The sequence below is a fragment of the Azolla caroliniana genome, unplaced genomic scaffold, assembly GCF_043228905.1.
Source record: "Azolla caroliniana isolate FFs.n. ecotype wild unplaced genomic scaffold, voAzoCaro1.0.p SCAF_20, whole genome shotgun sequence".
Lineage (NCBI taxonomy): Eukaryota > Viridiplantae > Streptophyta > Polypodiopsida > Salviniales > Salviniaceae > Azolla > Azolla caroliniana.
Genome location: NW_028230455.1, coordinates 6898769 through 6970857, shown reverse-complemented (window position 1 = coordinate 6970857; position 72089 = coordinate 6898769). Strand labels below are relative to the sequence as shown.

Here is a 72089-nt window from a genome sequence, read left to right as displayed (position 1 = left end):
ATCAGTTGATCCCTGTAGCAGTATTTTGCACAGTTTGTATCAAAGAGAAGAAGACGAAGAAGTTCGACAATGAACCTGATACGGAGGTCCTCATGGAACTCCGGAGAGTGCAAGACACGTTCGACCGAGAAATGGAAATCTTCAGCCTTTGAGGAAATCAATGTCGGGACATTAGATATGTTCTGCTCCCTCTTGATAGCGAAGGACTTGCCGCCATAAAAAAAGACGGCCATCATAAATATAAAGGCCATCATCAAACTTTTACACGAATATAAAGATGCATTCACATGGTCTCATGAGGAGATGAAGGGGTTGGACCCAAAGGCGTTACCAAACGAACCCGAATTACATGGCTCGCATAAAAGAAGAAATCGATAAGCTCTTGAAAGTTAGGTTCATTAGACCAGTCAAGCATGCAACGTGGCTAAGTCTAATTGAAGTCGTCCCAAAGAAAAACGAGAAAATTCACATTTGCGTTGACTATCGGAAATTCAACACGATAACAATTACAGATGATTTTCCCCTTCCTTTCACAGATGGCGTACTCAACGTCGTAACCGGGCATGAAATGTATAGTTTTTTAGATGGCCTCAGCGGCTATAATCAGATCCGTATGCATCCTAACGATCAGGAAAAGACCGCTTTCATGATGGATTAGGGTGTATTCGTAGCCGTGGTAATGATGTTCGGGCTTAAAATGGCGCCTGTGACATTTCAGCGCATCATCACGGAAATCTTCAACGAATACATACCCGCTTTTAGGCAAGTCTTCATCGACGACTACGCAGTTTACGGCACAAGGAACGAGCATTTATGGCACCTCCGGTTTTGCTTAGAACGATGCCGCTTAGCACGGCTCAGCCACATTGGAAGCTAGGACGACATTGCGGTTGATCCAAGGAAGATTAAGGCCATAATCAAGGCTCCAACCCCGAAGAATGCGAAGGCCTTAAGTCGTTTTCTAGGATAGATCCGTTGGCACAATCAGATGTTACGCTATCTAGCAGACTTTGCGACACCCTTGCATGTTGTAGTGCATCGAACACCGTTCAGTTGGTCAAAGACGGACGACAAGGCATACATGGCTTTGCAGGTCATGCTCACTCAGGCATCGATGGTACAACCACCGGATTGGACGCGATCGTTCCACGTGTTCGTGGATGTGGCGGACATAGCCATCAACAACGCACTAATGTAGCTGACCAAACTGAATTGGTATCGGCCAATCTATTACTCCATCCGAAAACTTTTGGTTGCCAAATGTGACTAATCCACGACCGAGCGGGAAGCCCTAGGTATGATATATAGCATCAATCGAATTCGTCTTTCACGTGGATCATGTGGCCCTTCCCTATCTGGTGTCGAAGCAGCCACTTACAGGGAAGTTGGTGCGTTGGATGTTGCTATTACAAGAATTCGAATTCGAGATCCGGTGTTGACTAGGTGCTCAACAAAAATCTGTGCACTTCTCAAGTTGCACATTCTTCACCTCCGGAATGAGCTTATCATCGACAAGTCTTCGCATCCCCTTCGGGCTCATGTGACATATTAGAGATCTCGGTACTAAAGTAAGCTTAAGATAAGGATAAACTAATGATAGATAGAAAGGAGAAAGAGAAAGAAGGGTGCCGATCCACCCGACCACCCCCGAGCGAAGGGATCGAGATGGACTCAAGCCTCGATCGGCGTCCCATACCACCGTCGTGGCGTCGAATCGTACCTGGTGCTGGTGCGCTCACTACAAGAGTTGACCCACCACAAGAGCAGAGTCTCGATGTAGTCAAAAGATGATCCAATGAGGGTAGCTAGGCCTCTTATTTATTGCGATACCTAAGGCCCCCAGGCAAGTTCACACTTGACCTAATGGGTTGTCTCAATCCCGAGGATTAAAAGTAATCCTCCCCTTCTTTACACTCTCGTTTAACCCTCACACTTATCCACATGTATAGAATACTACGGTAAATTCTCACCACGGGATATTAAATGGTCATGCCCATAACATACTCCCCTTCTTTAAAACATTGCACTCTTGCAATGGAAAGTTAGGGAAGTTTGTTCTTAGAGTATTCTCGCATTCCCATGTGGCATCTTTGATAGATTTGTCCATCCATTTAATTTTAAATTCTCGAATTTCTTTAGTACGTAAATTTTTTGTTTTAACATCGAGAATTCTTTCTGGTACATGTGGTTTCGAAGATAAATCTTCAAAAGTAACTAGAGTTTCAGTTGTAACTGTGTTGTCGCCAGAACCTAGAAGTTCTTTTAGACGACTCACATGGAAGACTGGATGAATTCCAACACCATCGGGAAGAGCGAGACGATAGGCTGATGACCCAATGCGTTTGAGGACTATAAAAGGTCCACAAAACCGTGGGGCTAACTTAGCGCACTTACCCATAGACAATGTCTTAGAATTGTGAGGTACACGTAAAAATACCTTTTGTCCAGGGTTGAATACCCGACGTTGCCTATGATGGTCGGCATAAAAACGCGCTCTATCTTGAGCTGTTTTTATATTATCTCGTGCAATATGCAACATATCTTGCATATCCCGAAGAAAGTTTTGCGTACTTCGCAACTCATCATGATGTATATTAACATCAATCGGGGCTCATGGCTGAAAACCATACATCAACATAAAAGGACTATATCTCGTCGACGTATGCTTAGAGTTGTTATAAGCAAACTCCAAAATTGGGAGATAACATTCCCATTTTGTTGGTTTTGCACCAACGTATGCTCGAAGCATGTCGTCCATAATTTGATTTACTCGTTCTGTCTGTCCATCGGATTGAGGATGATCCGTGGAGCTCATGCTCAACGTAGTTTCTAACTTCTTAAAGACTTGCGTCCAGAAGTCACTAGTAAACTTTGGATCTCGATCACTCACGATATCCATCAGTAACCCATAAAAACGAAATAATTCGTCAACAAATTGGTAAGCCAATTTAGGAGCTATTACCGTGGTTTTAGTAGTAATAAATTTGGCCATTTTAGTTAGTCGATCAACAACAACCCAGATGACATCATGACCTTTTTGGGTGCAAGGAAGGCTAACAATAAATTCCATGGATATACTTTCCCACTTATTATTGGGAATGTCCAAGGGATGTAAAAGTTCTGCGGCTTTAAGTCGCTCGGCTTTGTTAACCTGACACTGGTGACATTTAGTCACATAGCTATGTATGTCAGGATGCATCTTAGGCCAATAAAATTGAGTGGAGATGAGAACAAGTGTACGATGTATTCCAGGGTGCCCTGCTGAGGGTGCATCATGGCATTCAAAAAGAATCCTCTTTTTGACCTCGGGTAAATCTGGAACACAAACCTTCCCATTACGGTAGAGCAAACCGTTAGCAATGTGGAAGTATTCCTTCGAGGATGTGGTGGTGTCTATTCCAAACTCAACTCTTGCCTAGTATTTTGCAAAATAACTGTCATCAGGATACTTTCCTCGAAGGTGATCATAAAGATCTGATGATATTTCAGTGAAGCTAAGCGTGTTAACTTCACGGATGCGACTTAGTGCATCAGCAACAGTGTTCATGGAACCTTTACGATATCGTATGGAAAAATCAAAGTCTTGGATGAGACTAGCCCATCGTGCCTTACGACCTTTCAGGTCTTGTTGGTCACAAAAATATTTCAAGGACTCATGGTCCGTAGTTACCACAAAGCGATTTCCATAAAGATAATGGCGCCATGTTTTGAGCGCATGTATAACTGCAAATAATTCCTTTTCTTGAACGGTATACCAACATTGAGCAGAATCAAGTTTCTTACTCTCGAATGCTATTGGTTTACCATCTTGATACAAGACAGCACCTATAGCATAATCGCTTGCATCGGTTTCAACCTCAAAAGGTTTTGAAGGATCAGGTAAAAGAAGTGAAGGAGCCTTGCAAACCAAGTCCTTGAGTTCCTTAAAGGCGAGGTCTAGTGTAGCATTCCACACAATAGGTTTTGTAGACTTACGTGTTTGACCTTTTAAAAGATCAGTAAACAGCGTCGTCAATTGGGAGTAATTACGAAGAGATTTTCGCAAAAACCCGACAAAACCAAGGAATGATCGAACTTCTCGAATATTCTGAAGAGTGGGCCAAAGCTTGATTTTCTCAATGCGAGAAGGATCAATTTCAACTCCTCGTTCGGTTATGAGATGTCCTAGATAAGTAATTGATTTCTTGAAGAACTCACATTTTGAGATCTTCGCATAAAACTGTTTGTCACGCAATGTTTGTAAAACAAAGCAGACATGTCTAGCATGTTCTTTTAATGTACGGCTATAAACTAAAATATCATCCAAGAAAATAACGACAAATTTTCCAAGTTGTTCTCGGAAAATGTCATTCATTTCTTGTTGAAAAGTAGCCGAAGCATTGGTCAAACCAAAAGGCATAACCAAAAACTCGTAATGGCCATAGCGCGTACGAAATGTCATTTTAGGAACATCGTCCTCACTTATTCGTATTTGATGGTAGCCAGTACAGAGATCAAGTTTCGTAAAATACCGAGCTCCCTAGAGATGGTCAATTAGATCGTCAGCCCGGGGCAATGTGTACGAATTCTTGATCGTCACTTTATTCAAGCGTCGGTAATTAATACACATACACCATGTGCCCTCTTTCTTTTTTACCAAGAGAACTGGTGCACCCCATGGAGATTTACTATAACGTATATAACCCATTCGTAAATAGTCCTTGAGTTGCTTAGATACCTCATCTTCTTCGGATCGACTTAAGCGATACGGAGGTATACTTATTGGTGCAACACCAGGTACAATATCTATACGATGGTCTATATTATGAGGTAACCCATCAGGTAGTTCACTTGGGAAAACATCATGAAAATCATTTAAGATTTCATCAAGTTGTTGTTGTTCAAAATATGTTAATTGAACCGAGACATTATCGATGTTGTAAACGTGAATGTCCGGATCAAGTACACAATAAAATAGAGTAGAACAAGACAACTTGGATATTGATGGACAGGAGGAAACAATCGAGAGGGATTGTTTTTTTACACATTGAATCAAATGAGTTCAATCGTTCAGTACAAATGTAATTGAATGATGAACCCAATCAATAGATAAAGAAGAGCTTTTATTATAAAACCAGGGATAACCCAGTATTACATCGGTGGTACAAAGATTCATTACATGGAAGTCTACTTCCTTTATATAAGTATCAATAGAAATTCCTAATGAATGAATCGCCCCGTTGATGTATTGTACTCTTCCATCAGCCAAGTGCACCATGTAGGTGTGATCACTTACGGTGGGTTGGATTCCCCATATCTGAACCAAACGATCATTCACAAAATTGTGCGAGCTTCCCGAATCAAATAAAAATTGTACGAGAGATCCATTGATATACCCGTTTGCTCGTAGTAAATCATTGGGACCCAATACATAGTGAGGGAAAGAACATTGACAATTACTTAAATGATGTGTATAGACCTGAAGGACATTAGGAATCTGACCTTTATGGTCTGCAGCTTTAGTTTTGTTGTCGTACTCTTTCCGTTGGAGCTTTCGACATTGATCTTTTGTATGACCCTTCTTTTTGCAGAATACGCAAAAAGGATGTTGTCGCTTACAATCGCGATCCATGAATTCGTTGGGTGTCTTACGTTTCCCAACGAATTGCAACTGCTTAGTCCCGGGCACTTCGTTGGGTTTGTTGTGGTCCTTCTTCGAAGTGCGTTGATAGCGAAGAACTATTTCAACGGCCTCTTCGAAGGATTTTGGATCCTTATCGTGCACTATCCAGTGATAGTCCGAATTGGGGATGCCATTGACAAAACAAGCTATTAACCAGTTGTCCACTTCTAGACCCGATTTTTGAATTTGGGTTCTAACATGGTGGACATAGTCTTCTAGCAAGGAAAACATCCTGCTAGAGAGGTTCATTAAAGCTTGTGCTGACTCAGTTCGAGAGGGAGGTTGCAGAAATTGGCCCTTAAAAACCGTGACAAAATCTGTCCAGGTATCAGGCAATTTCCCCATAGTACGGAGCCCACGCCACCAGGCGGCGGCCTTACCCCCAAGTTCTTGGCTGACATATGCAATCTTCGTACTATCTGGCATGGGATAGAGCTCAAAATGAGACTCCCATCGGCCCAACCACGTGTAGATTGCTTCTTCGGTTCTTTCCTTTTTGTCTCCCGTAAATGGCTTAACGACAAATGATGGTTCACCCTGTCGTTCATGAGGTCTATTAGTCTCACGTTGTAGACTAATGACACGTGCCTCGAGAGCACTTTGAGATTGCCGAAGTTCGGTCATCTGTTGAGCGGTGAAACTAAGGTATTGGGTTATTTGTGGCAAATACATCTTAGTGGACATTTGTCCAGGAGGATTCCCTTGAGTTCCTTCCGCTTGAGCGGATGACATCGGGTCGTTAATTTGAGCCATTAAAGATTATTTCTGGAAAAGAAATAGGATAAGGTCAGAGAGATAGTCATAACATCATGTCGTGATGTAAACATATCATGGACAAACATTAATCAATATCATGATCTCACATCAATACCCCTCTAGATGTATGAGATGAGGTTCAAGATCAGGTTATTATGGTAACACAAAGGTGTTTTAAAAACCATGGGGGTGACAGTTTAATGTCTTTCCCTGATCTCTATATCGATTTTTTCATGGCGGCTCCCCAAGGCTCAACCATGTATGTTCGCGTCATGAGTAGTTTACACACGAAAAAAATATTAACAATAAACTATGTTTCTTTGCCCACATATGTGGTTTCGGCTCTTTAAGTCCTATTACGAGGACCCCGAAGTGCACTTAGACCTCAAGTCTAAACATGTGTTATAGTCATATGTATCAACGATGTTGTATGGTCTTGGTCATATTTGAACTCGAGACCTCAAGAACAAATGCATTAAACACTTGAGCCAACCAAGTAGGTTGCTCTTCTTGAATGTTTAATGTTTCATGCGTATAAGAGATATGCGAGGCATTTGATCATATATGTTTTTTTTAAAAGAACATATATGTCAAGGGTCCTTATTTTGCCCTCATTTACCAAAACTATGTTGGTACGTTACCTAACCTCAAGTCTCGTAATTACGATGGCATACGCCAAAGTGCAACCTAATGGTCAAGCCAAATGAGCCCTCGTTTCGTAGTAGGTTCGCGTGGTCCATCACATGGTCACGTCATTACGAATGCCTCTCATAAGAACGAGCTCATGGTGGCATCGTATCCATGTAACAAGGGAGGGATGTTGGATACGTGTGTCATTGGAGCGACCTCACTTGAAGTGGGTCAAGCCCTACGTACTCAACATCATTATGGCTATAGGCGTTTCTTTACATAATGAAATCGAGGTCATCAACGGGGTTGTCAACAATCAAAAATTGTTGAAAAAGGGATGGTGACAACGCCATTCTCACAAAAATGTGAGGACAACTTTCGATATAATCACGTAATAACGAATATACACATATGTTTACTTATCACATATATACGATCAAATACGTATATACGTGACCACATATGGCTATATTAAACATATCGTTATATTAAATAGCCACAAATGATGTGATCGAGATACGTAATCGAGGTATATACGTCTACGCACACGAAACATCCACAAATAAGAGATCATCGTAATACGCAATTGAGGTATTGACCTCTTACGCATACGAGACCAAACGCATATCCTTTACAACAAATCAAGGTATTAAACTCATATGCAAACGTAACATATGTTCGTGAACGTAATACGTAATTGAGGTATTAACCTCGTACGCATACGACACTCATCACATATTATTTATATGTTAAACGAGGTATTGACCTCGTGCACCTATGTAAACGTTTTAGATAATCAATTAAAGACCACTACAACATCATTGACTTAATAATAAAAAAAGACATATAAACTAAACACATGATTAGATGGGAGAAGAGAGAATAGAAAAAAAAAATTACGGAAAGAGTTACCGAAGTTCTTTGTTGATCATTGTCTGGATCAAGGCCGACCGCACATCGATCGATCACCATCAATCAAAAGACAAAAGACAAACAAAGAAACATTATTAGTACATAGCTCTGATACCAAATATTAGAGATCTCGGTACTAAAGTAAGCTTAAGATAAGGATAAACTAATGATAGATAGAAAGGAGAAAGAGAAAGAAGGGTGCCGATCCACCCGACCACCCCCGAGCGAAGGGATCGAGACGGACTCGAGCCTCGATCGTCGTCCCATACCACCGCCATGGCGTCGAATCGTACCTGGTGCTGGTGCGCTCGCTACAAGAGTTGACCCACCACAAGAGCAGAGTCTCGATGTAGTCAAAATATGATCCAATGAGGGTAGCTAGGCCTCTTATTTATAGCGATACCCAAGGCCCCCAGGCAAGTTCACACTTGACCTAATGGGTTGTCTCAATCCCGAGGATTAAAAGTAATCCTCCCCTTCTTTACACTCTCGTTTAACCCTCACACTTATCCACGTGTATAGAATACTACGGTAAATTCTCACCACGGGATATTAAATGGTCATGCCCATAACATGACACAACCTCCTGTGCCACAGCTCACCAACTGTGTCGACTACCACATTCACTTCCCCTTGGCATAATCGAGCATGCATCAAGTTTAATGTGTTGGTTTTCTGGGCTTGGGCTACGTTTAGACTTCCCTTGCAGAACTTCATGACTCCATTCCGGATGCTACTCGTGTAGCCTTCATCATCCAACTGATCGGCTGATATTAGATTTAATCTGACTTCCGAAATGTGTCGAACATCTCTCAATACAAGATTGCACCCGGTTGAGGTTACCAAACACACATCTCCTATGTTGACAATTCAGCATGCTCCTTCATTTCCCAACTTTACAGATCCGAGATCTCCGACTTTGTAAGATGAAAAACATTTCTTGTCCGGGGTTAGGTGGAATGACGCACCCAAATCGACCACCTGTCATGAACAGTACTGAGACAGAGAAGGAATTAGTACTAAACGAAGGATTAGTACTACGAGAGGTGTGAACTTCTTCGAGAGAAGGGAGAAGTGAGTGAGACAGAGAGACAGAGAGAGAGAGAGAGAGAGAGAGAGAGAGAGAGAGAGAGTGATGATAAGAAAGATATTTATTATATGAAGAGAATATACAACGGCGGCTAAAAGGCTTAAGACTGGCGTTGAGCCAATTTGGTTCAACATAATGCCTAGTGCCCTCTTTTATAGTGTTTTCAGGAGTAATCTTGAAGCTTCTAGAATGTTCCAGAGAAATCTGGAATATACACTAATTTCCTATAATAAAATGTACATGAAAATAATATCCTACATATTACAATAGATGGTCTAATGGTCAAGAGCTCGACCCATATAACCTAAGGTCATGGGTTCGAGTCTTGCCATATCATGACACTATCCCCCCTTTAAAACGACAAGTGTCACGAGTCGTCTTGGATTGAGGACCCGGCGATGGAAGTCTTCAAGAAGAGCACGAGCATTGGTTACATTCTCGATCGGTTCCCAAGTACGTTCGCTGGGACTATAGCCTAGCCAATCGACTAGATAGTAGAGCTTGTTGCGAACAATCTTGGAATCAAGGATGGCGGCAACCTCGTACTCCAGCCCATCTTCAAGCTCGATCGGGGGTGGAGGTTGGATAAGACGTTCTGGGATGGTGCTCTCGTGGTAGGGTTCGAAGAGAGAACTATGAAACACCGGATGTACCCGAAGTTGAGGAGGTAGATCGAGACGAAAAGCAACATCATTAATCTTTCCAATAATACGGAAAGGACCTAATCGCCGATAATCCAACTTCTCACATGGGCGAGTAGTCTTGATGTGTCATCGTAGCAGCCACACCCGATCTCCAATATTAAAACTAGATGGAAGTCGATGACGATCCGCGTAGACCTTGTGTGTTTGTTGAGCTTGCTAGAGATGAGTAGATAAATCCGCTTGTATCTTGCGTAACCGCTCCAAACGATCCTCCGCGCACGGATTTGTGGACACCTCTGGGGTTTCAAGTACACTCCACCGGGGGTGACATCCTGTATAAGCATAAAATGGCGTAACTTTAGTGGATGCGTGGATAGAGTTGTTATAGGCAAATTCGGCGAAGTGGAGAATATCTGCCCAGTCGTCCTGATGATAGCTGAGAAAGCACCGCAGATACTGCTCCAACGTTTGATTTGTTCGTTCAGCTTGGCCGTCAGTTTGTGGGTGGTAGCCAGAAGAGAGGTTACAAGTGACCTTGAGCATGTTAAAAAAGTGCTTCCAGAATTTTGACACGAACTGGGGTCCACGGTCGCTGATGATACTATCGGGGAGTCCATGATGCCGACATACTTCACGCATGACAATTTCGGCAGTGTCTTCACTGGAGATCTCCTTAGTACATGGCAAGAAATGAGCCATCTTCGTATATCGATTGACCACCATTAGAATCGCATTGAACCCCTTAGAGACTGGAAGATCTGTGATGAAGTCTAGAGCAATGGATTGCCACGGCTTGCTTGGAATTGGTAATGGTTCTAATAAACCATATGGATGATGCCTTGGCATTTTCGCTCTGCAACATGTATCACAAGTCCGAACAAAATCCTCGACAAATTGTCGCATACAGGGCCACCAGAATGATCGTTGTACTAAATGTAATGTTTTAGTACTACCAAAATGCCCAGTTGTATATGTGTCATGACAGTTTTGTACTACTCGAAGGCGGCAAGAACCATTAGGAACATACAAAAGTTCTTTAAAGAAGAGTAATCCATCATGGTATTTGAATTGCCGATAGTCCGTACCTGGTGGTTGCGACTGTGAACACGACGCTCGAGAGGGATCAATTTGTGCTAGTATAGCTCGAGCGAACGCATCTGTCTTCAAGTTTTCACGTATGGTATCGATAACGCGGGAATCCATAGGCATGTCAAAGATTTGTGTTGCTTGTAGTCGTGCCGGTCCCAAGATGACTTGTTTTTTGTTATCGAAAGCTGGCTCGCCGGGACGGGGTGCTAGATACGAACGCCGTGATAATGCATCTGCCTTCCCTTGGTGCCTCCCCGGACGATATGTAATTTTGAAGTCGAAACGCGTGAGGAAATGGGCCCACCGAGCTTGACGTCGATTCAGCACACGAGCATCCTGAAAGTAGGCAAGATTCTTGTGGTCACTAAATACGGTGACTGGATGAGAGGATCCCTCTAGAAAATGCCTCCATTGCATAAAAGAATCCACTATTGCCAATAGCTCCTTATCATGAATTTCGTAGTTGATTTCGGCGGCATCAAACTTGCGTGAGTGAAAAGCCACAGGATGTAGCTTTTCATCATTCCCCTGTTGTGACAGAATGCTCCCCAATGCAAAATCCGATGCGTCAGCTTCAATAATGAATGGTTTCTCCGGATCGACATGAGCTAGAATTGGAGCCGATGTAAATGCTTTTTTAAGACTCTCGAAAGCCATGTCCGTTTCTTCAGACCAGATGAACGGTTGCCCCTTCCTGGTAAGTTGTGTGAGAGGTAGAACGATCTTTGAGTAATCTTGTATGAACTTCCGGTAAAAATTGGCAAAACCTAAGAAGCATTGCACATCCCGTACCGAACGCGGAGTCTGCCATTCTACCACCGTTTTGACCTTAGCTGGGTCCATGGAGATGCCTTCTGATGAAATGATGTAGCTGAGAAATTCCACTTGGTTGCACCCGAAACTACATTTTTCTAGCTTTGCATACAGACCATGTTCTCGAAGTTGTTTTAGTACTAATAGTACATGAGAATCATGTTCTTCTTGGGTCTTTGAATAAACCAGTAGATCATCCAAATAGATGATCAAACAATCATCCAATAGATCTCGGAATATATCATTAGCCATGTGCTGGAAGACTGTCGGCGCATTAGTGAGGCCGAACGGCATGACAGTATACTCGAAGTGCCCATATCTGGTGCGAAACGCGGTCTTCCATTCGTCTCCTGGTTGGATCCGTACGAGGTTATATGCTCCCCGTAAGTCGATCTTCGTGAAGAACCTGGCACCATTGATCCGTTCTAAAAGACTTGAGATAAGGGGAAGAGCATACCTATTCCTGATTGTAACCTTATTCAAGCCACGGTAATCTACAACGAGACGAAGCGATCCATCTTTTTTCTTGACGAAGAAAATGGGCGCACCGGCTGGAGATTTCGAATGCCGAATGAAACCATTTTCCAAATTCTCCTCTATATAGGCCCGAAGGACTTCCAGCTCGGTTGGTGACAAATTGTAGATCGGTCCCCATGGCGGCTCTTTTCCCGGTTGTAAATCGATGGGGCAATCGTACGGTCGATGACGAGGAAGTGTGTTGGCTTGTACTTTATCGAACACATCGGTGTAATGACGATACTTCTCAGGAAGTTGAACGGTGGATTCTTCTTTAGTGGTGTTGGAGGGGTTTACTGATATTGCAAAGAGGAACATTTCCTCCTTGTGCCCTTCTTTACGCAACTGGCGTAGCGAAATGGTTGCCATCTTCTGAGTTGACCCTTGGGTTTGTCGACACCGGATTTCTCTTGTTCTCCAATCTATGTCAGGGTTATGTAACTCGAACCACGGTAGTCCTAAAACTATAGGATGTTCTGGGATACTAATAATATTAAATGATACTACACATGCTAAGTTATCTAGGACAATATTAATGGGCTCTGACTCTTCTAGGATATTTCCGGAAGCAATGGGACGTCCATCAATGACTACTACAGAGGCTGGACACTGGAGTTTTCTTAGGGATATCTTATGAGCTTGAGCAAATTTCTTATCCATAAAGCAAGAATTAGCTCCGGAATCTAGGAGTGCTAGGACATGTACTGGAGGGGTACTTTTAGTACTAACTATTACTTGGGCTACGAACACATCACTAACTTGCTTAGAGGGAATGGAACCACTAATGGGTTGCACAGATCTAGGGCTGTCCAACCAAACGGCTCCTATTTTGGCTGGACTTAGTCGTTTAACTCTTCTTCTAACTAACTAAGGACATCAAATTTGTTTGCTAGATCTGGGATATTAGTACTATTAGGACTATCAGATATCCCTACTGAAATAGGCTCGGATTTAGTACAATTAGAACTAGCGACTATTTGGTTTACCTGTCTTCTTGGCCTATGGGGGCAATTTATTGCGATATGTCCTGGTCCACCGCAGTAAAGACATAGTCGATTTGTACGACGTCGCTGCTTTTCTTCTTCGGATAATGGCCCTCGACGACGTGTAGTGTCAATTTGCATCGGAGTCAGAGTATTCGCTGGAGGTGCATTATATGACTCCCTCGGAAAAGGTCTTGCTACCACTGAGGCATAGGTGGGCTCTGATCTTGCCCTTGGCATCTGTAGCTGTCGTTCCGAATGTCGTTCAAAGAGGCGGTTGTCACATCTCACCGCGCGATTGATTGCTTCTGTTAAGGACTTTGGCTCTTCGGGGAAGGTCAAGAGTAAATCCTTGACGTCGTTGCGTAAACCATAACGGAATTGCTCCATCAACGCTTGATCATCCCAAGGGATATCGGTGGCGAGTAGGCGAAAATCTGCAGCGTATGCGGAGGTTGGACGGTCACCTTGGCATAATCGCCGGATTTTGTTGATTGCGGTCCTGATGCTGTCAGTATCTCCGAAACATGCTTTAAACTCACCTAGAAACTCTTCAAAATTGTTGAGTAACGGAGATTCCTTTTCTAATAGTAGAGCGAACCATGACAATGCTGAGCCACTTAACAAAGTGCCTACTAAACCCACTCGTGATGCATCGGTGGGATATCGGGAAGGATGCATTTGAATAACTAATCGTACCTGGTTAAGGAACCCTCTAAACTGTGATCGCGTTCCATCGAACTTCGTGGGAAGGCCAATCTTAGGTTCTTTATGAATCCCTTGTGTTCCGGGCCCGTGTTGTTGCATCGCTACGATGGTGGCTTCGAGTTGTTGCATGCGTAACGCAAGTTTCCCATGCTGTTGTTGCGTTTGCTGCTTTTCTAAGGAGATTTGCTGAAGATCCCCCAGCAACCGTTGGTTTTCTTGTTCCAAAGCATGGAACTTCTCCTTCAAGCATTGAAATTCCGAGAAAACAGATTGATATTCTTCAGCACTAACAGTGGCCATGGGATGAAAGAAAAGAGGAATAAAAGATTAGTAGGAAATGAGAGAGACAGAAGGTAGGAAAATTGGTTCAAACTGTCATGAACAGTACTGAGACAGAGAAGGAATTAGTACTAAACGAAGGATTAGTACTACGAGAGGTGTGAACTTCTTCGAGAGAAGGGAGAAGTGAGTGAGACAGAGAGAAAGAGAGAGAGAGAGAGAGAGAGAGAGAGAGAGAGAGAGAGAGTGAGTGAGTGATGATAAGAAAGATATTTATTATATGAAGAGAATATACAACGGCGGCTAAAAGGCTTAAGACTGGCGTTGAACCAATTTGGTTCAACATAATGCCTAGTGCCCTCTTTTATAGTGTTTTCAGGTGTAATCCTGAAGCTTCTAGAATGTTCCAGAGAAATCTGGAATATACACTAATTTCCTATAATAAAATGTACAATAAAGCTAATACCTCATCAACAAGAGGTACTTCTAGAGAGGTGGCTTGATTTATAAGTCCTTGGAAGCCGTTCAGGTGCTCCGTCGTGCTGGAGCCATCCTAATACCTCATATGTCTCCTCGTTGAAGTTGTTGTATAGACTCGTGTCTATAAAACACCTCACGCATGCCGCCGCTTTCAGATGCATGACTTCCCAAGTCGATGGATCGATCTTGTCAGGATTCGTCTTTCCGTACTGCACCAGCAACCATAGGTCTTTGCACGCGAGCATATCCCGCATCTTCAACTTCCACACTGAATAGTTGGAACCAATTAACTTGAACATTACACCGAAATTTTCATCCATCGCTTTGATACCAATTTGTTAGGATCATGACTAGCCACAACCGATTACTTGTCTACGTATGTGAGGTGCAAAGATTGAAAAAATAGTACACAGATAGACAACAAAACGGAAACTCAAAGAGAGCAAAGGCACATAATGTTTTACGTGGAAAACCCGAAAGGAAAAAAATCACGAGGGTCCACAAACCCCAAGAAACAAATCACTATAAGGTATGGAGAGGAGTACAATGAGACTCAAAGGCAACAACCTCAAGCTTGTCTTCGTCTAACAGACGACGATAGAGTTACTACTCTCACTCTTACTAGTTACAGAGGCCACTACTCACTGTAACTTGTTACAATTATAATGAACACTAACTACTTGCCCTAAGTGTATATATACTCATATACATAGCAGACTATTTACAAATATAGCCTCAATGGGCACATCTAGACTATTTACAAACATAGCCTCCCAAATCGGCTATTAAATTGATTATTCGATTTGTCGATTTTCAGTCATTTTATTTTCAATTTTCAATTTCGGCCTCGATCGAATTTTCTGTCGACTCTCTATTCGATTCGGCTCATACTCTTCCCATCCGGGGGGACCTATTTCCCAACACCAACCATTGATGCATATGTTATCGACTTCATATGACCCCCCTCCAAACCAAGTGTCACGCAGTCTTTTCGTGACAACTGAAGGTTGGGGTTTGAAATAGATCAAGCCGAATGCATATTGAATTTCTCCAAAAATTGTCGAATGTAATCAACCCGAGATAGGTACTACAGTTGCGATTGCTAATGCCATGTGATCTTCATCTCGAGGATATGGCACATATAACCTAATCCCTTCATAGAGAATTTCAATTGTAGTTATCGTTGTCATGAAAATAACGAGCGTATATGTGAAATGTGAGCAGGATGACCAAGGACTCAAGATGGAATGTGAGACTTCGAGGGTACAACGTTGACCTTTTCTCAAAGACTAAATTTCGTGAAAGTGTAAGGTTTCGTGCACGTGTGTATGTGGGTGCGTATAATCTTCATAATGTTTCTATAAGTATATAGATATCTGTGTTTGTGAGCGTGTGTGATGGGTGGATGCCGAGCTGTATTAGGTAGTGGTCAGAATACATGGAATGCTACAGAGACAAAATCAAGTAGAAACGAGAATTTCATCGGGGAGAGAGTGTGAAATAATGGGCAAATAATGAAATGATATGTTGTGTGTGTGAAATAGAGATGGACATGGTAACTTATTGGAGAGACTCAGAACGATTCATCACTCGGAGAGAGAGGTAGTATATGACATTAAGAAGATGTTTGGAGGGCAGAAGGATTTGCGAAGCCGCCTTCCTTCCGTAGCGCCTTTCTTTTGAGTAACTTATTGGAGAGACTCAGAACAGAACGATTTTCATCAGTTGGAGAGATAGGTAGTATAGTGCATTCAGGTGGATTCACGAAGCCTCCTTCCCTGGGACTGGTCCAAGAGAGCCCAGCCCCAACCCCAGCCCAAGCAAGGAAGAAAAGGTCTTCCTAGAGGGCCCTAGGCACTCACTAGCAGGGAGGAAGGGAGGGTAGTATTTTTTGGTGATTTTCCGATTGCTTTTATTGATTCTTTCTGGTTTTCCTGAGCTTCACTCTCGCTGTCTGTGTCTCTGTGTGAAAAGAAGAAAGAAGACGAATAAGCCTATTCCTCTTCCAAGCCTCTGCAGAGCATGCGAGATCGAATTCGAAGGGGCTGCTTCGCTGCGTTTCAATGAAGGTTAGACTTCCTCTCTCTCTCTCTCTCTCTCTCTCTCTCTCTCTCTCTCTCTCTCTCTCTCCGCTTTCTGTTCCACTTTCTCGAAACAAATGTACACACGCTTCGATCGCAGGCAGAAACAATAAAGAAAGACGAGTTTTTTAGTGACAAGGATTACAGGGTTTTCCTCTTTTATATTTCTGGAAGCTGTTTTTTTTTGTTTATCAAGAAAAAGAAGAAGAAGAATGAGGAGGAGGGGAAGAAGAAAATCAAAGATCAAGGAACAGTCCAGAGAGAGAGAGAGAGGGGTTATATTATTGTCCTCACTGGTCAAGTATTTTGTAGATAAAGGTAAGAATAAGGAAACATTTTGTAGATAAAGGTAAAAAGGAGAAAACGAAGCAGAAAGAAGAAGAAGAAATTTAAATATTCAGGGAAACTAAATAAATAAGTAAAGAACTAAATAAGAGAGGGCAATGCACTGATTTCCTACATTCACGGGGTCATATGGTGAGAGTAGCGATATTTCATTTCATGTCACTAGGGTAAAGCCAGAGAGAGAAATGGTATGTCATATAAACATCTGCATAAAGGACAAAATGACCAATATCAGATCAAATTTCATCTAATATGACACCAACATCAGATCAAAGGGTAAAGGAAAGAAAAATAGTACGAATCCCAAGGTGTACAAATTGTAGGAGGTAGAGAGATCAATTTACAATATGACTTGGAGAAAGATGTATATCACCCAATGAACTCTTATTATCGCATAGGTCTTTGTCTAATGGTGTCTAGATCAAATCTCTGTAAGCTGATGGTGATGTTGTACATGATAATGGTCCTCAGATAGATCGATAAATTCATTTGTAATGTCCACGAAACAAAGATACAATATATTTGGCAGAGTGGAGAGAAATAGAGATTTTATTGTTGTCTCTGGAGGTCAAATATGACCAACAAGACCACAATATAATGTTTTCCCATAATACATGTGAAAGCGAGCAAATTGTGACTGTGAGAGAAACTCATGCAAGGATTGGGTTGGGTCAAAGATGTGTGGAAAGCATACTTGAATGTGATCAAAGGTACAACATTGTATCAAAGTGTGATACTCAGACTTCTGAACTTATTTAGAGTAAAATATGCATTGTCGATTTGTGTCATCACCTATTCCCCAACATCCTATCCCAAATTGAAGTGTGTGTGAACTAAGTCGTATGAAAGCAATGGTTCGGATGTGAGAAAACAGGATTTGCTCTAACATGTATCGATGTATATGGTTTCCCTGTTTGGCAAAGAGAGAGATAAAGAGGTAGAAAGAAAGAAAGAAAGAAAGAAAGAAAGAAAGAAAGAAAGAAAGAAAGAAAGAAAGAAAGAAAGAAAGAAAGAAAGAAAGAAAGAAAGAAAGAAAGAAAGAAAGAAAGAAAGAAAGAAAGAAAGAAAGATATATTAAAGAAAGAGAGGTAGAGAGAGAGAGAGAGAGTTTAAGAGAGTTTATCAATTCATACGTTCTTACTGATATGCAGTCCTCATCTAATGACAAAGTCACCTCATTCTCTGTGATACGGAAGAAGACACCGTTTCAAAAACACAGAGAGGAAGAAGAAGCTAAGAAGAAGGTACTTCTTGACTGATTATTCCCTCTTTTATTTTATGGTTTATGTGCATAGTGTACATTTTGTGCTAAAGTGAAGGTCTTGTGGTTTATACAGCGTGCTGATGAGGAAGCTGCAAGACTCTATGAGGAATTTGTGGAATCATTCAAGGCTGAAGAGGGACCTGGAGGAAAAAAATTTGTGCGAGGTGGAATCATAAACCCTGATGATCATGACACCGCTGCTCCAAGTGCCCGAGGGAGTTCAAATGATAAAGCAAAAAGCGAAGGTATGATACACATGCCACAGAACTATGTATTATAAGCCAATCTTGCATTGGATCTAACTGAACTCTAGATTTATGTCTTATCTTTGAGCTCAACTCTATATTTTTGCCTCTATCACACGATCATCGTTGAGCCTGACTCAATTAGAGCGTCTTTTGATGTCAGGGGCTGGATCCAAAGAAGGTTCTTCTGGCTCTAAGAAGCCTGGGAGCAGGTACTTAGAAAGAAATTTTTGTCGGTGATTGGTTATATTTCCACATGGTGGACGGTGAGGTGCTAGTGAATGTTCAATTACCTAATAAGCTAACACGACAGGGATATTTACTAACTGCAGAGATGGGGAGGAAATCCGTAGTTATATTTTTGTTGACTGTTTTGGACCCTTGATAGATATTTATGAGAATATTATCTATGCCTTGAAGTAGTGCTTCTGGAGTGACATGATCTATCTCCTCTGTCCTATAACGCAGAATGATCACATACCAATGACCTTGTGAAACTCTTGATAATGTGCTACCATTACATAATCCTAGAGCATGGGTGACATACTACCAATTCACACACCCCATAACCGTGCTAACATGTTGCCCCTACACAATCCATACACTCTATAGTAGATAACCTTCTTGGTCAATGATTATTGAACTCTTTGCTACACATAGACCTTCATGTCTACCGATGTTTCTTGTATTTATGAATCTTGCGTTACTGCCTAATTAATATTGGCCAAACCTAGCCCTTGTAATTGGTGAGCCATTTCTAACTGATAAATGTGGTACTTTTTCATTTTCTTTCTTTAGCTATCTTGACATTGTCAATCAACATACATCTTGGATGCAGTGTACAATGTAGTCACTTTCAAGTTTTATTCACTTTGCAAATGACAGGCTTTAAAATGTTTCAAAACTGAATAGTCATCAAGTTTTGTGTAAAGTTTCTTTCTCACCCATTAATTCTCCTTTTTCACCCATTCCTTCTTACCATAGATCTTGTAGGCTTTACCCCAGGTATTCTTAACCATTTTTTCTGTTTGATTGTCTTATGTTCAATATGAAAACATGATTGTGCAATGTGCTAACGTTCTTTTGCAACAAACTGTAATTGTGTTGTCCCAATCTCAAGTTCAAATATAAGCTGTATGTGCAAATAAGAATAGAATATTATTGTAGAGGCTTAGCTATCTTTGAAACCATCCCTTATTTGAGGCTTCATGTTTTTATGATGCTATAGAGAAAGCATTCTTAAGTTTTTCCAACACGAGGCAAGAACCATGAGTCCATTATGCACAAAGAAAATGAGAATGTGGAGCCCTCAACGGTTATTTATTGAGCAATGCCCACTAAGACACTCTAATCTGTACATATGGAAGCTGCCAGACTTGGATACTTTCATCACAAACCAGACTTCTCTTCCTCTTTCAATGCACATTATGATACAATAGTCAACCACACCTTCACTAGAAGTATAACTTGAGAATACACTGTACAGACACAATGTTTTCTACTCTTCTGTATATTGCATAGACCAGGGTGTTATAATTAATCATCCATTATGATAACTGATGGCTAGTACAAGATCGTGGCATCTTTTGGTGCAAACTAGTTGCTAGTATAAGTACAGGGAATTTTCTATGGGAGACTCACAAGTAAGATTCACTCATTGTATTTTATGAGTTCAAAGCATGTTTGAATTCTCCAGAGAGTGTTCCATGCTCCTATCACTGCCCCCAACATAGTTACAGCTATTCTTATTCATTGACAAGTCTTGTTGTTAACAAGGTCTTTGTTAAAGCTCAAACGTGTGAATAATAATCCTTCATTATATCCTTCTTTGTTCAAACATAATTTAGTGAAACCTTTGAAAATCTTATCATAACTTAATTATTTTCTAGTTTATTATAAGAAGTTTGTGTTCTGTTTGTAGAACTTTTCATTGAGAATGTCCACATGGAAAAATTATTATTTTGAATCCCTCATGCATTAGGTTGCTTACATTGTATTTCTTATTTCTTCCCATAAATCTTTTTATAAGTCCGATAATTTTGGATGCAATGCAATTTACCCTGTCCTTATGATACTTCGAAATTTTTTAAGAACTCTATTCAAGCCCAGATATTCTTGGAATGCTGCTGTAATAAAATTTCTTAAAGGATTAGGTTTCTGGTTTAAAGATTTATCATGTATAGTTAATGTGCTTCGGTGCAGCTGATGTAGAGAAGATAACTTTCTTAATTAAGTTGATTTCCACATTAAACTATTTGAATTTTAAAGCCTTAAAGAATCTCAATGCCTCTCATAGACTGACAGAGAAGTCTAAGTTCATACCTTTCCCCTGCTATCTACTCTAAATTAGATATGAGGGGTTTGAATGTGGATTCCCCTGTATAGTTAATGCGCTTTGGTGCAGCTGATGGAGAGAAGATAACTTCCTTAATTAAGTTGATTTCCACATTAAACTATTTGAATTTTAAAAGCCTTAAAGAATCTCAATGCCTCTCATAGACTGACAGAGAAGTCTAAGTTCATACCTTTCCCGTGCTATCTATTCTAAATTAGATATGAGGGGTTTGAATGTGGATTCCCCTGTATAGTTAATGCGCTTTGGTGCAGCTGATGTAGAGAAGATAACTTCCTTAATTAAGTTGATTTCCACATTAAACTATTTGAATTTTAAAGCCTTAAAGAATCTCAATGCCTCTCATAGACTGACAGAGAAGTCTAACGTCATACCTTTCCCCTGCTATCTATTCTAAATTAGATATGAGGGGTTTGAATGTGGATTAAAGTACTTATGTTCTGAAGTTTAGATATAGATGTGTAGCTTTGCAAGACAGCAAGTCTTCGTTGCACCTTTTGACTTTAAATTGTTGGAATATCAAAATCAAGATTTATGTGGGAAGAAAGGAAAATTACTAGTGAATTTAGTAAATGCTTGTTTCCTGGTTGGATTTGGCCAAAATAATATCGTTTTCCCTTGAGGTGGCGTTTCAAACAATTCATATGCATTTTCCACTGGATGAAATTCTATTTATGTGAAATACCTCTTCTGATGTTTTTGTTATGAATTTGGCATCATTCAACTTGTAACTTCTTGCCACATTTTAGTTTTGTCGCTAATCTCTTTCTTCTTGATGATCCAGATTTTCCTGATTTCATGTATGTAGGTATTGTTTGTGTAGGAAGAATTCATCCTAATGAATTTTGCCAGTTAAATCTTATATTGGATGATATCATGGTAAATGCATGCAACCCAAATATGCCACATCTTTCTCCCGTCTTTTGCCTCTCTCCAGCTGAGGTAATGTAGGATACTTCCTTCCCACAGAGTTGTATGCGTGGCGTTGGGTTCATGCTGCCATCAGCATGTGATCCCTTCCTTCCCAGTCTGAGCCCACTTATTGCTATTGGTTGTTGTCTGATTTCCAAATCTATATGCCATCTAACATTTCAGATACTGCCAAATTATGGGTTGTCCTAGTCGCAACTGTTTATTTAGGTTTTTTGCATTATTTGAACTTTCTAAGAAGAATGCATTCATCTCTTATTTTGTAATACCTTATTGATTTATATTGTGAAGAGAGTATTCTTTCAATGGATCTATAAAGAAAAGGTAGTTGTGCTATATCTCTTTATGGGACGTCAGTAGTTGGATTATATAAAATCATCTGAAATACGGATCATAATAGTTCGTTTTGATTATCTAGATAGATTGGCAATCTTTTGGATTACTTTTTTAACAATGTACCGCATGTTATTACACATATAGATATTATCTTATCAAAATTTTAATAGGGGTGAAGCTCCATAAGTACCTACTCCCAGTATCTGTCAGAGTGTGGTGCATCCAGAAAGGGTGTGGCATCTATACATCTAGCAAGAATGTTAATATCCCTACATCTCCATGTCACTCCAGACATTGTGTCCCTTATTCTCTACCTTCTCTTTGCATAGTCCACTTACCTCTTCTGCTGTTGGTATATGTGCACATCATTTACAATCCTGTCTCATAATCCTACTCCTCTCAACTATGTATGTGACAGGTGAAGAGTAGTTACAGTGAGGTCTTGTCCATGTCTACTAACCATTGGGTCATCTGGGCGTAACATCATCCATGAGTCTTTCCTAACTCTGCTAGCTGTCCAGAGGCCTTCAAAGCTCTGTATGACTGTTTGTAGCCATACTTCATTCTCAATATATGCAAGCAACTGTCTTGAAAATTCTGTCATATCATAGGCAGTGCTTTATGCTGGTGCAGATTGCTGCCGCATATTTGAGAACATATGTCTCCAATATGTCAAATAGCCACTCCATCTGGGCTTTGAAAGTGTGGCAATGATACTCTAGAATTTAATGTAATCACATCCTAATCTCATAGCAGCTTTTAAGTCAAACTTAAATCTACTGTATTTTACTAGACAATCTGTAAGATTCACATGGATGTAACTTTTGATATCATAGGTGACATTAGCACTTCGAAGATATCATAGAACATTTCGTTTTTTTTTTCTAGCATAGCGACATCTGCATATCTTTATGTCAATCTGTCACTGTTGTGTCCATGGTGGAGAAATCTCGAATTCCAGGAGGGGCTGTCAAACATGGCCGTTCACAAATTAGAATGTTAATTTGTCCTAAGGCTCTCTGATAAACCCGGTTATTCCAAAGATTCTATAGCAACAGCATAAAGCAGATATGAGCTGTAAAACCTCTGAAATCCAAGTAATAACTATCATCCATCTTTGTTTTCTTGCTTGATACAGTATTCCATTTCACTAATCTAGAGCCAAAAGAGTGTGAACGAGGGCAGTCTACTTGCTCCAGACTTCAGAAATGGTGCTAATTCTTTTAGTAGTTGATTTCTTAACTATTACACTTTCCACCCTATCTAATTTTTTAGCCAGTAGCTCCTTTGCGTTTTGATTTTCAAAGGTTTCTATGAATCTTCTTGCTTCTCTTTTGTTTATGTGCCTCCTTTGCAGGTGCCTGTGGTTATATTGCTTCTGATAGTAATCATATTTTCTTGATATAGCTTTAGTATCCCATTTATTCTCCGTCTATGTTCACTTATATCTATTATTTGTTCTCAGAAGTCACTCGTTGCTAGCATCTGTACATTTCAACTGTTCGCCCAGTGTTTGTAAGGCAAAACATTTTTCGTTTGGGAAGACCAAGATTATGATGTTTGACACAACGCAGGCATGCTTGAGTAGGTTGGATCACCAATTTCTATTCAATGGGTAGCCAGCATTTGTAATTGGTATTTACATTCACAAAACCCAATTTCTCCTTGGCAGAAACAGTCTCCAGAGGCCATGCAGCTTTTGGGCTCTTGAAAGACAAAGTGCTTATGTAAAATTTGCAAGAACTGTGCATCAGCTATGGTTCCATTCCATACATAGGTTACACCCACCCTTGTATGGAGCAGAGATATGGGGATCAAGTTTCTTCAATCTGGAAAATTGGAGAAACATTGAAAGGTCATTAATTATGTTGATTTCAGCTTCTTAAGGAGTGAAATATCAATGCCCACATGAGATAGCCAAGCATATGGAGACATATCTCACATGTCCTTGGCAGGTTTGTACATCACCTCATCAACTGAGGGTAGAGACTAGATGATATACTTATATAGCCTTACTTAACTGCATCTACTAACTTTCCAATCAAGGAGTTAAATTAGAGGAGTATTATGTATGTCATTGCCTAGTCTATTATGAGTCAGAAGGTATCATTGTCTTTCTAGAGAAGGATTTTGACCTCCCTTTAGAGAAGTGCAATGATCAAAGAGGCTTTTAGTGCTCTTCGTTCTTGAGATGAGGAGACATAGAGGTTCATGGATCCACCTATGCGGAAAATGTTGGCAGGTTTCTTTTGCATGGATACATTTTGGCCAAAGTGGATTCATGAATCTGAGGGGCCACAACAACTGCAGGAATTTCTCTTTGATATGAACTTAGCCAACACCAACTGCGATCACATGTCTGATCTGCTTATCTCATAAGACCAAAGCCATCATCAAAATGCACTAAAGACACCTTCCTTATTTTCATAGGGTTGCAAATTCAATTCTAATGACCATGCACCAAACCAATCTGATTGTTGGTTATTCAGGATTCATGACTACATTTCAATCCACTTATGTTTTGAATATTAGCATAGAAAGACATTTTTCTTTTGTTGCTTGCATTGATGATTTAACATAAGCAAAGGTCATTATGGTCTTTTAGAGGCATTAACTTTCTCTTTCTTTCTTTCTAAATTTCTTATATAACTATATGTGGTATGTTTAGTTATATTTATTTTGGTTTTCTGTTCTCAAAGAGGAGAAAATATTGTAAGATATAATCTCTTGTTTGCTCTCATAGACCATTTTGGCCCCTTAAGAGACATTAAAATATAGATATCTTTGTTTTTCTTTTAGTACCACAAGATGTAACCTCTTGTTCGGTCTCATAGGCCACTCTGGCCTCTTAAAAGACATTCATATAGCCTTTCTTTTTTCTTTTGGTACCACAACATCTCTTGGTAGAAAGATGGTTCTCTGTAAGACACTTTTTCCATGTGCAAAAGATGAGTTGATCATCAGGTCTTCTTATATGGATACATATCTATCTCGTGCACTCCCTAGAGTGAGACGGAAACTTAGGACATCTTAATATTTGCTAGAGATTGAGACAGGTAGATAGATATTCTTGCAAATTCACAGGAAACAGATTTGGCTATTGTGCCACTGGGAATTGGAATCGGAAGAACAATATGTTTGCCTTTGTGCTGTTTTTTATGAAATAAGAGGAAGTTATCACTGTCTTTTCAAACAAGTCTTTGGTCTACTAGCAAGGGAATGGAATAAAAAGGTGTGTGGAACTGTTGTTTCTAGAACTCAAGAGACATGGAGAGAAGTTCTACAAGGACAGAATAGTCACAACAGCTCATCAAGAAAGAAACATCATGACTTTCTGTAGTTCCCTCACATGTTTTGATGCCACAATTCAATTGATGGCTGCACAAGTGGGGTCTTGACTAGGACACTCAAAGGGGTTATACATTAGATCAGGCAATAACAATGGGTTGTACACATAGCCCATGCCATTTGGATCAATGGATAATGGCCCTTGTCACTTTTGTCATCAAGAAATAAAGTCCATTATCCTGTATCACCCATCACCAAGTGTGCTTCCCTCACTTTGGAGATCTCCCAATATTGGAGCCGCTCATATTGAAGGATTTTTGACGGCTGAAGTGCTTAGATAACTAGATTCTTGAGTAACCTATGTTTAATTATATTTATTTGTTGTCGGCGTAATCTCCTGCTTGGTCTTATTGGCTATGTCGCATCTTAGAAGACAGTTATATAAATTTCTTACTTTCTTGAGACATGTTTAGAGCGACTGTAAAATCTGATTATGACTGAAGCTTCATCACGAATTATTTTGTGCTTGGGTGTCCAATGATCTAACTCTGAATTTACCAGTGCTTTCTTTGTTAATTGTGACCTAAAGTACATTTCTTCTTGCAGGTATGTACCTTCTTTTATACCTCCTGGATTGGCTGCTGTTGTCAACAGTGGAAAAGAGATCGAAAAAAAGGTTCTTGCAGATGAAATTCTGGACTAGTTTTAGGATGTAGTTTCCTAACGTGTGACTAAAAAATAAGTCTGAGTAAAAATCATATTCTTACTACATTGATAATTTCTTGATTTTTTATTCTCTTCAAATTGGATGGCATATACACTTTAGAGCTAATGAGATCATCTGATAGCTTTAGATACTTCTACTAATTTAGCTGTATGATGTTGTTCTCAAAGATGAGACAACATTTTAAGACAATCTTTTGTTCATTCTCGTAAGCCATTTTGGTACCTAAAAGATGCTAATTTTTCCTTCTTTATTCCTCATTTACCCTTCAATTTGAGAAGCTATGCATATATTCATGTATAAAACAAAATAGCTGGTGGTGCCTAAAATAGTGTTGCGTATGCGATGTCAAAGATTTGTTATGTATCCAGATCAGTAAAAAATGAAGATATGTTATATGTGATGCTATAGATTCTAGATTTACTATTACGTGTAATAACTATATGTCTGCTTTAGGTAATATATTTTTGTTACAATTTTTCTGTCTCCAGAAAGAGGAAGAAAAGTGGAAGGAGAGAGACCGAACAAAATCACGCAACATAGATCATTTCATGGAAGAGCTAAAAATGGAGCAGGAAATGAGAGAGAGGAGGAGTTCTGATAGAGATCGAGGGCGCGAAAGCTGGCAAAAAGGAAATTCAAGCGTATGTTTCTACATTCTTAACAGTTTCTGGTTTTTTTTCTGTAAGTGGTAAATTTAGCACCATCGAAATGCTTATCTTTTTGCTACAGCCTTCTAGCCGCTTTGATGAGCTGCCTGAAGATCTTGATGGAAAACTTCCGGGGTCATTTGATGATGGGGATCCACAGACAACAAACCTATATGTGGGCAATCTAGCACCACAGGTTGGTTTTTATAGAATTTAATACATTTGATAACTCCTAACTGGTGAAGAGTCTAAAGTGAAAAACTTGAACCTCTAGGTGGATGAAAACTTCTTACTGCGGACCTTTGGTCGATTTGGTCCCATAGCAAGTGTAAAAATAATGTGGCCAAGGACTGATGAAGAGAGGAGGCGACAAAGAAATTGCGGTTTTGTTGCCTTTATGAAAAGGGCTGATGCACAGGCAGCCAATGATGAAATGCAAGGTTAATTATGCATCTATTATTGAGTAGATACATTGCCAGATTTGAGTGTCTTTCTTTCTTCATTGTGTTATGATTTTTATAGAAATGTATCAATTTTATTTTTAGGTCTATCATCGAACATCACATGCACTTTTATAGGAAATGTATTATATTTTTAGTGACTAAATGTTTTCATGCATACTTTATTTGATCTATTTTCTCTTTCTTTGCTTCTGAATTTACTGCTTCAAATTGTAGTTATTTTATGTTAAAATTCATAATTCGTATCTGTAAATAGTATATATACACACATTAATTCATCCGAAAATATTGTGAATGCACATAAGAGATCAAAACCAGCCTAGTTAGCTTCTTACTTCTTACTCAATTTATAGTTGATACAAAGGTACCCATTTGGGTTGGCTTAGCTAAAAAGGGTGTGCTAAAAGGGTGGGTTGGCTAAGGTATGTGCATCCTAAAAAGGGTGTGCTAAAAGGGTGGCACAAAGGAACACATGCACACCACATTATTTGTCCCTGAGAGAAACAAGAGACTGAGGAACAGGAACAGGAACAGGATCAGGAGCAGTGGCTTGTTGAAGGAGGGGGAGCATCTGTCGGAGATAAAGCCCCCCCCAAGTGGCACTATCCATGTTGGCAGGTTTCGAATAGACATCAATGGATGATTCTGGTGGGAGGCGAGGGTTACGCCCATAGAGTGCTCGAAAAGGGTTGATCCGTGTCGATGCTTGTACAGATGTATTGTAGGCGTGGGTGATGAAAGGCATGATTTGATCCCAGGTTTTGTTGCATGGCTCGATGTAAGAGGCAACCTCCTTCTTGAGGGTCTTGTTGAGGTGTCCGGTGAGGCCATTTGTCTGAGGATGGTATAGGGACTTAAGCACCTGCTGGACATCTACTTGAACTGCAACGATGTTGAGGACATCCCCGTGGAACTGGCGGCCCTGATCAGATAATAGTTGGACGGGGCTAGTGACGGAAAACGAGCTAGCAATTGGCGGATAGAGATCAATCCCTCTTGTGGACTGAGGGCCACCTGGACTTGGCTGAGGTGGGGGACAAGAGGGCTATAGGCGGATAGAGATCAATCGCTCCTGTGGACTGAGGACCACCTGGACTTGGATGAGGTGGGGGACAGGAGGGCTATAGGCGGATAGAGATCAATCACTCCTGTGGACTGAGGGCCACCTGGACTTGGCTGAGGTGGGGGACAGGAGGGCTATTGTGTAGGAGGGGGATCGGGGAAACTCGTGGGATTAGAAGTTAGTGGGCAACCAAAGGTGAGGGGGAAGAGGTGGATGCTTGGATGTGGGGGACTGTTACCCCGCATCTCCACCAATATGTGCAATGCACATAAGAGATCAAAACCAGCCTAGTTAGCTTCTTACTTCTTACTCAATTTATAGTTGATACAAAGGTACCCATTTGGGGTGGCTTAGCTAAAAAGGGTGTGCTAAAAGGGTGGCACAAAGGAGTACATGCACACCACAATATGCATTTATCAGAGTTTATCTATTATATACAGTCTATATATATTATTTTATATGTACATGCATACATGTATACATATTATGCATGTGCATGTATCTCATCACTCTTTGAAAAAGTCGCAGAAGCTCAGTGTGGTGATTCATGTTTTCTTGGCTTTGTTTTATTTGAATGCCGAGTAAGTATGCCATAACGTTTAATCCACTCTGTACGTGAAATTGCAGACAAAATTGATATTTGATGGTTGCATGTATAAGAATCATGGCCATGATACAGGATAACACTAAAAGGAACTGCTTAATCTGTCTAAAGAAGTTGAAAAATTATTTCCTTAATTTAAGTGTACATTATCTTCTTCAAAAAGAGATAAGATGTAAAAAGGGAACCGCATTTGTAAATATACTTCTGTGTGTTTTTTTCTCAGGTGTTATTCTGTATGAATATGAGGTAAGAATCGGATGGGGCAAGTCAGTTGCACTTCCGTCCCAAGCCCTTCCTGCTCCACCACCAGGGCAAATGGCTGTAAGATCAAAAGAGGTCAGTTGGAATTCTTTGATTTGTAAGCTAAATTGCTCATTGGCATATGAAACCTATTAAGAAAGCAGCACATCATCATTTCAGTAGTAAGAATAGAAATTATTTTATGTGTAGCTATAATGCATTTTAGCGTCCACATGAATGATATAGATTGCAGATCAAACTATTTTCCATGTTATTATTCAACAGGGTGCCACTGCAAAGGTTGCCTGGTCTGGACCTGGAGCTCCGGCAGCTCCACCTATCTCTAGTGCAACTGCAGAAGTGGTAAGTAGATCAACATGTTCATCAATATCATTTCATGTTTTATACAACGCAACAAAATATCTCCAATCTTCTGAAGTTAGTGTTTCTACAACTCCATTGAATTTTTAGGCTTCTTGAACCTCCAGATCCCTAGGTGTAATTAAATTGCTTGTTTCAGATGTGATCTAGAATCTAGTTTGGCTTGTTTTGGTAATGATTGTTTTTAAATCAATTTAATGATATATAACTTCATTAATCTGCAATCATTACTGCATTATTGCAATTCTATTTGTTAAAATTTCATTGTCATCATTATTCCTTATTTTCAGGGTTTAGATATCATGTTTCATATTTGATGTCACATGGATGTCAAATTTGGTCATATATATTATTTTGGGGCTTGATTGACAGTGTAACATCACTTATTATCACGCTACATGTCAATGAAGAGTTAGACAAGTAAGGTCTCTCCAAAGGGTTATAATCACATTTTTCTGTACAGTAGGCTGTGTCCATTTGAACCACAAGTCCGTCACCTATGCTAAACACCATAGTATAGATGCTTTCCTGGCTTTGTAGACAACTTCATCTTGTGGGAGATCTTTTCAGGGCAGAAATTTCTGTCCATCCAATTCAGATTCTCTGGTACCTTATGAAGTTCAACTAATTTAGTTATATTTATTTTGGTTTTTTTTCTCAAAGAAGAGACAACATTTTAAGATGCAATGTCTTGTTCGTTTAACTAACTAGATTCCTTAGTACCTTACATTTAATGTGGTATGCTCTTTTGAAAGGTGAGACAAAATTTCAAGTGATGAATCTCATATTCGGTTGCATAGGCCATTTTCATGAAAACAGTACAGTTGCAAACATAGTGTACCCTTGATTCCATATCCTAAAGGTACAATTGACAAATCTGCCCTTCTGTTGATTTGGGTGCATATCTGCTGGTCCCCATATCTAACTTATGTTAAGATGTTGTGATCTGCTCTACTTCTCTGCAGAACACATGAGAGTAAAGCTTTCTTTTAATTCTTTTTGGATGTTTTTTTTAAAAATTTCAACCTTTAGGCTGGATACATCTGGTTTTGTAAAGCTGAATTTAAGGAAGTTTGATATATTTAGAAGTGGCAGGTTTTGATTGTCTTTGTTTTCTTCTTTGAAGTTCGTGGATTTGATGTCTTTTATCTAACTAAAACTATTTTCCAATGGTATTGCATAGCCATCAACAATGCTTTGTACTGTTGGTATTGTTAACTGCGTTTTTAAACTTATTTGATCACATTTTGTCTTTCAAATTCTTTAGGTAGTTACTCCAAATGTTCCAGATATTCATGTGGTTCCACCTGAAGATGATCATCTTCGACATATAATAGATACTTTGGCTTTATATGTTCTGGATGATGGTTGTGCATTTGAGCAAGCTATCATGGAGAGGGGTCGTAATCATCCTTTATTTAAGTTCTTATTTGACCTAGGCTCCAAAGATCATGCATATTATGTATGGCGCCTTTATTCATTTGCTCAGGTATGATTGTTCTTGGTTTATCATGTAAGTTTGAGTGATTAATTATTCTGTGTTCCACCTAATGATCTTTATTTGGATCCATTTCAGGGTGACACCCTGCAGAGATGGAGGACAGAACCTTTTATTATGATCACTGGAAGTGGCCGGTAAGATTACCATGCTGGTTTGCTTGGTGTGGATCTTATTACTTTTTCCTCCAATTGCCGCTAGCTGCTAGTGAATGTGATTACTTGATTTAGTAGAAATTGTCCAATCAAAACTGCTGCCAGTTGTTAAAGATATAACATTAGTTTGAATTGTTTTGAAATATTCAATATTCTATGCGTAACTATAGTAATTACAGTAAACAAATTTATTTTCTTTGGGGATTCTGCAAAATTTATTTCTGTCTCTTTCGTTAGCCCCATTACTCCTACTCATGTCACATCACTCATATTTATGCTACACAAGGAAAATACAGCCATCAAGCTCATCCACATAAAACAATCACAACTTTCTTTAGCCCCATTGCTTCTACTCATGGGCCACACCCATATGAACTACGATCCTGTCACGTTTTTCTTTGACATATTAAGTCCACTATCATCTGACAGCAGAGGTGTTTCCCCTGCTTCGGAGACTTCTCCATCTTGCATTGGTCCATGCTAGAGATCTTTCAAAGTTTCAATCCATGCATTTTATGATGTAATCTATTGTTCAATCTGATAAAAGAAGTCTTTTATGAGGTCAAAATATGGCCCATAAGATTACCCTACAAAGAAATCTAGATCAGATGGTAAAAGTTGAAAAGCAAATGGCCCAGACAAAGCAGAGAAAGAAACAGAGTAGCATCTGACTGCTCATTTAGAATATCAAGGAGGAAGAACACAGGGAGAGAGTTCCTACATGTCCAAGAGAAGGTTGGAATGACAGGAGGTTATAACCAAGGTGGGAATGAATTCTTCACAAGCCTCTTTGTCTAGTTGATTTGGGAGACCCATGCACCATGTACTAGAAAGGGAAGGTGTCACTGTCAATGGTGAAACCAAGAAAGGAAAGTTTTGAGGTATTTGACAAGTAAAGTTGCTAAGGGTACTAAGCTTGCATAATAGATGAGGTCTCACTCCTAGAAGTGAATAACTGAAGTGCCCAACCTGTGAAGGTTCGCACAGTCCTTCAAGGTAGAAAGTTGACTGTCTACTGCGAGGAGAGAACAATAGGGGAATATTTGCTAGCCTAAGCCTAAATACACACTACATTCCTATTAGAAACTGTAGTATATTTAGAGTCCTAGCTTCATTTATAGCTGCCTTAAAACTACGGTTGTAGTATGCACATCTCAGTTTTCTTTTGCAATAATGTTTAGTTGGGCCTTAATGTATCCCCAATGTGGATTGTATTGATCTGTAGTATCAAGTCTTCGTTCCATATGCCTTACAAGGCATATTTTGTGGACATAAATATGGTTTTTGTTTCTAGGTGGATATTTCCTACTGCCATATCAGGCATACCTCCCACTGCAAAAAGTCCAAGCATGAGATAAATGTAAATATGATTTTGTTTTCCTTTTCGTAGGTGGATACCCCCCCCACTGCCACAGCAAACATACACTAATAGTCCTGAGCATGAGAAAGCTTCAAGCACTACATTTGCTGCTGGAAGGGGAAGGGTAAGATATACAATAGAATCCATTGGATACAAAACTTGAAACTTGCTGCTCATATGTGACCTAATATTAAATACAGAGAATAGATCAGGAGCGTGCTCTAACAGATAGCCAGCGTGATGAGTTTGAGGACATGCTTCGAGCTTTGACATTAGAACGAAACCTTATCAAGGAAGCCATGGGTTTTGCTCTTGACAATGCTGAGGCTGCAGGAGAGGTATATACAGATTTCATACCTATATTTATTCTCTAAAAGTTCTGTATGTGTGGTATTGTGTCTTAGCATTTATCCTAATTCTTCACATTTAATCTTCGAACTGTAATGGTGTGAGAAGAAGAGTGGTATTTTTATATGATAAATCTTGTGAGGTAAGTTTCAAACAAATAGTTTTGTCGAGTTTGAACTTTTCTTGTAGTCACTCTAAGTTGTGAGTTCAATACTAGTTGAGATATCCTACTGTAGTTTTTTACAATATTTCCAATAAAGCTATAACTTAGTGTTTCATTTATGTGTGTGTGTGTGTGTGTGTGTCTAATACAACACCAACTGGATTATATATTGCTTTGCAGCATTCTGTTGATCTAAAAGTAATATTGTTTCTTTCTCTCATACGAATGAGCTAAAATGCACTTGTTATATATAGCTTTGAAGTTTTCTTCCAAAACTGAATGATACACATTCAGAACTTACGTTTGTCATGAATTAGAAATCTTAATTCCCAATACTTAAAATGCAATGTATATAAGGAGTTGTATCTTATTTCTTTTGCCTTCAACTTTATCATAAATAATTCTGTGAATCCTTGACAGGTTGTGGAGGTTCTGACCGACTCTTTGACGTTGAAGGAAACTCAAATTCCAACAAAAGTTGCTAGACTCATGTTAGTATCTGATATACTGCATAATAGTAGTGCTCCTGTTAAAAATGCATCTGCATATCGAACAAAGTTTGAGACGTCCCTGCCTGATATTATGGAGAGTTTCAATGAGCTCTATAGGAGCATCACAGGACGTATCACAGCAGAAGCACTCAAGGTACATTTTCTGCTTGCAGCACAATGTGACATGCCTTGATTTCTGAAACTCAACTTGTTATAATGTCTGAAAAGAGGAATATGGTGCAGGAGCGTGTATTAAAAGTTCTTCAAGTTTGGTCAGATTGGTTTCTATTTTCTGATGCTTATGTGAATGGGTTGAAAGCGACCTTTTTGAGGTCTGGGAACTCAGGGGTTCCTCCTTTCCACTCAATCCTTGGGGATGGCCCTCTTATAAGAGATACAACTTCTATAGAAGATGTTCCAATAGATGGCTTGCCATCGGGCCAAGATGCTGCTTTAGCGATTGGAGAGGGAGCAGCTACAAAAGAGCTGATGAGTCTACCACTTTCAGAACTGGAGAGACGATGTAAACACAATGGTCTATCTTTGCGAGGTGGAAAGGAAGTTATGGTTGCACGACTTCTAAGCCTTGGCGATGCAGAGAAACTGAAAAATCAGGAGCAGGATGATGGCATGCAGTCGTTGCTAAGATATGGAGCAGAGAAAACTGGAGGCGATGGCAAGTGGGGTGGTGGAAAAAGTTGGGCTGAGTCTGGCTTGAAAGGGTATAACTCTGATAAACTCCGAATAGATGATACCCACATTCGTGGTAATGAATCTACTTATGACAGCAAAGGACAGGTTGTGTCTGCATATAACATCCATGATGGACAAATAGATGCTGAGACACCAAAACTACTTTCATCAACTTTAACTATTCCTCCACCAGAATTGAAAGCTTTCCAAACAAAGCCACAAAATGCTGAGCCTGTTCTACCTGCTTCAAAATGGACTCGTGATGAAGATGAAGATGAAGACATTGACAAATCGAAAGGGCTTGGGCTGAGCTATTCTTCTTCGGATGGTGAGGATATGTTTGAGAACTCTGATAGAGTTAGTAGACCTGATCTGGGTCTGGAAACTAGTTTAGCAGCTGCAAATGACAATAGTATGGATGAAGAAAGAAGGTACTTCTGAAACTTATACTCTATTGAGCAATGATTTGCTGGTGCAAGAGCATAAACATTTTCTGGGTTTTTTCATTTATGCAGACAAAAACTTCGTCACTTAGAAGGAGCTCTTATCGAGTATCGTGAATCTCTGGAGGAACGTGGCATAAAACATGCAGATGAGATAGAAAAGAAGGTCAACCATCATAGGAGGAAACTTCTACAGGAGTATGGCCTTTTGAATAGTGTGGGAGACAAGAAGACTGAACATAGAACTGAGCGGCAGTCATCACGTTCAAGTGGTAAACAATGAATCTATTGTTCTACTTCCTTCAAAAATTGTTTTCCAAATCTTTAGATGTTGATGTGCATATGTACAGAAAGGATATCTTCTGAGAGAAAGGACAGAAGAGATGATAAAAGAGAATCATCATCGTCAAGGAAGCGTCAACGCAGTGGAAGCCCTAGCAAGAGCCCACATTCCAAGGATCGGTCAAGTAGAGAGACAGAGAGAGAAAAAGGCCGAGAGAGAGATTCAGAGTGGGACCATGAACGTGAATCAGAAGAAAAAGAAAGAGCACGTGGTGCAGATATGAGAAGAGATCGTGATCGAGATAAGGGTAGCAGAGACAGAGATGAGCACGAAAAGGAAAGAGATCGTGATAGAGATCGTGAGAAGGTGAGAGATAGGGAACGAGACAGAGAGCGAGATCGAGAAAGGAGCCGCAGGCATCTCTAGATATATTAAACTGTAAGTTACGTACTCATCGTCGTTGGACTGCTCAATATGAATGGCAATATCTAATCATTCTTTCCAGAAAAATACCCTTGTTGACTCCTGACATGATTAAGTGATAGGTATGGATCTATAATCACACTCAAGTCGCAAGTGAAACTGCCTTAGCAAGTTGACCTTGCTCAAAAATGATCAAGATGATTGTCTTCACTGAGAACTAGAGCCTTTATATAAGGAATTTGGCTTTGTTGCTGAGTGTGGACATGGTTTCTTAACAGAGGTTTTGAGTGTGGAAGCTCAGAGATTGGGTTGTATTAGTTATGGATACAAGGAAGCTATCCTCCCATGAATAGCTGGATAAGTTTATGCAACGTACATCGAGAAGATATAACTTTATTAAAAGAGATGGTTGATCAGTCTAGGTTTCATACCTGGTTTGGAGGTTTCATTAAAACCTTAGCTCCTTGTCTGGAGGTGCCAATGTTTGCAGCAGCTAGAGTAGTTATAAGTTGTATTACCGGAGACGCATGTTCCCTTCATTCTGCCATATCTACTATCCCATGGACTATGAAGCCCTCACCTCTGTTGGTGATCCATTTAATACTTTTTTAAGGGAGTACTACGAATAAGATTTGTTTTAGGAAGCGAGCTGTCCCCTGGAAAACCATTTGAAGGTTGTCTATTAGGTCTTTCCATTGCAAGGTATGAATCTGGAGAAAACTAATTGAAAATTATCTTATTGGCCATTTTCATTCTGAGCTTTATAATGTAATGCAATATTTTGATGGTTCTTTTCTTAGAAGCTGTTTTCCTGTTCAACTAAAAAAAGCTAGTTAGCTATGCTAAAAGTCAGCGCCAAGCAAGTGATCATATTCTTCTTTAGTGTGGGAGTTGGTATGTACAGGTTGTGTGATGAATGCTTAGTTTCAGTGGTTTCTGTAAGTATCATCTAGACATAACCTGGTTCAATTTTTACCATCTACTCCATATTGTATTTTTTAAAAATTTTGTATGATGGAATGTTTAATGGTGCCACTGACTAATCTCTCTTCTAAAAATTGGTCTCTCTTTTGCTTGTGTGCAAAAGAGGTCTCATCAAGAAATGGGTAGCAGCATTAATGGTTTGGTAATAATGGTGTACTGCATAAGATGCACTGAACTCCAAGCATTGTTATGGAAATATATAGTTTTTTGTTATTTTTCTGATGCAATTGTTGATACTTATTTAGAAACATTCTTATAACCTCTATTTTATTGTTTTTTGGCATCACGTTTTTCTTTTGTCTGGTCTAAATAATTCGTAAGTGAAAGTCTGTGTTAATTGGTAATTTCTAAGAAATAATTCAAATAAGGAGGTTTTAATGGACTAGACACAGCTAGAAGTGACTTCTTTACTGGCTAGTAACTGGTCTCCCACATAAATATCTCCACAACTTTCTGCGTATTGTTTTGTTACACAAGACTGATATTTGGCTAGCATGTTTTAATTCCTATTCAATCTCGAATTTGATATGTGTACGTACGCATTCACTATAGCATGTCGATTCCGATGAAAAACGACTATCTACTCCAATGCACATTTGTCATCCTTGTCACCTCTTGATTTTCCCCCTAAAGGTAGTGATAAGTTTAACGACTCTAGATGAGCTAATAAGGATGTGTTATGTAATAAATTTGAGCTTATGACAACTTTTTCCAAGAGCTCAAATCTTAGCATTTCAACAATGGAGGAGTATTTTTGACAATGAATTATGGATGATCATGCTCAAGTTTTGGACTTCACCCAAAAGAAAGCCTGTCATGGTCCTGATGCTACCCAAAGGGGGTTGTGCCTTAAATTTTTTTTTGGATAAAAGAGGAAGTCATTTCAAGTAAATGGATCCTTACCAAGAAAACAAATGCTCATGGCATTGTGGTTCGATTTTAAGCGCTTGTTGCTAGAGGATTTTCACAAATCCCAAGCATAAAGTTTAAAGATACATTTGCACCTACCTTGAAGATGGTGCTTCTATCTATAATGTTCTCTATTTCGGCTAGCCTTAACCTTGAACTCCATCACCTCAACATGAATCGCTTTTCTACATGGAGAACTCAACAAGGATTATACATTTGCACCTACCTTGAAGATAGCGCTTCTACCTATAATGTTCTCTATTTTGGCTAGCCTCAACCTTGATCTCCATCATCTCAACATTAACCGCTTTTCTACATGGAGCAACCAAATCATTTTTTAGACCCATGATTCCTAGACAATGTTTGCAAGCTTAAGAAATCCTTATATGGTCTAAAACAATCTCCAAGAGAAGCTTCAATCCTCTTCAAGCAAAGCCAAATATCTACATTCACACGAAAGCACTATCTATGTAATTATTGGTGTTTATGTTGATATTTACCAATTGCTTCCAATTCTTTAACTTCAATACGCAATACAATCAATCAATTCTTTACCAAGGATAAGTTCTTGTTGAAAGAGCGTGAACCTCTTGAATATTCTCTTGGAATCAAGGTATCACAATCATATAGAAGGAACTCTAACCCTAATACAACGAAAATTGCCTACTTTCAATAAAGGATAGCCCGATGTCAATTGAAGAAGAACAAATTATGCAATCGCTCCCTTATCACCAAACCTATGTAGTACAAGGTATCTTGTGAGCTGCACTCATTCCCATCTTTTTTATTATGCAAGTTTTCTTTCCAGTTTATGCAAAAGCATGGAATTTATGCATTTAAATTTAAGATTCTCGACACATGGAATTTATGCATTTAAAGTTCCAGCCTACCCTGTCATATGCTTTCTCAAAGTCTAGTAGCACCACTGCTACCTTGTTGTTGGTACGCTTGGCAAGGGCTACTGCTTCCCAGAATGAGAAGAGGTTGTCTAGGATACTCCGATTTCTAACGAAACCTGTCTAGGACGGATGAATGAGTTGAGGGAGAAGTGGAGTTAAACGACTTGCCACGATTTTTGCGAGCAACTTATAGACAGTATTGAGAAGAGTAATGGGCCGCCACTTGCTAATGTCGTTGGCATTCCCACCACTTTTAGGAATGAGATGTATCATCCCATGTCCAAATTCCTCCGGCATGCTTCCAGAGGTGATGATCTCCTCATATGCCTAGAGGAGGTCTTCTTTAATACTGCCCCAAAGGCATGTGAAAAAGTGCGGGGGGAGACCGTCGATTCCGGGGCAGCTATCGGCATCTAAATCAGTGAGGGCCTCCCATATCTCGATGATTGATAGGGGACACACGAGCTAGGTATTCATTTCCGGTGTGACTTTCTCGGGTATGCTTTGGAGGATAATATCTTCTCTTATGTCTTCCCATGTAGCTATCATGTCTTCGGTAAGTACGCGACTATAATACCTTGTGGCAATATTCCTCATTTCATCACCATCCTCAGTGGTCGTTCCATCCTCTCGGTAGAGGCTGCACATCACAGTTCTAGTGTGCCTCGGGCCTTTGGAGCGGAAGAATTCCTTTATGGTTTTGTCCCCTACTCGAATCCATCGCGCCATGCTTCCATGAAACTCCATGTCATATATTTCCTTTTCCGCCATGCTAAGTTCCTGTTTGGTCATGGAGACCTGTCCTGTGATCGAAATACAGGATGGGTATCTCTGTTGGAGTCGTTGTAAGGCTATTAATCCCCATTTTGTTCTCTGTCGCTTCTCCTGAGCATCCTTGCTTCTGGTCTTGACAATGTCACGTAGGAGAGTAGAGGCTCTTGTTAATTTAGCTAAAAGTTTGTCCGATGCTGATGAACCATTGACGGGTAATGACCATTGGTTGGATAGTTGGTCCTTCACGTCGATAAGTGTGTAAATAGTGTGTGATGCGAGTTTGGAATGGGCCCCATTTTTGGTGCAATTGAAAATGACCAGCTACCGGGTAATGGTCAGAGAAAGTCATGCCTGGAGTTATGTGACACCACCCCCCTTCGCTTCTAAAGCCTCCCCCACATAAATGCGGTCAATGCGAGATAGGGTGGGTCCACTATTCCACCCGTCTGATCGGGAGAATAGGAGAGAATCCCTTTTTCGTTGGAAGTTGGCAGAATGCCAGATGTCTCGTAGGTTAAGGTGGACACATAGCTTCTCCCATTGTTTACGTTCCCTTCCTTGTAGAACTATGGGGTTGTTGTTGGAGCTATCGTGAATGGATTCGATCATATTAAAATCCCCTCCAATGCACCACTCTTCTGCACCCACTACTTGTAGGCGGATGTGGTCCCAGAATGTTGCTCTTTCTGTTATGCTATTTGGAGCATAAACATTCATGAAGTTCCATCGTTGCCCTTGGTTGGCCAACATGCAAAAATGTGCCCTACCAAGTATAAGTGATTCTTGGTTTATTAAGCCTTGGGCTAGATGTTCCCGAATCAAAATGCAAATATCACCATGTTTTCCACCCTCCCCAATTGCTGGCTCCCAAATCGTTCGCCATGATCCTGGTAGAAGGTCTTCAACTTCCTTTAACTATGTGCTATCAAGGTGGTGTTCCTGCAACATGATGATGTCAGCACCACTCCCTAGTAAATATTCTTCAAGATCCCTTCTCAGTTTCCATCTATTTTGCTGGTCTAGTCTACTTCTGAGTCCTTGCACGTTCCATGTTATAATCTTCATACTCATGGAATTGGGTGGGAGATTGCCAGTTGTTCATGGTGCTTTGTACAACAGGTCGTGAGTGGGGAGCACTCACCGTTTAGACATCCAGTCATTTCCAAGGATGGAATAGTGGTCCACATCCATGAGTGGAGTTTGTGGGCTATCCTGTGAGCTTCAATAGCCCCTTCATGCTTCTCATAAAAATAGACAAAGCTTCGAGTTAGTTGGGTGTCTATGATAGTCCGCAGGTGGATGTGGCAAAGATGAGGGTCCTCTTCATCCATGGTGCACTAGAATTCAATGTTATGCCAATGTTGCTTTAATTCGTTCATGAGCTCTTCATCTCTTATTTGTGTTACAAAACACGTTGCTTGGCTACATAATGTATCTTTAATCTTGGATTTCGACCAATCTTCCCGAGTCGGAAGCAAGAGTGGAAAGGAGATTGAGGTCGTCGGAACTCCGTTATTGTGTACTGCTGATACATGTACCCTTATTTTTTCCAATGTCTTGAGCCCTATACCTAGCCATTTCAAGGCGTTTTGTGGGTGTGGTTCAAACACTCATTTGTGTCTGGGACGACTATGATTTGAGGCGTGATAGTCACACTTCTGCCTTGGTTTGTTGCTTCTACATTGGGTGTCGTTCCACTCAAGCTCCTTATTAAGGTCTTTACATGACTTTTCGTTTGCGCTTCCCTGTTTTGTAAGCTTTAACGAGAACTTTCTCTTGTGTGCTTGGTGTCACCTTACGTCGTTCCTTGGGGCTTAAGAAAGAACTAGGAGAATGTTTGTCTGTGGGGGGGAGCTCTTGCAGTAGATCAAAACGATTGGGGGTCATAGGCGATGGTGGATTTTGTGCCAATGATGTTTTTCGAAGGACAAGGGTTTTTTCCACCACTCGCCATTCCATCACAGCCTTGTCAGGTCATGGTGGGGGACACTTTTGATGTCTTATGGTGTCTTGACATTATTCTAATTGCCATTATTCCAATGCATTAGGTAAATCCTTACATTTTTCCAAAAACTAGTGCATTGTAATAAGCATGCAAAAAACCACACAAATGGAAACAAAAATCCTAAATTGCATTTTTCATATCTCAAGAGAGAGATAATCTATAAAAATGAAGCATAATGGGATATGAACATGTGGATGGGAACAACGTCATAGATTCAAACATATATAGCCAACTAAATGCCACATCAGCGTGTTTAACTCAACTGTTACAAGCATGACCATAATTTATCCCTTGGTTAGAATTAGAATTAGAATTACAATTTTTATAGTCCATAAAGAGGCCAATTTTGACCTATGGGACCAGAGTATACATGTGTTCTTGATATGTGTCTCCTTCCTAAGAAGGGGTATTCATACAATGAAGCACAAAGTGTCTATGTGTGAATAAAGCATATACACATGAGCTCAACCTTCTTAGTATGGTCCTTAAGTTATCACTCCCTCTTAGTATGTCAGCATATCTTGCATGAATTGCACTATATGGTAAGTTGTACCGGTGTATTCTTTACACTCGATGGGCATGACCATAATTTATCCCGTGGTAAGTTGTATCGTAGTATTCTACACACGAGGATAAATTATGGTCATACCCGTCACATCAACGTTGTTTCCCTCTCGCACAAGTAACAAGATCCAATTGTCCATGTCAAGATACTTTTTATCAAAGTTTGTTTACATTATGTGTTGAACTAACCATCTCTCAAGGCAAGGTACAAAAAAAAGCATGTCTAATTTTACAGTTTGAATCAAAGCTTCTAGACCTAGAAATATAAAAACAAAGCTAGCTTCTACAACTATGAGCCCCATGGATCATCCCAACCTTTTGGACCTTCTCTTTTAACAAAGTTAACAATAGCATGAACAGCTTCTTTCACTCTGTTGGATAAGCTGTGGTTTCCCCACTCTATTTCCACCTTCTCAGCACCTCCCATTGCCTTGCACAACCTGAAGACCACAGGAAGCCAGCATATGTCAAGAAAACAAAAATCTACAATGTTGTACATTCTATTTCATTGCAAGAGGGCTATTTCAGAAAAATTTCCCACATTGATGATGTAACCAACTTGAGGAGACGATGCACAGAAGACAAAAAACCAAACAAGAAAGAAACAGAAAAAAAGGTATAAAGGTTTGACAAGAATTTACATGGGCACCCAAATATCCCTAACTTTTGTTTACAAAAGATTTACCAACATTCCTCTTTTCAAAAATATTTATGGATTCCCAATATAGAATAGTCAATTTCGTTAATACTTTTCCATGTGTCAACAAAAATATAGATAATAACAAACCGGTTAACTAATGCTTGTTTATCCACGAACTCGGGAACATATTCATCTGCCATTGAGAAGATAACCTGTGCAAACGATGGATCTATAAACATCTCTTGGAACAAAAATAAAAGTTACCTCTGAAAAATTTCCCAGACCAAGTATTTTTTTACTGCAAATATTAGGTATGATGCTGCATACAGTGTAAGTTCAATTACCTTTGGTCATATTCTTGAGATAAATTCCACTGATTATAAACAGTGCATGATTGATTCATTTTGGCGTGCGTAAAGTCGGATTTTTAATATTTGGAAGGCATGTGAAATAGTTTGTTTAAAATTACTGTGCTCTGGAACTCATATCAGAACCATCTCCACACAACATTGTAAACAGTTAAATATTTGGGATAAACATTTTTGAAAATGATACTAATTTTACCAACACTTGAAAGAAAGCCACACATTTTTTGTATATCTGCCACTCTTGTTTGCAATGAAATTTTCCTTAATTAATGAAGATCTAAGCATGGCTCAAAAGAGCACAACTAATTGATCGCCACCTGCACTAAGGATAGTTAAATAGATTAAATGGCTTTTCTACCATAAATTAATCAATAAATAAATAAAAACGTGCTACCAATTAATAGATTAATTAAGCAAAAGAGTGGCATTTTGGTAAATACATGAAAATGTGGGTAGTCTTGTAATTTTATTTACATGCATATACTGATATTTTGGAACTTTCCATAGATATTTTCTACGTAAAGTCAGCTAAGGGTTATGGATTCATGTGCTATCCTCTTTCTACATGAAAGAAAGATGCATTGAATTCTATCATAACGACAGTGGGGTCCCCAATACATACAAAGTAGGTACAAAAATCGCAATATGCCAAAACCACCAGAATTTTCCTCTATTCAAATTTATCTAAATTTTCTCATAGTCAAGAATGCTAAACCTGGCATTCTACTCGTGACATGTGTCCAAGTCTTGAGCGGAGTTGTTGGTCGGTCAAATCAGAGCTGAACATGTCATCATCCCCCAAGAAGGCTGATAAGGAATGGTACCTTCCCAATCCAATGTAGTGTTACAAACAAAGTATCAAAATACAAAACACAAGTAAACAAATTATTGAGAAGAGTATTCTTTCAGCATTTTCCTCAATACTTTTTAAGTAAAAACTCTCAAATACCTGAGTTTTTCTTTATTTCCCCACATGCCCCTACACTTTTGTTATTTCACCAAATCCCTTCATTCATCAACCCCTTTGAGCAATTCTATGGGCATTGGGCAGTAATTCCTTTTTTCTCAATTATAGATCTTCCTTAAGCAATTATATGCTCAATTCATCTCTTTTGGAGGAGATGGCAAAACGTTCAAGGGTATATCAAGAGTTTTTCCTTATGCTAAATATCTTCAATGTGTAATGAACTTGATAAGGGTTATTTGAGAAAAAGCTCAAGAGTAAAATACCTATATGCTGTGATTGGTGCCTCTGGTGATGCTTCCCTAGGCATCAGTTCCATAGATCTGCCTGATCTAATCATCTCAGAGGCTAAATCAATCATATCTGCAGTACCAGGAAGGGTGGCTCTATATTCTCTGTCACTTACAGGGGCCTGCCAAAGAAGAATAGCTGCTTACATAATGTCTTTCTAATAACATACATACCCTAGGAGAACCGTTCAATGACAAATTGTCAAATAACCCTGAGTTTTTCTTATTTCAGCAAATTCTCCTAAGTTTTTGTTATTTCCCCAAGCAACCCTGATTAATCCACACAATAAGAAGATAGGGGGTGAGTTGATCGTATAGTTGGTCAAGTAGCACAGATTGTTGCTCAGGGGGGATGGATCAAGGTGTTTGAAGAAATAATGAAAATTTATGAGCACAAGGGGGATAAATGAAAACCTGTAAAATGACTCCTCTTACAGCTCTGGAATAATGTGTTCCCATTTGCATGTATTGCACAATATCCTGAATTACAAGACCATTGAATTGTCAGTTATGTTAATCTCTATTTCAACATTAATATTCCAAATCTCAGAAATTCTTACTTGACAGCCAGTGCTGTGTCCTAGAAGAATTACCCCATTAGAACTCTCCTTATCTATCAAGTATGTGATAAGTTGATCAAGTTCTATGGCATCCTTCAAAAAAAGAAGAGAGTTAAGTCCATTATAAGTTGGAGAGAATATTTCAATATCTACAATTCATCAATAAAAAACGATTTGATTTGTCGCAAATAATTTTATGGAAATGGAAACAAAAGTGATTTAGTCTGTGAAATGAAAAAAATGGCTCCATACCCTTGTAAGTAAAATTTTAAGACCAAAACCACATGATACCAATGATGTTTTTCTCACTTCAAAGATCTTTCCATCATCAATTTATATTTTAGATTTCTTGCTGCGTTTTACAGATTCCTTTCACTGCAATTTAGAGTTTCTTGCTACATTTTACGGTTGCTATGTTTTAGGGTTTCTTTCTTGTTCTGTCAATGTTTCGGGTTTCGGGTTGTCTAGTGTAATGGCTCTCCAAGGAAAAATGTTGGGTATTTTGAAGATACCTTCAAGTAAACAGATATTGCTACGTATACAGACGCCCATCAATGCATTGCAAGTAAGCTCCCCAGTGTACAAATGTTGGAAATGCGGTCGTCAGATGCGGAACAAGATCAGCCCTTGTCAAGTGAAGAACTCCCAGCTGACATAGATAAGATGGGAAAACCAAAATAACAGATTGAATACAAAGTAGGCAACCGAATCAGGAATAAAGATCAAGAAAGACAGCAAGAAGAAAGAAAGAAAGAAAGAAAGAAAGAAAGAAGGAAAGAAAGATATATTAACGTCTTTTAAGAAGCCAAAATGGCCTATCAGACCAAATAAGAGATTACATCTTGAGAGTTGTCTCGTCTTTGAGAACAAATCAAAATAAAATAAATACTACACAGTAAATGTAAAAGTAAATAAGATGAAAAGAGAAGAAACCAGGGAATCTGGTTTTTGGCACATGTGAGATTCTCAAGTTAGGTATATTGTAGCTTTTGTCTTTGAAAAATCTCTAGCATAGGTCGATCCAGAAAGGAAATGTCTCCGAAGTGAGGGATGCAACTACGATGGCGGGACATAATGGCTTTTATCCGTCGATGACAAGGGTGTCAAGGTCGTGGTCCATGGGGGTGGGGCCTACATGCATGGGAAATTGCTATTGCCCAATCAATTGTAACCCCTTTGTTATATCCTGGTCTGGAGCCCATTTGTGTATCCCGTGATGGACTTGTAGGATTAGTAGGAGTGATGGGGCTAAAGAAAGTTGTGATTGTTCTTTGTGGATGAGCTTGTGTGGCTTTATTCTTCAACAACTTTTCCCGATGTCTGTTGAGCTCTAGCAAGAAAAGTCCTAGGCATCGCTGGTCCTCATATTCCATTAGCTTGCGTAGTGGGCCAAAGCCTTGTTTAAAGAGGCAGTGGTATCTCCCTCTAATTTCATAAAAGACACTACAATGACAAACATAGTGTTCTTCAGATTCCACTCCTTGATGACACAATTGGCAAATTCTCTCTTCTAGAGGTAGTCGTGTATATCTGCCTACCTCAATCTGTAGCTGATGTGATGAAGTTCGTAGCTGCCCTATCACACTACAGAGCGGATAAGATAGATGTATGTCCATATAAGGTGGCCTGATGATGAATCCATCCTCCGATGTATGTAAGAAGTGCGTCTTATAGTGGGCCATCTTCGTACCAAGTGGTATTTTGGGGATGATCCATGTTATCTTGTTTTCCAAGTTAATAATATCAGTTCGGATCACTCTATTCTTTTCCACTTTGGTCATATTTAGATGGGGACAGTCCAAGCTATATTGGAATGGGGGTAGTGCATTTATACTCATGCCATGTGACTTGAACCATTGCTGCATTTCAGCATACCAACAATGAGTGTCTCCATTTTCAGCCAGTTGTTTTGATGACATAAGTGCCAACCTTGGGTACCTTCGTTTAGGGAGCTCCCAAAGACGTTGGATAAATGTCACTGATTGGAACAACGCCTCGGTTATTATAGGTGCTGCTCCCATCTCCGCCCGGATTATATCGTGGGGCAACGATGCTTTGCTCCTTATCATGTGAGCAATCATTGACACTAAAGGTCTCTCTAAATCTTTCCAATGATTTGCCTTATTAAGACTCGGTCCCCATGTCTCTACTCCATAGAGAAGTGTTGGTGTGACAAGTGTATCAAATAACCATAGCTTAGTCCGTGGCTCTTGGAACTGCAGATGTGCACATTGTCTCTTGAGAGCACCAAGGGCTGCATATGCACGAGAAAGTCGGGCACAAGCGGCCTCTTGTAAGGAGAACCTAGGTTCTCTAAATGTTACTCCTAGGTATGTGTAGGAGCGTGTGTATTCCACCTTGTCCTCTCCCAAGAAGAATTCTGGTTCTGATCTTGTTACCCATGCTTGGGTGGTGTTAAACACCATCACTTTAGTTTTATTCATGTTGATTGACAAACCTTTGTCCATACAAAATAGTTTTAAGGCATTTAGATGTCTTTGTAGTCCCTTCGGAGAGTCAGAAATCAGCACAATATCATCAGCATATAGTAATATTTGTATAGCTATACCTGCTAGGTGTGCTCTGGAACCCCCAAATCTCTTTATGTAATGTGATCTATATAGAGACCGAAGACTGTGGGAGATAGTGGGCATCCTTGCTTCACGCCATTTGTGCTAGCCACCGCCTCTGACAAGCCCTTAGAAGACCACACTTTTCCTGACACAGATTCATAGAGTGCATAGATTCCCCATTGCATATGTATAGGAACACCTAGGGCTTCTAGCCGCTACATAAGCTGAGCATGTGGCATAGTGTCAAAGGCTTTTCGGAAATCCACAAAGCAGCAATAAATCCTCTTATTGTGGGCTCTGCCCTCCTCAATAAGGGCCTGAAGGGTGAATATGTGATCCAAAGTTGTGAACCCCTTCCGAAAGCCTGCTTGTCCAATTGAACGGCAGCCATTTTGCTCTGCCCATATACTCAATTCTGATTCTGGAATCGAGCCATATAGTTTAGCCAAGTAATGGCCAATCATGATTGTCCTATAGTTGCTTGGCATCATGGGGTCTCCACTCTTGAGGATTGGCACAATGGTATGTTGAGTCCATCTAGCGATACAAATGATCTTCAAATTTAGCCAAATACAATCTCTTCTTCTTCCTCACGAGGCGTTGGAAGGTTGCTCTCGCTTGGTTGTGTGTATAAATGCCCCGAGTTACATCACGCTGCAAGCATCTCCTTGTATCACGGCATTCCTCATCATACCAACTATTTTGTATTACTCTACCGAGTTTGGGGGGATTGGCCGTTGTGTGAGGGAAGGCATTTGTGGCTGCTTTATGCAATGATTTGGATAAACCTTGGGTAAGTTCTTCAAGGGGTGCGAAAGGATCCAAATCTAGCATGCCATTGTATACACCGCAACTATACACATCAATTGTCTCGCGAGTGAATAGATACTTAGCCATCCCACTCTCCTTAGCATATACATCCTTTGTGCATCCATCCTTTACCTCAAAGCGTAGATATGCATGATCAGCTGCCAAGCCAATAGGTCTTCCCGATATTGTGAACACTTTTATTTCAGGTATAAGAGATGGAGATCCCATTAGATAATGGACTGTGCTTGCACCCCCTTTTGGGTTCCAACATGTCAAAGAATCTGATCCAGGCCATTGTGACAAGCCATTATATATCACAAATCCATGCGCGCTTCCCAAGGCTAGAAAGTGTTTTCCATATTCAGTTATAGCACTCATAACTTGAGCTTGTCGCTTTAGACCAACCTCTTCCGCCATAACTTCTCCATAAACAGCCTCGTTGGTGTTAAACATAGTTGTTTGTTCATCCTTGGTTCGTGCATTAAAATCTCCTAATAGTATTATGTCCCCCATAGTAGCAAATCTTATGATATCATCATATAGTGGTAGATATGGTGATTCACCTAGAGGTGCAAACCTTGAGTAAGCAGGTGGAAAGTAGCAAATTGCAATATGTAACTCCCTAAGATCCCCTCTTTTTATTCGTATCCACATGTAGCGTGCATCTACATCCTTATGGACAACATGCACTCTACCATGGAGCTCCTCTTTGTATAGCACAGCCACTCCTCCTGAACCTCTGGTGCTTCCTCGTGTCTGAGGTTGGGGGCGACATATTGACTCCCATCTATATCCTTGTACCTCAGGGAGTTTGCTAGCCATTCATTGGTGAGTCTCTGTATACATAGCAATATCTGAGTTTTTCAATGTATCTTCAAAATATCCGACATCTGTCCGTAGAGAGCCGTTGCAATTCCATATGGTCATGCGTAGGGTCTCATAGGCCATATATCAACATGCGGTTCTCTTCTCTGTAATAATGACCTTGCCGTCTCTATATACGGCCCATTTACCTTCCTTTCTTGCATCAAGCACTCGTGGCATGTTTTCTTTACGGTGTGCCACTTGGGTTGGAGTGAGATCATCGTCTAAGTATATTTTTTCACCCTTGAGTGCCTTTCTTTTAGAGAGGAAAGCTTTTTTCTTGTCAATATCCATGAAGCGGATGATAAGGGCTTTAGCTCTAGACTCATCTCTTCCCACCCTCCATGCTGAAGCAAGTGGAATATCTGATGCCCCAATCTTTGTTCCGAGATTCTTGGCATCTTCTTGTGAACTTCCCTTTTTGGCCCAACCAACCACTCGTACATGCAACGCACGAGCTTTCCTCTTGGCTTCTTCTTCTAAAGTAGCATTCATCATTGCCATCCTATCCATGGATGTTCCTTTTTGCTTTTTTACTACCTCTATCCAAGGAGCATTTGCTTGAATTTCGTTTTGGGCATGCTCAGCTTGAGCTTTGGCATCTTTGGCCATGTCTGCCCATGTTTGCATTTCCTTCGTGACATTGGCTTTCACTGTAGAGATGCATCTTTCCACTGCTTCTTGTCCTTTCTCGAAATCCACTTTTATAGCTCCTAACTCAACCTTACTCGAGGATATTTCATCCTTAAGGTATTGTGTCATGTCATCCTTGAGCTCTAAGTGTGATTTCTCCACATGGCTTATTATGTCTTTCCGCATCTCTTCTAATAACTTAGCCTTGAGAGAGGCATACAATTCTGTTTTCTGTTTCTCTATCTCCTTTTTCATTTCTTCTTTTAGTGCTATTTCGATATCTTCTCTAATAAGATTGATCTCTTGCGCAATCAAATGGCGTAATAAATCATATTTCCCATTTTCGAGATCAAATGGAATGTCAGATGGGGTCGGATGGGGCCTGCGTTCTAGATGCCTTGTGTGCCCTTCTAACGCTATTCGGGGTGCTTCTATCCTATCCTTTTCGTCTATGATATCTTCTTGGAGTCTTCCATGGATCTGGACCCTCGTCATGCGTGTTAAGATCCATCTTTTCATTTTCGGTCCATTCAGACTCCATGGTGTCTTAGGACAGCAGGTATAGGAGATGTTGAGGGCAGAAAGAACAATATAGATTCTAGAAATTTCTACTGGGTAGAAAGCATAGAGGGACAGATTTGGCAAAAGATACAGGGAATCATGTTTGGCAGAAAACACACAAGGTCGGGCATTGCAGAAAACACAAAGGACAGACATTGCACAAAACGTAGACAGACATTCACATTGTAGAAAACGCAGAGGAGAGGACAGACATTGCACAAAACGCAGAGACAGACAGAGCCTAAACCCTAAATGCAGAGAGAGAGAGAGAGAGAGAGAGAGAGAGAAAGAGAAAGGCAATCTCTACGCCCTTTGATCCTCAAATTTCAGAGCACAAGTGGAGCTTCAAGGGGAGATCCTCAAATTTCAGAGCAACGTCCCAATGAATGATGACCCAACCACGTCGCCTTTTGTCGATGTCGATGTTGCATGCCCTCTTGATTCGCAACCCTAGCTCTCTGTAGATTTCGACAGTGCTTCTGCCTTGACCGTGGCCTTTTGTTGATGTTCTTGCAAGCCCTCTTGATTCACAACCCTAGCTCTCTCTCTGGATTTCGGCAACACTTCTTGTCCACCGATAGCCACAGATAGCCACAGAACAGTGTAACTGTATTATTGCTCTCTCAAAGTTACAATCACACAGTACAGCAACAAACAACCCGAACAACCTGAACAACTAGGTTACAAAGCCAGTTATATACTAACTGGGCTAGGGCAACTGCCCTTTGACATATTTACATAATTGTCCTAAACCTAGTGTGTCCAATAGGATAGTGTGAATATGTCCATTATACACCCGTTTTCGACAACAAGCATATATATGGGAGTTCACATATCGTCCCCAACCACAAATAGTAGGAAGCATTGGAGGCTTTTGAGGAATGGCTGTGTTGTACAAAAAGGAGCTCTATGGTAAAGTGCTTGTTGTGGATAAGGATGTAAATGTGCATTACACGTGGATACGAATCAAAAGAGGGGATTTGACATATTTACATAATTGTCCTAAACCTAGTGTGTCCAATAGGATAGTGTGAATATGTCCATTATACACCCGTTTTCGACAACAAGCATATATATGGGAGTTCACATATCGTCCCCAACCACAAATAGTAGGAAGCATTGGAGGCTTTTGAGGAATGGCTGTGTTGTACAAAAAGGAGCTCTATGGTAAAGTGCTTGTTGTGGATAAGGATGTAAATGTGCATTACACGTGGATACGAATCAAAAGAGGGGATCTCAGAAAACTATATATCACAATTTGCTACTTTCGATCTACCTAGTTGATGTATGCACCTCTCAGAGGATCACCATATCTAGCATTACATGATAATATCATAAGATTTACTACTGTTAGGAGACTTCAATGCACAAACAACTATGTTTGACACAAGGCTATGCATGGAGAATTAATGGCAGAAGAAGTTGGTCTACATCGACAAGCTCAAGATATGAGTGGAGTAACAGAATATGGCAAACACTTTCTAGCCTTGAAAAGTGCACATGGACTTTTGATATATAATGGTCAGTCACAATGGCCCAGATCAGATTCTTTGACATGTTGGAACCCAAAAGAAGGTGCAACCACAGCCAATTACCTGGTGGAATCTCTTATACCTGAAATAACAGTGTTCACTATCTCTGGTAGACCTGTTGGCTTGGCAGCAAACCACACATCTATTCTTTGAGGTGAAGGTACTAATTTATTCGGGAGACAATTTTTGTGTATAGTTCTGGCATATACGAAACATGCTAGATTTGGATCCTTTTGCACCCCTAGAAGAAGTCAAACCAGGATTGTCAAATTCATTGCATAAACCAGCCATAAATGCCTTTACTAACACAGCAGGCGATGCACCTAAAACTGGTAAGAGTCCTACAAAATAGTTGGTATGATGAGGAATGCTGTGACACAAGGAAATGCTTGTTGTGATACACACAAACAAGCAAGTGCAACCTTCAAATGCCTGTAAGGAAGAAGGAAAGATTATATTTGGCTAAGTTTGAAGTATGTATTTGGTTAAATTTGAAAGTAAAAGAACATGCAAAATGTTCAATGAGAGGCAACCTACCACACAACTGAACTCATCTCAGGTTTGGCAAGCATTTGCAAAGGAATTATATGATATCCCCGGGCAGCCCTCACTGGCCCATTCACATGGCTCATGCCCACATGAATCCACCTTTTTTACTCCACAAATTGAGTTCCAAGATCATGATGGATTGGTAGGTGGCCACGACACCTTGTTCCCGTTGCTAGCATACATATTTAATAGAGCTATGTTCCCCCTACTATCTGGATAGAACATACCATTTTGCCATCTTCAAGAGTAGAGATCCCATGATGCCAAGACATTAGAGGACAATCATGATCACCCATTACTTGGCTATCTATTGCCAACGTACAAGAGCTGTAGTCAAGAAGCTCAGTTACACCAGTGATAGATACCACTGTGATGGTGTATCTCTCCAAGAAATATAACAATATCAAAATAGGAAAAACACAAGCTTTAAGAAAAGTCTGTCTATGATAGTAATAGCTAATCAGCTAAACATCTCAAGATTAGATGTAAGACCAAAAATGACTAAGAAAAACATGACCAACTCATGCATGACACAAGGCCATAGTTGCCAGTGCACAGCACCTTACCAAGCAACTAAAGCATGTTTCGCAATCTGTATAGTGTAGAAAGCAAATGAAACAGATAACCTGGATGTACAATAAAGGGCATCAAACAGTGTCATCTTGCCATTGGCACACAGTAAATCACGTAGAGACTGAAGATAGGTTCCTATTTCTAAGTGCATGCACAAGAGGATAATATTTGCAATCCAACACTGTATACATAAAATGCAGCTTTATTGAGAAAGTGAGGTTTGAACCTTAAACCTCTAACATACAGAACATTCTAGCTACCACTAAGGTAGAGATACTAGAACATTATAAATTATTGGTTACCATTTAGATAAGGATAATTCAATTACAAGTACCAGTGTAAAGGATAACAACATGTACACCAAGTCGCATCACGTGCGTAGCCCTTAGTACGTACTAAAGCATCTGCATGAGAAACCCTATATAAAGGAACCTTATTAAGTGAGAATATACTATCGAATATCCTATCAAAGATTCTACCTAGCCAACAGACAATACTCCTTAGAAAACAGCCCTTTCAATTCGTAATAAAAATATTTACTTGTTTCTCATTATATTTTGATTCTCTTGATTTTATTCTATGTATCCTTGTTCAGTTAAGGTTAGATGTTCAAACCCTCATGAGCCAACACCTTGATCTGCATTATCTTTGTCCCAACACCTCTTATGTCTTCTTTGAGACATCTAGGAATGTCATATCCATCTCCTAGTCATGAACCACTGTGGTTCCACATACACGTTGATCTGATGCATTTTTGCATAACTACGAAGTGGTTCAACTTCACAAATCCACAAGCATCATTGTAAGAGTGTTTGTTTGGTAACCTCTATCTACATTGCTCAAATTTTTCTAAAAGAATAAACAAGTCAAACACAGGTCCGAGGAAGAGTATCCTTCTTTGTGGCATCAATGCCATTAAGTGTAGCCAAAATGCATCGGCATGAACCACTAAAAATAAAAAAGAATGGTATAAGATAAAACACAGGGGACTGCATCCTCTAAAAAGAACACCACAATCCTGATGAAAGATTGATAAGAATGTCTGTCCATAAATGTTAGTCCATGCATTAGGAATGGGCACGGAAATGTCCAAGACATAAAGCGACTTTCCTTGCAATATCGTAATATCGGCCTATAAAATGAGTGTTGACTAGAAGCAGGAGGTCTTTCCAACACTTCTACCGACATTTCGAATTACTTAATAGAGACTGAAGATAGTATGTTACAACACTAAAAGTAGTACAACTATACTCGTTGATTCATGAAGAAGGAAATATGGTTGAAGCCACAATCATGATGTTTCCACGTTAACTCGAAAAACACAAAATGGAGCTTATCGTCATTACAATTTGAGAAGTGAAATTCCCATTTGCAACTTCCAACTATAAATATGTGCTGAAGGGTATTAACTTCAAACAAAGGAAAGTTTCCTGCTTTTTATTTCCCATGAGTATTCTGAATAAGATATAAAGAAGGTTGAATAATTTGAGCTTTTAAAAAAAAAATCTCAAACAGCCCTAGAAAAATAAAACACAGCTAAATAAAGAAAATATCTTCAGTGAGCATACCTGTTTCAGGCTTGAAGTTCCAAATCCTGTGTATGAAGATGAAAGAAGAAATTGCACCAGTGACCATTCCTCAGCCTCCAAGGCATGTGCAAGGGGTTCAATATAGCTTCAAAATATTTAAGACTGTTAAATTTCATTTTCTTAATAATAAAATAGTAATTATCCTTCAGAGTGTTTAGAAAGTGTGCTCATTACTCTGTGGCAAGCAGTCCATCAGTAAGTCCGCCTATAAAGATTACTTGAACGTTGAAATCACCAGTCCGAAATGCAACCTGCAAGAAGAAATTAAGGTTACTTGAACTTTGAAATCATCCATTGGAAATGTTACTTGCAAGAAAAAGAATGAATCCATGCATCTAACTTTTGGCGATAGCACAATTCTGACCAGTATCATCTATTTACAAACATCTAAACCTAGTGTCTAAGATGAATACATAGACATTCATTAGTTCAAGACTGACAGAATTACAAATTAAGCGATGATAAGCGAACAAGAGAAAGAACAAAAGATATATTAACGTCTTTTAAAAGGCCAAAATGGCCTATAAGACCAAATAAGAGATTATATCTTAAGTGTTCTCATCTTTGAGAGCAAATCAAAATAAAATAGATATTACATAGTAAATATGAAAGTAAATAAGATGAAAAGAAAAGAAACGAGGGAATCTGGTTTTTGGCACATGTGAGATTCTCAAGTTAGATATATTGTAGCTTTTGTCGATCCAGAAACGAGGGAATCTGGTCTCTAGCATAGGTCGATCCAGAATGGAAATGTCTCCGACGCGAGGGAAGCACCTACGATAGCGGGAGATAATGACTTTTATCTGTCAATGGCAAGGGTGTCAAGGTCGTGTTTCATGGGGCCGGGGCCTACGTGCACGGCAAATTGCTATTGCCCGATCAATTGTAACCCCTTTGTTATGTCCTGGTCTGGTGCCCATTTGTGTATCCCATGATTGACTTGTAGCATCAGTGGCCTATTCAAAATGGAATGAGATGCTAAATTAACCTATTCAAAATATCAAAGTGACCTGCGATAGAAACTGTTTAACAGCATGATTGGTAAAATGGTTTCAAAACGAGGTAGCTAGTCCTATGTAGCTGCCAGGTTGAGAATGATGTAGGGCCCTGGGTGCAAGTTTGACTATAATATCCGGTGTACAATATCCAAAATTGATCTACGATATGTATAAAATGGACTGTGAGTAATGAACCAGATGGGAGATTTTCCTAAACCTTCACTGTGACAATCTGCTCATATAGGTCTCTGACTATCAGAAGATCTTCCATCTTGATCTTCCAGTCCGAGTAGTTATGTGAGTTCAAGACTATCATTCCTAGAAAACCACTCACACCTCCTTCCATCTAGCACCTCAAGCTCTAATACCAGTTTGATATGATTAAGACCATAGATGAACAACAAAGATAGACTGAAAAAGACAAAACAGAAACTTAAAGTACGTTATATATATATGGAGTTAGGGCAAAAACAAAATTGTGTGTGTGTGTGTTAGTATTGTGTGATTCAAGAGATAAAGAAGTAAGAAGAAGAAGGGGGTGAGTGAGTGATGGCACAATTTTGTGGAACTTGCCAAAACCCTAAGAAGGGATTTTTCTGTAATCTGACCCTCTCTCTCCTTGAAAGCTTGAAAAGCTTTGTAATCTATCTCTGTAATCTTGTCTCATAGTGAAATCTGTTGTCCCGTGGTTTTCCCTGGTTTAGGGTTTCAACGTAAGTCGAAAATCTAGTCAGTACGACTGGCCGATTCCTATTGTCGACTATTCCGTCGATTCGACTAGTCGACTCCTATTGTTCTTCACTTAAGTCAACCACCAATCCAATTGACCACCAATACAATCGACCCCCTAGTCAATCCAGTCGATCGACCAAACCTAAACCTGTCTTTCGTCGACAAGCACTGAGTCTATCCATAGGTAGGATCTTCGTGAGCATATCTGATCCATTTTCGTAAGTATGGATCTTCACGAGAGTAAACTCGTTTTCATCCACTCTCTCATAGCCAATGATACATCCTTTGTATGTGCTTGGTATGAGAGTGGTAAGCAACGTTCTTGGCTAGATGTATGGCACTTTGGTTAACAAAGTGAAGTAAGAATCTCTCTTGCTTCATTCCTAGTTCACTGAGAAAATTCTTCATCCATATCAATTATTTTCCGGCCTCTACCGCAGCCATATACTCAACCTATGTGGTCGACAGGGCCATAACCTTTTGCAATCTAGATTGCCATGATACGGCTCCCCCTACATAAGTCATCACATACCCTGATGTGGATTGGCTGGAATCTACATCCCCTGACATGTCGAAATTTGTAAAACCTTCGAGCATAGGTTTTCCGGAGCCATGCCTAAGACATACGCTTGGGGTGCCTTTCAAATATTTGACTATCCATTTTACAGCTTCCCAATGCTCCCTACCAGGATTACTCATGTATCAACTCACTGTTTCGACAGCAAACGCAATGTCCGGCCTCGTACAGACCATAGCATACATTAGACTTCCAACAGCCGCGGCATATGGCACTCTCCTCATCTCAGCCTTATCCTTCTTATTGCTTCTCGGACATTGTCTAGCATTTAGCTTCCACTTTGCCGGCAATGTATACCCTACTGGTTAGGCTTAGACATGTTAAATCTTTCCAAAACTTTTGTCACATATTTCTCTTGTGACAGCTATAGCATATTCTTCGTCCTGTCCCAGACTATATGCATTCCCAAGATTTGCTTAGTCGGTCCAAGATCCTTCATGGTGAACGATTTAAGCTCACAATCCTTTTGATATCTTGTTTGACTACCAACATGTCATCCACATAGAGTAAGAGAATCAGGAAGTCACCTTCACTATACCTTTAGACAAAAACACAATGATCAGCTTGTGTTTTATGGAATCCATGTTCCAACATGAAGGATTCAAACTCCATATACCATTGATGTGGAGCTTGCTTTAGACCATACATGCTCTTCCTTAGTCGACATACTAGATTCTCTTTTCCTTTCTCCACAAAACCTTCAGGCTGCTGCATATAGATTTCTTCATCTAGCTCCCCATGTAAGAATGTTGTTTTTACATCCAATTGCTCTATTTCCAGATTCATACTGGCTGTTATACTCAGTATAGTTCGAATGGATGTCATCTTTACGATTGGTGCAAATATCTCATCAAAGTCAACCCCCTTCTTCTGTTGAAATCCCTTTACTACAATTCGAGCCTTATATCTAGGTGAGCTGCCATCTTCCCCAGTCTTTAGTTTGAAGACCCACTTGTTCCTCAGGGCTCTGTTACCTTTTGATAGTTACCAGGTCGTAAGTATAATTTTTATGCAAGGAGTCCATTTCATCTTGCATTGCACTCAGCCACTTTTCCTTGTGCTCATCTGCCATGGTGTCTTCATAACATTCCAATTCATCCTCATCAATCAAGAGAACATATTGGTTGGAGTATCGAGAGGGTGCTTTCCTTTGTCTGAGTGGATATCTTCTACCTCCCATGGACGGCTCAGGTTCGGATATGTTTGCCGACTCTTCATTCGCCTCGGGTTCATATGTGTTGATCATTTGATGAATGTCGACCGACTCTGACTCATATGCTTCAGTCGATTTCTGTGGGTCGGTCGACTCCGACTCATATATATCAATCGGTTGCTCTGAGTCGACCAATTTGGATTCTGCTGTATCGACTGGTTGTCTCCTATCAGCTGACTATCTAGAGTCGGCTAGTGCTGAGTCCATAGTGGTGGGAGTTGACTGGGAAGACGACCCTAACTTCTGTTGTTTCCAATCTTCAATCGTCTTGTCTTCCATGAATACAATGTCTCGACTCCTCACCACTTTCTTGCCACGTAAATCCCACAACCTGTAGCTGAATTCATCTTCAGAGTACCCCAAAAATATGCATGGCTTCAACTTGTTGTCCAGCTTCGACCTCTAGTCCTTAGCAACATGCATATATGCCAAACATCTGAACACCTTCAAGTGTTGATAGGACACACTTTTACCTGTCCACACCCGCTGTGGGACATCACCTTTCAGGGGCAGTGAGGGAGACCTGTTTATAAGATAGACAATTGTCAACATGGCTTTAGCCCAATATGACTTTGGAAGCTTTGCATGTGACAACATGCTCCTCACCCTTTCCATTATAGTTCAATTCATCCTCTCTACAAGACCATTCAACTCAAGGGTCTTCAGCACTGTATAGTTGAGTTTTATGCCTTGGGTCTTGCAATACTCCTCGAATTGTCCTTTGTACTCGCTACCGTTGTCTGTCCGGACATCCTTCAACTTCTTTCCGGACTCTCTTTCTGCTCTAGCCTAAAACTCCTTAAAGGCCGACAACACTTGGTCTTTAGACTTTAGCACAAAAGCCCACAACTTTCTGCTGTGGTCGTCAATGAATGTCACAAAGTATTGTCCACCACGATGTGATTGAGCATCCACGTAGCATACACCTGTGTGGACCAATTCTAGTGCACATTCTCTTCTCTTTGGTGTCCTAAAATGAAATGCAGCTCTGTTTTGTTTTCCGGCCAGGCAGTCCACACATTTTTCAAAATGCACCCCTTTTACTTCTGGAAGAAGTTTCTTCTCGGCCAGGATATGCATGCCTCTCTCACTCATGTGACGAAGCCTCTTATGCCATTGCTGACCATCTGAGTTGGCTGCCACATTTACTTAATCTTTACACAACTTGGCATGCATCACGTATAGTGTACCCTGTTTTTGTGCTTGGGCCACTATGAGACTTCCTCCACATACCATTTTGAAAGCTACCACTGTAGCCTTCATCGTCTAGTCTTCCGTTTGATATAAGATTTAGTCAAACATCCAGCACATGTCGTACATCCCTCAATAGTAGCTTACAGCCGGTTGATGTTGTCAAACATGAACTCCCAATACCGGCGATCTTGCATGCTCCATTATATCCCATCTTTACATAGCCATAGTCACCAGCTGTGTAAGACGTAAAAAACTCTTTTGTCGGAGTTAGATGGAATGATGCACTAGAGTCAATCACCCAAGAGCACTCTTCATTTGCAAGGTTTACACTCGCTTGCTCGTTAATGAATAAAAGCTCGTGTTCACTAGTAGCAATGGCTGAAGTTCTTTTCTCCTCAGATATCTTCTTGGGTTCGACATCATTAGCAACACCTTTGTCTTTCTTAAGATGTCGGCAATCCTTTTGGAAGTGTCCAGGTTTCCCACAATAGAAACATGTGAGTCTTCCCTTGGACTTAACTTGGTGATAGAATAAAACAGGAGATAACCGAGTGATTCTAATGGACTATAAACAAGCCTGATGGGATGTGGATAAAAATGAAAGATATAGAAGCAATAGGGCATGTGCAAAAGGAGCAGATGTCAAGAGATCATTTGCTTCAACTACAATGATTGATTCGAGCAGTTGTCATAGTGTTTGTGGGTACATAACTGACCATTATATGTAGTTGATAGATTAAAATACTCTTTTCTGAATGAATGTCTGGTATTTGTGAAGAAACTACTAGGCTTAAAGTTCTCCTATTCTGAAGGTTGCATAGAGGTTCGTGTAGGTTGAAGCAGGAACCAAGAGCTTGACAGCACAAAAGGGGAACTTGGTTGATTCGAGGGAAAGTTGAAGTCTAAATTCAAGATGACAGATCTGGGTTGTTGCACTACTTTCTAGGATTAGAGTTGTGTCATCAAGGGTCCAAGGAAGTATCCATCATTCAGATTAAATATGTCCACTTAATTCTTAAGAACCAGAAGATTTCCTGTCAGTCTCAACCCCAATGAAGGTGATTCTGAAGCTATTAAAGCCTGGCTGTGGAAAGATGGAAAGAGCATACAGATATCGTATTCTGGTCAGGAGTCTCTTGGATTTGTGCAACACAAGACGACACTTAAGCTGGCAGGAGATATCAGACTCTGCCTAGGATGCATGTCTTCAGGTATTTGAAGATAGGTCAGATTTTCTATCATGTTTCGCGAAGAGACTAAGTTGGCCAGATGCTACGATTTTGAATGGGCTTGTGATCCAGAGGACAGAAGAGAGGATTTAGGATATTTTCCCAAACAAGCAAGAAGCAGCACCTCAGCAAGCGGGACTGTAAGGAAGTAGTTTCGTGGGCATGATGCAGCACTGCACCAAAGGATGCTCCAAACAGAAAACTGAACTGAATGTCTGTTGAGGGAATAACGACCTGCACAGCACTGAACCGCCGGTTGCATTGCCATCCCAGATAATTCAGTGTTCCTTGGGCAGACAAAAAAACATTCTATATCCTTTTGGTTGCCATTCCCATTCTTCGATTAGAGTTTCGTTCAAATTTAAGTCATGTGCATTGCCATGGCATTAACCCTCTTTCCAACTCTATTTGTGCACTACCAAATTCTTCTCTTTTATTACAAATCCCTCAATTTCTAGGCATATGGATTCAGATATGCTTAACACTCACATATCCTCTATTCCTTTTCCTGCCATTTCCATTCTTTGATTACAGTTTCCGGAATTGAAGAAAACTGAAGTTAAAAGGCAAGCATTGCAAGCCTAAGCAATGGATAATTAATGAGTAAACAATATATAATATATAATGAATGAGGGTTTTAAGTCATAAGAATCCCTGTAACGAGAATTTAGAAGAAACCTGTAATCAGAGATAAATGGAAAACAAAATAAAAAAAGAATTTAATAGAGTTAGTGTTAAGGCAGGAGATATGGGGATTAGTACCTGTGCTGGATTGGTTCCATATCTGAAAAGTGTTCCTTTAAGAAGAGCTCCACGAGAAGAAGCCATTGAAAGGTCAGAGGAGAGAGGTTCGGGTGAAGATAAAGACAAAGAAGATGGCGATGGCGATGAGGAGGAAGAGGATGTAGTTGAAGAAGAAGGTGAGGAGGAATCAGAGCAAGAAAAGGAGGAAGAGGTGTGTGATCTTCCTCCTCTGTTGCTGCTGCTGCTGCTTCTGGACTTCGTTGCGAGGGAGGAAGGGATCCATAAACACCGCAGCAGATCGCAGGGTAAAACGGATGCAAATGCAGCTACGAAAGAAGAAGAAGAGGAAGGGATGGAAGCTGGGAGAGGAAATCTCATGGGCGATAATGTATACATATGTACAGAAAAATACAGAATACACACACACACATACATACATATGTATGTATGTATGTATATATGTGTAATGTATTGTACATATATAGTACTTTGTATCGGTTGTTATGTTGTAATTGTAGTTGTAGTTGTAGTATCTATCCATCCTCCGCATTTGATTGATTGATTCATTAAAAATGAAAGGCCTCTCATTTTCAAATGTGTTGTGTGTGGCGTGTCTCTTGGTGTGAGGGCCTCGGGTTTGGGCCTAGGGCTTAGAGCTTGGGGGATCAGGATGTGACTCCAAAGGCTCCGTCCCTGACATAGGGCTGTGTCTCGGTTTGGATGCACCTCCCAGCCCCTACAATTATATGGTGATCTGATTTGCACTCGCCATCAGCTGTTGGACAATTACTCATTACATTTTATGCCAAACCTCTAAGCTCACAATTGGAAATACACTAATTGTCATCAATTACTACTCATCAAATTGATTGGGTTTTTTCAACATCAAGCTCATCAACAATGTAACCACTCTCGTTATGTTCTTGCAATTCTAAACACATTCCTCATAAGTCTAGGCAAGGACGGCATGTCTCTCTCATCTCAAGGGCTCGCTTCGGGACAAAGGTTGTAGTACATTTATAAAAGATCTAAAAAAGAGAACCTTTATTCTCAATTCTAATGAGATAACAATATTAAACTAGGTGCAAGTATTCTTAAGCATGGTTTTTTGTTTTCAAAACTTAAGCGTGGTTTTCTTGATAATAATAGTATGGCTAAAAACAATCATTGAAAAGGGTGTTATTGGTATGCACTTATCATTATCTTGGTATGCACTTATCATTATCTTGGACTTCAAATTAAGTCATGTCATTTGTTTTTTAATAGCATATATCTTAAATTAGAGCTTCTTGAGGTTTTAATGGGACCCAAAATTCTACGCATTTATCACTTGATAGAATGTTTTGCTTGATGTACACTTCTCTAGATCTTGATTTGACTTTTTCACATTGATTTCCATGTTAAATTGCAAGTTGTTGAACATTTCATTTTACATAACATAGTTTTTTGTTCATATTAAAGTTTTATTTTCTTCGCCAAAATTCCTATATAGGGTTTATGTTATGTTGTTTGAACATTCTCATGCCTTAACATCCATAGCTACCTAAAAATACCTCACACTCTTGTTCTGATATATGTCCATATCTATCATTCATTTCAACATACAATTGTAGATAATTAGTAATAGCCTCATTTCCTCGTTCTCAATTCCATTGAACAATTCTAGCTTGAGATGAATACTATGTAGTTGACCAACTAACTTTCAATATCTAAACAGAACCAAGTAGATATCCACTACAACGAGGTTGACTCTCATGTTATTCGATACCAATCATTTGTGACATTGTAAAGAGAACTTATGATGGATGAATAACGTATCTAATGTTAGCATCAAATGTGCTTACAATTAGTCAAATTTTATTTGGAGGTTGTTTGGATTAGTCTTCCATTATAAGAAATTTATATAAACATTTTTTAAGTGGTTGTACAAATGAAAGGTAATGCATACAAATATTTTGTAATCAAATAATTATATGATGCATGATCCATAGCTCGTAAAAACGCAATGTACTCCAAAATAGCTCAAGCAATACATAGGGAACCATAATTATCCCCAACTTAAATAGTTGCCAACCTAATAATTGAGCTCCCTAGGAAAACTTGGCAATGTGTTAAGAATTAAGGATTTGCGCAAATCCTAAATAATGATGGGAGCCCTAATGACTACACTTGTCAAGTCAAGTGGAGTGACACCCTCTTCATGGAGAGTCAAGCTAGAAGAGGTGTCAATCCCTCTCTAACACACATAAATATTAATTATCTCACTCAAGATATCTTTAATCCTTTCCTTGCTCTAACTCTCAACTACATTGAGCGGGAAGAAGGATGAACCAAGAATTAGCTCAGATATTACCACTAGTTATTATTAGCATGTAGGGACGATAACCATACTCTTACAATGAAAATGGCATCAAACACTTAAAAATAAGGTATAAGGCATAAACGGTAAGGTAGGGAAGAGGGTTGAAGCTTGAGAGAAAGAGAAAGAGAGAAAAACTCTAGCTCTAAACGATGGATAATGAAGAAGAAGAAGTAAAAGTTTTATACATTCACCTCTATACTTCTCACACATTTTAGGTAACTACATTTATGTCTCTCTTTTTGTCTCTAAAACTAAATTTTAAGATCTCTATTGGTGTTAAGCAAGGATGCTCACTCTCACCAACTCTATTGGCCATGGAAAGGGTTATTGAATACATGCTTAAGGTTCAAAAAGTCCCTCACATCGACTTTCAAGAGTCACATGGGAATCAAGCTAAAAGATGCATAAAAGCAAGATTTTGTGTTTTGGTTGGATGCAAGATATGGAAAAATGGTTTGGTAGATGGGATGCCGCACACTTGCTTCATGATGCATCACTAGATTCCTTTGTAAATGAGACCTTTTTGCAACATCAATGTATCGTAACATGAGACAAATTGGAGGCCCACGCTTCACACATATTATACTAAACATGTTGCACCTAACTACAAAACCATATTCTTCACAAAACGGGGAAATCATACACATCAATACCTTCTCTACCATTCATACAATTGCTTCCATGTGATTTAGCTCACATGCATTGCGATGTGAGATGTTATGTTGGGGCACAAGTGATGAGAGTGGTTGACTATGCACAGTTTGCCCTAAACAAATTTGAGAGTTTGAGTATCACACTTGGATACAATGATCATATTCAACCGTGCTTTCCACACATCTTCGACCAAACCCAAACCTTGCACAAATTCCTCTCACAACCACAATGTGCACTCTCAAATCCAACATTCATTGGTAATTGTCAATGTTAATATGCGGAAGCTTTGACAAACCAGTTTATCCGGATAGTAACAGAAAACAGAGAATAAAGGTTTAATGGAAGCTTAGGAACAGAGAATACACAGGAGACGTAGAGAGAGCAAAAAGCATAAGCTCTATTCAAATAATAACACTCTGTCCATAGAATGTGCTTAGAGAGCACTTTTATACAAGTCCTTATACGGACTGACAGAAGTACTGACAAGTACTTCAATGCTCATACGAGTGACTGACATTGACTCCAAGGAACCTGCCTATGTACTAGACTAGATTCATAGGCCTCTAACGGCCTACCGGTTACAGTCCGATCCGTCTCTCCGATCCCGGCTCTTGGTTCTGGATACCATCCGGATACCGATTTGGCTCTTTGTTCTGGAGTCCGATCCGGCTCTAGCTTATTCAGCTAATCCAGATCCGATTGAGCTTGTCCGCTCAACACTCCCCCTTAAGATCAACTTGAGGTCGGATTGTGGTGTTAGTATCTGTGGTAGCCAGTTCTTTCGTCATGGTCCTTCTAGTGTCTTCCCGCATTGCTCACGCTCCTTGTCCGGTCCGGTTCCTCCTCCTGTGACCCGTCCGGTTCTGTGCTCCTCGACCTCCTCGGTCGGCTTGTCTGCTCAACAGGCCCATCTTAGCTCCTTCGCTGTTGCGACTCCAGTGCTTGTCAACCTGTCGTTTCCTCCGTATCGGCATCGACTTCCGCTACATCCTCATCCGCTTGGCCTTTACTAGATCTGGCTCCTCTGAATCAAACTATTGAATCGAATTGGCTGCCTCTGATTTGTTCCGCTCTTGTTCGAGTTTGTTGTCTCCAACTCATCCTTAATCCCTAGACCCTTCACGACATTGGACCACGTCCGTGTCTTAGTCTTCTTCTTCCAGTCGGCTCCATCCTTCTTGACTCTGTAGCCGTCGCCGCTTGTTCTGACTTGTTCGGATATGCCGACTTCTTTAGTCAACTCGGCTTCCTTTTCCTTCTTGTCTTCCCCTATCTTGTTTCTCTCTGTCTCTCCAATGTCTTGTTTAGTGCCATTACCTGTTTCCATTCTCCCCCTCAAGTGCGACACGTTGAGATGTTGTAGACCGAACATCTCCAAAAAGTGCTGCAACTTGTCTAAACCGAGCGGCTTGGTGAAGATGTCGGCAACTTGTCGATCCGTGTGAACATCCTGAAGTTCAACTTCACCGCTGAGGACCCACTCACGCACAAAGTGATAATGTACTTCTATGTGCTTTGTCCGAGCATGAAATACGGGGTTCTTAGCGAGCCGTATGCTACTTACGTTGTCACAATAGATCAGGATCGGGGTCGGTACCCCGATTCAGAGGTCTTGCAGCAGGCGCCAAAGCCAAATGGCTTCACAGGTGGCAACGATAGAGCCCCGATATTTAGCCTCAGTGCTCAATAGAGCCCCTGTTGGCTGCTTTTTGCTGCTCCACACGATAGCCGCGCTGCCCAGAGAGAATGTGAATCCAGAAGTGGATCGTTGATCTGACACATTTCCGGCCCAGTCGGCATCTATTCGACTAGCTTTTCAGCTATACCGTTCAGTATAACAAATCCTTGTCCTTATTGCTGCTAACATATCGGAGTATTCGGTGCGTGCACTGAAGATGCTACACGGTCGGCTTCTGCATAAATTGATTGATCACTCAGACCGGATAGCTGATGTCGGGTCAGGTGATAGTGAGTTATATCAGGCTTCCGACGATTTTTCGAAACCGTGTCTCGTTGCAGGCGGCTCCGGAGTTGGGACGAAGCTTTAGGTTCCGGTCCAGGGGTGTGGAGATCAATGGGCAGTCTTTCATGCCAAACTTGTACAACATATTCAACACATAATGTCGTTGTGAGAGCAATATGCCATCGAGAGTATGAATCACCTCGATCCCGAGAAAATAATGAAGGTTCCCCGGGTCCTTCATTTCAAATGCGTCTGACAACTGGGACTTCACTCGGCCGATTTCATCGTGCCTGGGCCCGGTGATCACTAGATGATCTACATATAGTAGGATACATACCGGACCATCCGGACCTTTCCAGATGAATAGTGAAGAGTCGGATTTTGAGATTGCAAACCCCATCTTACGTAACTGGTCTGTCATTTTCACATTCCAAGCTTGGGGGACTTGCTTCAGGCCTTAAAGCGACTTCTTGAGTCGGCACACTGCCGACTTGTGCATCTCTGACTGAAATCCGGGGGGTTGGATCATATAGACTTGTTCTTCAAGATCACCTTCAAGAAAGACGTTCTTCACATCCATTTGGTGAAGATGCCATTCCCTTGTCGCAACAACTACCAGCACCACACGGACCATTGTCATCTTCGCTACCAAAGCGAAGGTCTCATCGTAGTCGATTCCGTGGGTCTACGCATATCCCTTCGCCACTAACCGGGTCTTGTGTCGGTTGACTGAACCATCAGCATTATACTTGACTTTGTACACCCACTTGCAACCGATTGGTTTGCAATGTCGGGGAGGGTCAACCAGGTCCCATGTGTCGTTGGCATCTAATGTCTGCATTTCTTCCTCCATTGCGGAACGCCAATTCGCGTCTTTCGCCACTTCTGCATAGCTCTCCGACTCATGCACTTCCGCCACTTTCGTCATGTACGCATAATGATGCGCCATGTACTCATTGTACCCGTACCGTTTTACAAGGTTCTTCAGGCGGGTAGATTGGCATAACTTCTCGTTAGCCGATTTGAGGGCCCTCTTGGCCGGTGTGGACTTCGTTTATGAAGGTCCATCCTCGTTCTTTTCTGGAGTTGGATTCACTCTGTTCTGACTCGTCTCTGCCGGTATCACACTCCAACATATTCTTATTCTTCCCCTTTTCCTTGTGTGTAAACCATCTCCTTGGTTCCTTACACGAGAAGAGCATGGCCGAGTCTCCACTACTTGCCTGCTCTTCATCGGACTGGTCATTTCGACTCAGTCACTCATGCAGCCCACTTAGCCGGAATGAAATCAGACTCTCATATAGAGTACCAAATCCTTCTTCATCTTCTGCCCGGATCATTTCGGGCTCACTGGCCTCATCCTCTAGAATCGGGTCGAAGTCGAACATCAGAGCCGATAGAGAGTACCATGATGCTGACTCATCAAATTCGACATCTCGGCTCACGCGAACTTGTTTTGTTCGGGGGTTATAGCACTTATAACCCTTTTGCTCATGTGAGTTGTCGATAAAGATACATTTCTCCAACTTCGGGTCTAGCTATCTCCGCTTCTCATCCGACACATGCACATATGCAATGTTACCAAATATCTTAAGGTGCCTTAAATTCGGCTTTCGCCCGAAGTACAGCTCATGGCTTGACACCTTATCCCTGATCCGGTTTTGGATGTAGATGGCCGTCCGGACCGCTTCGGCACAATAGAACCGCCTCCACAATTGACCGGTTCTTCCTTCCGGCCACACCATTTTGTTCCAGCTGAATTCCCTCCGAATTCCTTTCTAATGCAGATAATTGTTGAATTGGCCGGAAAAATATTCTTTTTTGCCATCCGACCACAAACACTTGATCTTCCTCTCTGTTTCCCGTTCTACAAGAATTTGCAAGTTCCGGAAATAGTCGAAAACTTCGCTTTTCCTTTCGATTAGGTAGATCCACGTGTGCGGACTGTAGTCGTCGATGAAGGAGACGAAATATCAACTCCCACCAAGATTAATGTTCTGTGCCAGTTCCCATACATCTGAATGTATTAGATCGAGCTTGTTATGGCTCGGGTTTCTTTCTGTGGGGAACGGAAGCCAGTGTTGCTTCCAAAGCTAGCAAGCTTCTCAAATATGGGCCTTCCGGCCACTGAATTTTGGCAATCCAAAAACAACTTGTTTCGATTGCGGGTCTTGAAGCCTCTGCTAATTGACGTGGCTGATCCGCTTGTGCCACAGATCGATATCCAGCTCGATCTTCTGACCCTTTGTGAACAAAGTGGTGCCGACGTTGTTGGTGTCAAGGATAAACATCCTCCCTTCCCGACGCCCTTGCGCACATATCCGGCCTTCTTCTTTGATGAAGCACCCGAGGTGCGTAAACTGCACCTACATCCCCTGGTCGACGATCTTCCCGACCGACACCAGGTTCTTTGTGATTGTCAGAACATGTAGTAAGTTCATTAGCTTAGCCTTTTGTCCGATGTGGCTTAACGAGACTTCTCTGACATGCACAATCGGGTGAGGAGTGTTGTCTCCGGTTTCAACAACTCCTTGTTGCTTCGGCTTTTCCAAAAACGAGAATCACTCTTCATGGCTCATCATGTGGTTTGATGCTCCAGAGTCAAGATACTATACTTCCTTCGATTCGGAAGTGGTCTTCTTCATCGAGTTCGCCTTGTACTTCATCACAAAGGTTGTCCCTTTTCCGGTCTTTCCGGTTTCGAATCCTTCTGATCCTTCTGTGTAGTGCTAACTTTGCCGACTCCCTTGTTTGGTCTTGTTGGATCCCGATTTATCCGAATTGGCGTGCTTCTTCCAACACTCGCTTTCCCGATGGCCTATCTTGCCAGTGTACCAATATTCCGTGTCGGTTTTCCCTTGCCGGTTTCCCACGCCGCTTTGACCCCCCCTACTAGTGGAGGGTTTGGAACTACTATCGACACTATCTTTGTGCCTCCGATTCTGCTCTTGTCGGCCACCTGCATTGCGGGCCGACCCACTTCGTCCCCCACGCCCACGGGGCCGATCCGCCTCCGTGTACAACATCCAGCCACCCGATTGAGTGGTCCTTGATCCACTTGCGTGGTTTTCTTTGACCATAAGCATTGATTGCAAGTCGAAGAAGGACGGTGGTTTCTCCCAAGTGAGAATAGCGATTCGGATGGGCCCGTACCTTTGAGCCAGACCATCTAGGTAGATTTGAACCATTTCATCCTCGTCTATCATGACGTCAATGGACCCTAGTGCATCGCAAATCTCCTTTATCTTTGCAGTGTAGTCTGAAACTGACAAGTCTTTTGTCAAACATTGTTCAGTTCTTGTCGAAGCTGTAGCTTCCGGGCTGACATACTTGTGGTGAAAATCTTTTTCAGATTTCCTAGGCCTATTTCGGCGTCTTAGCATCTCTAATGTAGTCGATCATCTAGTTGTGCACGGAGGATGCAAGGCATTATAGAACTCTGCTTGTTCCTTGTTCCCATGCCGGAAACACCTTATGTGACGACTCCGACGCTGTTTCATTTGCACCCTCAACATAACTCCAGTATCCATTTCCGAGCAGATACTAATGCATCTTGTATGACTAGGATGCATAGTTGTGTCTGTCAAGCTTCTCTGTCGGAAGCGAGCTTGACATACCTCTGTCCATCTTTCACTCTTTACCAGTTATTAGGATTTGTCTTTAGTAATCGCTCGTCGACTGCGGAGGTTCTCAACCCTTGCACTCTGATACCATGTCAAAGTTAATATGTTGAAGCTTTGACAAATCGGTTTATCCAAAAAACAGAGATTAAAGGTTTAATGGAAGCGTAGGAACAAAGAATACACAGGAGAGACAGAGAGAGCAGAAAGCATAAGCTCTATTCAAAATAATAACACTATGTAACACTCTGTCCATAGAATGTGCTCAGAGAGCACTTTTATACAAGTCCTTATACGGACTGACAGAAGTACTAACAAGTACTTCAATGCTCATACGAGTAACTGACACTGACTCCAAGGAATTTGCCTATGTACTAGGCTAGATTCGTAGGCCTCTAATGGCCTACCGGTTATAGTCTGATCCGTCTCTCTAATCCGGCTCTTGGTTCCGTATACCATCCGGATACCGATCTGGCTCTTCGTTCTGGACTCCGATCCGGCTATGGCTTATTCAGCTGATCCAGATCCGGTTGAGCTTGTCTGCTCAATAGTAATATGCTTGAACATCGAGAGTCGCTACTCACTTTCACATGTATTTACGTGAAATGTAATATTTTTGGTCTCATAGGTCACATCTAACCTCCGAAGACGATAATAGAATGTCTCTGTCTCACACTTTCTAGTGAAAACACACAATTATATTAATAAATTGTGAAAACGAAGGTGCAGAAGTGTTAGTCAACCGGCTTAGCCGGATAGCAACAAAGAGAGAGAGATTAACACATCGAAGGTATGAAGGAGAGATAGAGAAAAAGCAGAACAACTTAAATCTATTATCAACAACTCTGTAAAATTCTTTGTACATACAACGTGCTCAACAACACTATTTATACAAGTCCTAAGAGGACTGACAAAAGTACAGTATACTTCAATGCTCACACGAGCGTCTGACACTAACTACGAGACATTAACTACCTAGTAGTCTAGGCTGCTACTAGGCTTCCGGTTACTGCTTGATCCGGCTAATTGGCTCCCCAGCTCACCGGCTCATCCTTCTGGATGCCGATCCAGATCCGGTTGAGCTTGCCGCTCAACACTCCCCCTCAAGCTCAACTTGAGGTCGTATCGTAGTGTCAGTCTCCATGGAAGCCGGTCCTTCCATCCGGTTCCTTCTAGCGTCACTCCGCCTCGCTCGCGCTCCTCGTCTGGTCCGGTCCCATTTGCCGCGACCCTTCTGATTCTGCACACCTCGACCTCCTCGGTCGGCTTGTCTGCTCAATAAGCCCAATTCAGTTCCCTTGCTGCTGTGACCTCGGCGCTTGCTAATTCGCCGATTCCTTCCTGTTGGCGTCGACTTTCGATGCCTTCTCGTCCTCTTGGCCTTGAATTGATTTGGTTCTTCCGAATCCGTCTGTTGAACTGAATCGGCTGTCTCCGATTCATTCCAGCTCATGTCCGAATCGGTCGCTCCCGATTCGTCTTCCGGTTCCAGGCCCTTCACCACATCGAACCATGTCCGGGTCTTGGCCTTCTTCTTCCGGTCGGCTCTGTCCTTCTTGACTCTGCCGCTGCTACCGCTTGTTCCGACATGTTCAGATGTGTCAACTTCCTTTGTTGACTCGGCTCCTTTCTTCTTCTTGTCTCAAGTCATATTTATACTTATATGAGTTTAGGACCATTTACAAATGTGGCCATGACAAGCACAATAGAAACATATTTACAGATATGTCCTTGTATCCGGTTCACACCGGATCCAGCCGGATACCTTTTGGATCCATCTGGTCTGGATCCCATTCAGAGGGACTGAATTCTGAACAAACTCACCCTTCACTCCGGCATGGGATGTCTTGTCAATCCGATTCATCTCTTGCACACGTCCAGCTTTTTGGCTGACAACACCTTGGTCAGCATGTCCGACCAGTCCTCCTACGTATGGATCTTCGTTAGCAAGAACTCTTTATCTTCTACCTTCTCCCGGAGCCAGTGATATCTCCTCTAGATGTGCTTCGTCTGAGAGTGGTAGGCTGCGTTCTTCGTTAGGTGGATGACACTTTGACTGTCGCAGTAGAGTCGGAATTCCTCCTACTCGATCCCGAGCTCTCCAATGAAGTCCTTAATCCAGATTACTTCTTTGCCGACTTCCACAATTGCCATATACTCTGCTTCTATTGTCGGTAGTGCAATGAACTTCTGCAGCCTTGAGTGCCACAATACCACACCCCTTGCATAAGTCATGACATATCCGGATGTAGACCGGTTGGTATCCGCATCAGCTGACATATCTGAATCCATGAATCCTTCGAGTTGGGGTTTTCTTGAGCCAAATCAGAGGCACATACTCAAGGTACCTTTCAAGTACCGGAGTATCCACTTGACTCCGGTCTAGTGTTCTCTTGTTGGATTGCTCATGAAGTGGTTGACCACTCTGACTGCATATCCGATATTCAGCCAGGTACACACCATTGCGTACATCAGGCTTTCGACGACGGAGGCATATGGTACCTTCATCATCTCCAACTTCTCCGTCTTTTTCTTCGGACTGTGCTTCTCGGACATCTTGCAATTTGCGGGAAGTGTTGACCTGACCAGCTTTGCATCCATTATGTTGAACCGTTGGAGCACCTTCGTCACGTACTTCTCATGTGACAACCACAATAGCTTCTTTGTCCAGTCCCAGACTATGTGCATCCCCAATATGTGTCTCGGTTGGACCCAAAACATTCATTGAGAAGGTCTGATTCAAGGCCTTCTTCAGATTCCTAATTTTGGTTCGGTTCG

General features: G+C 40.7%; 3 protein-coding genes across 4 annotated transcripts; 1 reads left to right on the top strand and 2 right to left on the bottom strand.

Moving 5' to 3' along the window:
• The first annotated feature begins 16497 nt into the window (after window positions 1-16497).
• RRC1 (RNA recognition motif (RRM)-containing protein) lies at window positions 16498-36182 on the top strand. 2 transcript variants are annotated; one of them, XM_087335490.1, is made up of 18 exons: window positions 16498-16631; window positions 18140-18232; window positions 18326-18497; window positions 18661-18709; window positions 26011-26080; window positions 26620-26772; window positions 26861-26974; window positions 27053-27218; window positions 29130-29242; window positions 29432-29509; window positions 30795-31016; window positions 31104-31162; window positions 32571-32664; window positions 32741-32878; window positions 33472-33696; window positions 33786-34666; window positions 34751-34950; window positions 35029-36182. In XM_087335490.1, exons 1-18 carry the CDS (start codon window positions 16626-16628, stop codon window positions 35385-35387), a joined length of 3192 nt encoding a protein of 1063 aa, XP_087191616.1. In that variant the 5' UTR covers window positions 16498-16625; the 3' UTR covers window positions 35388-36182. The 2 variants fall into 2 exon arrangements, with proteins under 2 accessions (XP_087191616.1, XP_087191617.1); XM_087335491.1 differs by lacking the exon at window positions 16498-16631 and having other exon boundaries at window positions 18134-18232.
• Window positions 36183-41669: 5487 nt separating this feature from the next.
• Window positions 41670-61120, bottom strand: LOC147850873 (alpha/beta-Hydrolases superfamily protein). Its single transcript, XM_087335933.1, has 9 exons — window positions 60731-61120; window positions 54200-54276; window positions 54005-54110; window positions 44342-44434; window positions 44196-44261; window positions 43758-43903; window positions 43243-43351; window positions 42307-42371; window positions 41670-41959 (listed from the first exon to the last, which is right to left on the bottom strand). The coding sequence occupies exons 1-9, from the start codon at window positions 61106-61108 to the stop codon at window positions 41809-41811; spliced, it is 1191 nt and encodes a 396-aa protein (XP_087192059.1). The 5' UTR covers window positions 61109-61120; the 3' UTR covers window positions 41670-41808.
• LOC147850874 (uncharacterized) lies at window positions 48676-49716 on the bottom strand. The gene has a single exon (XM_087335970.1). The coding sequence runs from the start codon at window positions 49714-49716 to the stop codon at window positions 48676-48678; it is 1041 nt and encodes a 346-aa protein (XP_087192096.1).
• Window positions 61121-72089: the final 10969 nt, after the last annotated feature.

Bases quoted from the DNA above. Each gene is read 5' to 3' on its own strand.
- LOC147850873 (XM_087335933.1), bottom strand. From the start codon at position 61,108: ATGTATACATTATCGCCCATGAGATTTCCTCTCCCAGCTTCCATCCCT. The intron at 43,352-43,757 runs GTATTTTACTCT...TGGATTGGGAAG, and splicing joins GCACCAATCACAGCATATAG to GTACCATTCCTTATCAGCCT. The intron at 42,372-43,242 runs GTTTAGCATTCT...TCGTTTGCACAG, and splicing joins TGTCACGAGTAGAATGCCAG to GTTATCTTCTCAATGGCAGA.
- LOC147850874 (XM_087335970.1), bottom strand. From the start codon at position 49,716: ATGACGAGGGTCCAGATCCATGGAAGACTCCAAGAAGATATCATAGAC.
- RRC1 (XM_087335490.1), top strand. The intron at 26,773-26,860 runs GTATGTTTCTAC...TTTTTGCTACAG, and splicing joins GGCAAAAAGGAAATTCAAGC to CCTTCTAGCCGCTTTGATGA. The intron at 31,163-32,570 runs GTAAGATTACCA...TCCTTTTCGTAG, and splicing joins ATGATCACTGGAAGTGGCCG to GTGGATACCCCCCCCACTGC.